Source organism: Rosa chinensis, chromosome 5 (assembly GCF_002994745.2).
Source record: "Rosa chinensis cultivar Old Blush chromosome 5, RchiOBHm-V2, whole genome shotgun sequence".
Classification (NCBI taxonomy): domain Eukaryota; kingdom Viridiplantae; phylum Streptophyta; class Magnoliopsida; order Rosales; family Rosaceae; genus Rosa; species Rosa chinensis.
The window spans coordinates 15,850,082-15,920,938 of NC_037092.1; the positions used below are offsets into that span (position 1 = coordinate 15,850,082).

Sequence of the window (70,857 nt, forward strand, 5' to 3'; positions counted from 1 at the left end):
ACCGGCTACTCAGTTTCATGGACGCATTCAGCGGGTACAACTAAATAAGGATGAATCCTGCATATGAGGGGTTGATGCGACAACCCTCAAGCCTTGATTAATAAAAATGTGGGGACATAGAGCCTGAACCCCATATTACAATAAGTATAAAGAGAACATCCTGAAATGATACTAAGAGTCTCCACTAAAACTATGTATTTTAACAAGCACCAACTACCAAAGAGTGCACGATCTGGACCGTTGGATTTGAGCATCGCAAGATCTGGACCGTTGGATTTGAGCATCGCAAGATCTGAGCCGTTTGTTTAGAGTATATATAGATCGGATTAGCTTGGGATTTAAGTAAAAAGTTTAGAGGGAACAATGTCGTCTGCTCTCCCTCACCCTAACCCTAGCCGTCAATGGCCAGGCCATCAAAGTCACACCCATGTGCTTGCACTAATCCCCGTCCTCGTCGTCAGCTTATTTCAGGTTGGTGTGCTGTGCGCTGGAATCCATGGCATCTGTCTGCGTCGTCCAACATTTGAAAGAATACCCATAGAGAATAGCGGTCGGGTTTTGAGCCGATCCAAAGATGCTCCTCCAACATGGTCAACAGTCTTCTTGGCTAGTATGGTTCCGACCATATCTGGCAAGGGCGACGCCGTCTACTCCATCGACGACTTTGACTCCATCTTTACACGCTCCCATGGAGGTGTTGCGACTCAGGGATCAGGCGGCATGACAAAGGGCAATGGTGACGGCCTGACTGGCGATCCTATGTTCTCTTATGATGACGACTTCCGGTTTGCCGGAGATGGCAGCAGCAACCTGCTTCTGCGGATCTATGGTGGTCTGGACTTAATGGGCTTCTTGCCGGCATCAGGCTCAAATCTGAGCCAAGCTCTGGGTTGGGCTTGGAACTTTGGGGATGAATTCTAGGCTTGGTTCTTGGGTCTGAAAAAATTATTGGGTTCTATCCCCATTTTTAGTTAGTTTTTCTTTTACTAGCCTATTACTATGCATTGCTTAGTCATAGTTGAATAGGCTTGCTTTGAATAAGCGAGCATGAAAGTTGAATGAATGGTCTTATCCTATGTATCAACGTGGTGTTTTCTACATCATAACTTCTTGTCTATCTGTAGATGGTAGTGGAAGAATATGTCATGGTCATTTTGGCCTTACCTTTTATTATTAATGATATGCCCTTGAGACGTTTTAGTTAAAATAAAAAAAGGAGCAAGGGGGAAAGTATTAAAGTTTTATTTTCTATTCAATTATTCAATTATTTATTTTTTGTCCATTCACGCTAACGTTTTTCAATTACTTTTATTTGGGTCATTCGATTTCAAATGCCCAGTTTGCAGACCAAATTAGTTGAGGTCAGACGTACATGGAGTCGAGTTATAGTCTCAAATGCCTAGTTTGCAGACCAAATTAGTTGAGGTCGGACGTACATGGAGTCGAGGTATAGTCAACAACACAATTTCTGCATATTCATTTTATCTATGTTTACCTTGTTTACCTTTTGTATTAGAATTGCTCTAATAACCTATGAGATGAATGCCATTAAGTTGAGACTTGTACTTGTGAAATAGGAGATGTTAAGATTTGGGAAGCAGGGTGGCTCCAAAAGAATAAAGATAGATTGTTTAGAAGTATGGGCACGTTTACTTACTTGGAAAGAAAGGGAATGATTACGGGGTAAAAACATTTCTGCGTTTACTAACACATAAAGAAATCGGAATGATTCCGGGTAAAAGAATTCCTGCGTTTACTAACACATGAATGAATCGGAATGGATGTAGGTCCCACCTCCTTATCAAGAATCGATTCCTGAATACTCAGGAATTCGATTACGAAGGAGGGAGATGAGTTTAAGGGCATGTTTACTTACTTGGAATGGGAGGGAATGATTACAATGTAAATTTATTCCTGCGTTTACTGACACATAAAGGAATTGGAATGATTCCGGGTAAAAGTATTCATGCGTTTACTAACACATGAAGGAATCAGAATGAGTGTAGGTCCCACCTCTTTATAAGGAATCGATTCCTGAATACTCAGGAATTTGATTCCGAAGGGGGGAGATGGGTTTAGGAATCAACTCCTCCGGAATCAATACCGATTCCTTTCTTCTCCCATTCCAGTTGTCTCCGATTCATGATTATTTCCATTCCAAGTAAGTAAACGTGTCATAAGAATCATTCCTCAGGAATCAATACCGATTCATTTCTTCTCCCATTCCACTTGTCTCCGATTCATGATTATTTTCCATTCCAAATAAGTAAACGTGCCACAAATGTATTTCTATAGGTCTTGGATAATCCACTTTTATGGGAAGTTCCACCAATTTTTTAGTAAAATTTCTTCTAAGATGGGTCCCGCAAGGCCTCTTCGAGTTTTAGAGTGAAATCCGGGGCTAGTCCTGTCATATCATGCCTGCAAATTTATAGTCATTCCTCACTGCTGGACTCGCAATTGACAAGGAGGGACTTATGAACAATACTTGATTTCCCAAACTTTCAACTCCGGAGTCCGGACCAATCTTTCTGTGACCGATTTAATCGATAAATAATCCAGCAACAATCAAAATCTTCAGGTTCAAGTATTGCCAATAAGAGCTCTCAATTAGACTCAACTAGGCGAATCATCCATGGATTAAATTGTAGTACGAGGGAAGCGGAAGCTTGAATCATGACCCATTTAGGGGTGGGCACTTGAAACCGAAAACCCGAACCCGAACCGGTCCCGTACCGAAAACTGGCGGGACGGGACGGTTTGAAATCTTGAAAATTAACTATTTGGTCCCGTCCCGACCCGTCCCGTTTTAACGGGACGGGCTTCGGTTTGGAAAGTTGGAATCCCGAAAAGGCCCGTCCTGTCCCGTTTTATTAAAACGGGACGGGCTTCGGTTTGGAAAGTTGGAATCCCGAAAAGGCCCGTCCTGTCCCGTTTTATTTTTATTTATTCTATTTTTCTTACTTTTTTATTTATATGGCATTTGATTGGTTGAACCTGTAATATTCTTCTGCTTTTGGTCTTTTGACAACCTGCTCACCACAAACTAATTAAACAAATCTTTCATGCTTAAAAAGCATGTCTCCCACATGCTAGTCTTTTTCTTATGTCTTCGCAGCAAGCCGTGGGAACCATACTTGCATTTGATTAATTAATCAAACTTCACCATCATAATTAAACAACTTTATCTTATCATGGGCTGCACATGAACGTGAAGAAGACCCATGCATGACTTTGTTCTTTTGATAGCATTTTCTCCTCAATACAATTAAACAATCTGGCATGCTCAAATAGCAAAAGCCACCAATTCTTCAACACGTATGAATTCATGATCAGAGAGCAAAGCAACCACACCATACTTCCGTTAAAACAATTACTCGCTTTTATACTTTACACGGCTAGTAGAGTAGTTTTGGAATGCCAACAATATTTTATACTAACAATTCCTCAAACCAAACCCAAGAACCCAGCAACCAAATTACAGAACATGCAAAACCAAGAGGGAGAATGGGCATGAAGAGCGTCGGAGGAGAGATTGTGCAAGTCCAAGGAGGTCACATTGTTCGATCCACCGGCCGGAAAGACCGCAATCTCTTGATTCTGACACCATAGCTGATACCATGAAGTCTTTCTTCCCTACAAGCTCAGCTGCCTCAACCATCAATTTTCAGAGCTACCCATCTGATATAATCTCAAGAACAACTAATCTGAACCCCAACCAAGACCTTGACCTCTCTCTCCACTCCTTCCAAGACCAAGGCCTGATTCACCACACCCAGCAATCTCATCAGGACACCACTCACCACAACGATCAGATTCAAACCCTCTTCGCAGTGCCGGCCACGGCCGGGTTCGACTCCTCTGCTTATCAGAGGATGGTGGCATGGAGCAGCGACAGCAGCCATGAAAACAGAGGGTTTGTCTTCAACAACATGCCGGCGTTGCAGTGCAGCTTGCTTTAATGGAAATGTAGAAATGCAAAACAGGGAAATTGCAGAAATTGCAGGATGTTGAAGGAAAACCTAATTTGTGTTTAGCCCAAACTCTAGGTTACTTGAGTGGTAATAGGATTTAATTAGAAGGATTTAGAATCCTAATCAATGTAGAATTACTTTCCTTGTATGATTGAGATTCTATGCATTGTAATCCTTTATATAAAGAGGCCCCTATTATCAATGAGAATACACAGCAAATTCCTCTCAAATTCAGTTTCTCTACAACACGTTATCAGCACGAGCCCTAACCCTGAAACCCTATATTCGTAGCCTTCAAATCCCAGAAACCTCCGCAGCCCACCTTCAAGATCTCAACTCCAGGAGTCCAGAACCGGAGGCCCCACCCCCAGAACCGGCCGGTAAACCACCGAACCGGCCACCGGAAGTATCGAAAGTCCTTCTGCCCGGTTCGATACCTTACTCCCTGTCAACTGCAGCCAAAATTCACCAGCAGCTGCAGCAGCACCTCAATTCACCGGAGACAAAGAATCATGATCGGAACTGGCCTAGAACCACGTGAACCGGCCGCCTGAACCACCGAAGCCGCTGAACCGCCGCCTACATCTCTTGTCTGTGCTTCAGTCAACCGAACCCACGTTCGGTCAACCCTAGGCCCAGCTGCGATCAGCCCAAGCCCGCCTACAGCCCAAGCCCGCCAGCAGGCCCAGCAAAGCCCACGTGCAAGCCAAGCCGCCGAGCCGCAAGCCGCCAAGCCAAGAAACCTGCCACGTCAGCAAACCACGCAGGCATCCAGTCAGCAGCCACGTCAGCCACCTGTGCCACGTCATCAGGCCGGTCAACCACAGTCAACGCCGGTCAAGCCTCCGGTCAACCACCGCCGGCAACTTTTCCGGCCAACTTCCGGTGTCTTTTCCGGCCGACTTCCGGACACCTTTCCGGCGACTTTTCCTGCCATTTTCCGGTGACTTTTCGGTCAGCTACAGTACTTCCGGCCCCTACAGTAAATTTCCGGCGACGGTTTTTCCGACCATCTTTTAAGGTAAATTTTTCTAAAAGTTCCCGTTTTTGTGAAGTTTTTCAATTTCTTCTTCTTTTCTCGGGGACTTCCAAAATCCCTTCTTCTACCCCCCTTTCTCTACATAGGGGAGACCAAAAGCCGAACTGTGGGGGTTCGTGCTCACTCCAAGCTTAGAGCTTGTAGAGTCCTCCAAACTTAGAGTTTGTTGAGAAGAAAACGATTGACCATGTACATCGTCGTTTCGATCTAATCCAAAACCCTCTTGGAATTGGATTTTCTTGGAAGCGACTACGCTCAGAAAATTCCTAATTTCTTAGAAGCGACTACACTCAGAAATTTAATAGTTTTTCGCTCCGAAACTAACCCTAATCTTGTGTTGTTTTTCAGGATGAGTTACCTGAACAAGTTGAGCTTTGTCCCACTCGAGACAACTGGCGCAGGATACCATAGGTGGGTCCGAGATGTGCGCCAACATCTTAAGGCTGATGGAATTCTGGAAACCATCCAAGAGCCTGGTCAGAACGTGCTCTCAATCGAGCAAGCTACTGCTTTTGAAGCAAAACAAGCTAAGGCCATAATTCTCATGACAAGGCACATGAATGACGCGCTCCAAAATGAATACCTCAATGAGGAAGACCCAAGAAAGCTATGGGTAGAACTAGAGCAGCGATTTGGCAACGTTCGTGACTCCCTGCTTCCTGATTTAGAAGTGCGATGGCATAGCCTCCGCTTTTGTGATTTCAAGTCTGTGCTTGATTATAACTCGGAAGCTCTTCGTATCAAGTCTCTGATGGAGTATTGTGGCCAAGCCATAACTGATACGATGTTGATCGAGTGATAAGAGCACAAAGTGTGACATTTTTAATATGTATTTTCCCTCATTTGGCTAAGTTATTCTCTTAAAATTAATAATTATAATAAAGTTTATGTTTTTAGTTACTTCAAGGTTGGAAAGGGTGAAAACAAGTGAAAAAGAGCAGAAATGAGCATAAATTAATGACAAGTCATTTATGAAACTTTCCTCTTTCATTTTAGGAAATATTTCCTATTTTGTTTTAGGAAACTTTCTTCATTTGAACTTTTCTATTTCTGATTTTTGTATTCTAATGAGAGTCCATCCCATTAGAAACTCTTGAGTGATGAAATCAAGAAAAATTGAAGGATTAATCAGGAAGAATTCGAGGAGATAAAATGGATTGTTTTTAGTCAATATTTATTCCTAATTATCTGATTTCTTATTGATTATAAACTCTAATTAAATTCTGATTTTTCTTGATTGTAGGAGTTTATTGTGTGCACAATTCTTGGAAGAAATTAGTGCAAATCAAAGGAGAAGAATAAGGGATGTATCTGGTCGCTATTCAAGGCATATACAATGAGCCATTAAGGGGAAAAGAAATCAGAAAATTCATGACTTTGTCAAGAGAAAATCAAGCAAATTTGGAGGAGAAATCACCTCAAGATGATTGGCCATGATTACATCACAAGAGATGAGAATTCCACTATAAATAGCAGCCATTCTCTACTCCAAAATCATCACTTCCTGACCAAGATCACTTCCTGACCAAGATCACTTCCTAGCTTATCAGTTCCTAGCTGAAAATTATTCCATAGCTCTACCCAATTCACTTCTCAAACCTCCATCACATACAAGGCCGTGACCACCATCCTTCCATCAATCTACGAGTTCTTAGGCGCTGAGTCAAGGACGCTCCACCACCACCATAGCAGAGACGAGTTCATCACCTTGTTGCTAAGCCGCTGAGGAAAGCTTCAAAAGTGTAACTATGACTCTACTTATAATTGTTGTTTCGGTTTTGTGTGTTTGGATTTGTGAGTTGTGTAATTGGAGACATGAGATTTTCAGAATATTTTTGTTAATATTTTTGAGATTTCCAGTTTATTATTGAGTTAATTTCGAGAATTCTTTCACGATGCATGTTATAATCTTGTGCCGTTTTATGTGTTTAGATAATTTTCAGAGTTAGGTTAATAAGTTTGCATGCTAGAATCACGCTGAGTATTCATGTGTGTTTGCTTAATTTGCCAAGAGTAATTATTATTTGTTAAGACGCTGAGTTAAACAAGTAGTAATTAGTTCTAAAGAGTGGTAAAAATCATGCTTTAATGATTGAATGATACTGGAAATTACGTGTAAATTGCTATGAGTATTGGATTGGACCGTGACAGCTTTTCATTTGGGCTCTTATCTAGCATTTAAGATGGGCACGTTTTTGTTGCATGTTGAAATGAATTTTCTGTTTTTACACTTAGTAATTTTCGAGTGGTAGTGGTCTAGGTTACGGAAGTCGATCATTGTACATAATTTTATTTGTTTTGTTTTTTTTTTTAAGTAGATTAGAACCAAATCTCAAAACCCCCCATTTTATTCTTTTATTTGTTAATTGACCTTTTAGTGTAGGTGTACCCTACAATCCCCGGACTGAACGATCCCTGCTTATCCTATACTGACAACTACATTTTGCAGGGTTAAATTGTGAGGCTATTTCAGCCGCATCAATTTTTGGCGCCGTTGCCGGGGATTGTTAAAATCTCTAACGCTTAAAGTGTCATTAATTTTTTATCTATATAGAATGCATGCTAAATTTTTGTACTACATTTGTGGAATGGTGACAAATTGCGATTTATGCTAGGCCAAGCTATAATTGTGATTTAGTTTAAGTTTTATGAGTGTTACCAAATTAAGCATGTATTTTATAATTGTTGTGCAATTTGTAGAAGTTTTTTTAGTTTTTTTTTTTTTTTTTTTTTTTTTTAGCATGTTGTAAATTGTATGTGTTTCACTTAGATTAATCATGTTGTAAATTGTATGCGTTTCACTATGATTAATTTACTTAGGTTGTTTTGAATTTCTTTAAATACTTATTGTTGTAAGTGTGTAAATACAAAAATTAAGAAAATTAACTCAAAAAAAAAAAAAAAAAATTGTTGTGTGAGCAAGGAGAAGAGTCCAGGCTGAAGGACTATAAATATTAAGCGCTGCATGGGAGGCAACCCATTTCAACCGAAGCTGTGGAGGAGCCATCAACGAGAGTTTGACATTTCTATCCCTTCACTTGTTTAGGTTGAATTGTACTTGTGTCTTTTATTTTTGTTTTTGCTCCTTTGTTTTCGTATTTATTTTCATAAATTCCATTCCTATATGCTCAATTGTTCCATTGCATGCTTATGATTGATTACATTGAGGACAATGCAATATTTAAGTGTGGGGGAAGGGATTTATACTTTTTTTCTTGAGTCATATATATTGAAAATCCAAAAAAATCGAAAAATGTCAAAAATTAAAAATTTCGTTGCTTTTATTTATTGAGTCAAAATAATTTTTGGGTGAAATATTTTCTTCAAAGTAGGCGCATCTGATGGGATGTGATGTCTAAGGTCTAGTTTGGATCCGGGAAGTGCTGACAAAGGGTCTCGTCCCCTGTCAAACAAGTGAGCTGAGCTCCGCCAAAATCGGTCCCCTCTTTACCTGGTCATGTTCCAAAGGAGTTACCGAAAGGAGAAAGGAAATAACCCTAGTCCAAAACCTTTTTGGTGTTAGTTTTAGAGTCTTTTGTTTTGTTTTGAGTCTTAGGATGCCCTTAACTGTCTACGATGATTCAATATCTCTGAAATTATGGCTAAAAGAGGATCACAATATTGAGATGATTTTAAATGGTATTCCTTGGTTAATTGAGATAAATGAAAAGCATATGCATGAGTAGTGGATATGGATTTCGTGAACTTGGTACAGAATATGAGCATGTTAAGATGAGTTTTGATTCATAAAAGCCCATGTGAGATATTTGAGCCCATGTCCCTTTTTCTTGGAGTGATAAATGAAATATATTCTTAATTTCTTGGCGATGTTTTGATGATCTCATTATTCTTCATTTGATTGATTGCTTGCCATAGATTAAGTTTGATGGACTAGAGAATGCTAGAATTCACTCTTATGCTTGTTGAGACTTTTATCAATACATGTCCCTGATTCTGGAAAGGATAAAGGCACCATAGGAATCACCACCAAAGCCAAATTAGCCTGTGTCCATATTTGTGCCCGTCGTGGGACTCCCTTAGATAAACCCCTTTGAGCCTACATGTATAAGCCTTTCTTTCATCACCCACATAATCTTCACCATGTGAACCTTAGTATAGTTTTTACTCTACTCTTTTCCTTATGGCCTAGTAGAGCTTAATTTTGTGATGTATTGTGTGAAGGGATGATGAGAAATAAGTGTGGAGGTGGATTTGTCCAAGAGAAAGAAAAGAAAAACAATGAGGCCGTAAAAAAAAAAAAAAAAAAAAAATGATGAAAAAGAAACGGCAAGAGAAAAAAAAAAAAAAAGTGTTGGACATGATTCGTTGTTTGTGAATTAGGAGTTTGTGTATGTTGAAGGCTCAAAATCATAATATGAGGCCTTTGTTCTTTTTCACAATGATGTAAGGAGTTGAAAGGGATGGTTGGGCCCAACAAAATGAAATATGGCCTTTAATAAGGTGAATTGTAAATGCTCTGCTAGGTTTTTAGGACACTTTGTTAAATTCTTTACCCGTTCATTTCTTAAAACCTTGAGCCTTGGCCCCATTACAACCTTTATAAGACCTTTTTGATCCTTAAGATGTGACAGCCTTTGATCTGTGGAGATGAGTTATAAGAGTTGAACCTATGGCTTGGGTCCATCCGTGCAAGTAGTTGATATCTTTCATGAGATCTTGAAAAAAAAATTATATTCACAAAGTGCTTTTCATTTCTTATATATGTGAGCTATTTGATTGCCTCAAAATATTTTCTCTCACATATAATTTGAGTGATTATAAGCTTTTAAGCATTGCCCTATTCTGAGAGAAGAAATAGTGGATATACCTTGTGAGGATATGAATCATACTTGTCTGAAACATGTTGAGCTCCACCCATCACCATTGTTACAACCAAGTCCTACTGATTTATATGTGGATTATATGCTTCAATTAACTCTCGAATATCTAAATATTGATTCTTAATTAAGTGCTAATTTTGATGCCATGAGAGTAAGGATTTATGAGACAAATGTGAAGGGCAATTTAGTCTTTGTGTGTCATTTGTGTAGAGTCTGGTAGTAAATTGTTTATTTTGATTGAGTGTTTTGTTTTGATTTTGCTAAGGGACTAGCAAAAGTTAAGTGTGGGGGTATTTGATAAGAGCACAAAGTGTGACATTTTTAATATGTATTTTCCCTCATTTGGCTAAGTTATTCTCTTAAAATTAATAATTATAATAAAGTTTATGTTTTTAGTTACTTCAAGGTTGGAAAGGGTGAAAACGAGTGAAAAAGAGCAGAAATGAGCATAAATTAATGACAAGTCATTTATGAAACTTTCCTCTTTCATTTTAGGAAATATTTCCTATTTTGTTTTAGGAAACTTTCTTCATTTGAACTTTTCTATTTCTGATTTTTGTATTCTAATGAGAGTCCATCCCATTAGAAACTCTTGAGTGATGAAATCAAGAAAAATTGAAGGATTAATCAGGAAGAATTCGAGGAGATAAAATGGATTGTTTTTAATCAATATTTATTCCTAATTATCTGATTTCTTATTGATTATAAACTCTAATTAAATTCTGATTTTTCTTGATTGTAGGAGTTTATTGTGTGCACAATTCTTGGAAGAAATTAGTGCAAATCAAAGGAGAAGAATAAGGGATGTATCTGGTCGCTATTCAAGGCATATACAATGAGCCATTAAGGGGAAAAGAAATCAGAAAATTCATGACTTTGTCAAGAGAAAATCAAGCAAATTTGGAGGAGAAATCACCTCAAGATGATTGGCCATGATTACATCACAAGAGATGAGAATTCCACTATAAATAGCAGCCATTCTCTACTCCAAAATCATCACTTCCTGACCAAGATCACTTCCTGACCAAGATCACTTCCTAGCTTATCAGTTCCTAGCTGAAAATTATTCCATAGCTCTACCCAATTCACTTCTCAAACCTCCATCACATACAAGGCCGTGACCACCATCCTTCCATCAATCTACGAGTTCTTAGGCGCTGAGTCAAGGACGCTCCACCACCACCATAGCAGAGACGAGTTCATCACCTTGTTGCTAAGCCGCTGAGGAAAGCTTCAAAAGTGTAACTATGACTCTACTTATAATTATTGTTTCGGTTTTGTGTGTTTGGATTTGTGAGTTGTGTAATTGGAGACATGAGATTTTCAGAATATTTTTGTTAATATTTTTGAGATTTCCAGTTTATTATTGAGTTAATTTCGAGAATTCTTTCACGATGCATGTTATAATCTTGTGCCGTTTTATGTGTTTAGATAATTTTCAGAGTTAGGTTAATAAGTTTGCATGCTAGAATCACGCTGAGTATTCATGTGTGTTTGCTTAATTTGCCAAGAGTAATTATTATTTGTTAAGACGCTGAGTTAAACAAGTAGTAATTAGTTCTAAAGAGTGGTAAAAATCATGCTTTAATGATTGAATGATACTGGAAATTACGTGTTAATTGCTATGAGTAATGGATTGGACCGTGACAGCTTTTCATTTGGGCTCTTATCTAGCATTTAAGATGGGCACGTTTTTGTTGCATGTTGAAATGAATTTTCTGTTTTTACACTTAGTAATTTTCGAATGGTAGTGGTCTAGGTTACGGAAGTCGATCATTGTACATAATTTTATTTGTTTTGTTTTTTTTTTTTAAGTAGATTAGAACCAAATCTCAAAACCCCCCATTTTATTCTTTTATTTGTTAATTGACCTTTTAGTGTAGGTGTACCCTACAATCCCCGGACTGAACGATCCCTGCTTATCCTATACTGACAACTACATTTTGCAGGGTTAAATTGTGAGGCTATTTCAGCCGCATCATCGAGAAGACTCTCTCTACCTTCCCCGTCTCTGCACTGATGATTTCAAAGAATTATCGGATTGATGTAAATGCAGGACGTATCACAAGGTTTCATGAGCTCATTGGCGCCATGAACGTAGCTGAAAAGCACGATAATATCCTTGTGAAGAACTATAATGCTAGACCCGTGGGAACTAAGCCTATTCCGGAGTCTAACTATAGTCGCGCCCCCAATGGAGGACGCAAGGAGCGAAACCCTAAAGATAGGGACAATTCTGGACGTTCTGGTCCATATGTTCGCCCTAAAGAGGAAGGAAATCGCCAAGAGAGGCGTGCACGGAACCGTGGAGGTCAACGTGTGAAGAGAGAGAGAGGCGGAGCCTCCGACCATGGTGGTAACACCACCAAGAGGATAGGTCATCCAAACCGCGCCCCAATGGCGCCTCGATCAAGGGAGCCTGACCATAATGATGTTTGTTTTCGATGTGGATCAACTGAACATTGGGCCAAAACATGTACCGCACCCCAGAATGTTGCAAACGCATACAAGACGTATCGTGAAGCAAGGGAAGCAAATTACATGGCACAAGATGATCAAGATGGTGATCTAGATCTAAGGGTGGAAGACTACAAGGATCAAGACCCAGAAATTGGCGATTTTGATTAAGTCTTTTTATTTCCAAGAGATGTAGGCGATTGCCATATTCCTTTTTATTGGATTAGATTTTCTTTGATCATAGAAACAATGATGTATTTCGTTGGCTTATGAATAAAATTTCGAGTTCTTTTCATTATGACTCAATTTTGATTCTGAGCATATGACTTTGTGACTACGATGGCTATACCGTCGGTATTAATTCAAGGACATGGAATAGCCCAAGTTCCACTTGCCAAATGGCACCTTGATTACAGTTGTCACAGAAACTCTCTACGCTCTTAGGGAAAATCATACCCTATGAATAGCCAACGAATTCCATGCGAAAATGCATGTAGAGAACGGAAATGAGTTCCTTTGCATTACCTCTAATGATTGCGAACAAAGACGCATCTTAGAGAAGTTTATGTGTCGCTCTAGTGGACTTTATGTCACTATTCGAGCTATTAAACCCAATAAAGTTATGAGAGAAGATCTCTTGGATTTAGACACATATTGGCTTTGTCACGACAGGATAGATCACCCTAGTCATGATATGATGATCCGTCTACAAAAAGACTTCACATGGACATCATTTCTTTCGAGCGAAATGAAGCATGAATCAAAAGTTGATTCCTAGACTAAGTGTGACCGACGCTGTTGCCTAGGGCACCGCCTCCGTCCACCACCAGCCTAGGGCTGGCGTAGTCCCTATCCATGACTCCATGGATGGCATCCATCATGGTGATGGCGCCCTAGGTGATGCTGCAATCACCAACTTGCTTCAAAATAGAGTTTCAGACGCTCAGGCCTAACCAAAATTCTCATCGGTTGCTTCTAAAGCCTCTCGCTCGTTTTACTAAGCCCGTCCCTTAGGGAAATTAGGACTGAGACCGTCCTATGCAAAGGATATGACAATACTCATTATGTTCTTACAAAGAATCCGTAGGGATTTTGTGGATTGATTCAACCAACTTGCGGACGCTTAAATATTTTATGATGTTGGTTGACACGCAAACACGCTGGTCACGTGTTGTGCCATTGTCCACCTATAAATGCTGCTTACGCTACACTCCTAGCACATATCATATGACAATGGGCTCACTCCCCAAATCATCCTATTCAGTCAATTGGATTTGACTATGCTAGTGAGTTTACATCGAAGACTTTCGATGGATATTGCAATGGGCTTGATGTTGGACATCACATTCCCATGTACACACCCAATTGGTCCCGCGGAAACGACTACGATGGTAGTCCGAACATTGGTAATGCGCACCAATCTTCTTACATCCGCTTGGGGTGATGCAATATCGCATGCAGCTATGCTAATTCGTCTACGACCTACCGCCACTCAATGTACCTCTGCGTTACAGCTAGTGACTGGGTACATGTATTTTGTACTTACGCATATTTGAGTGAGCCATTTATGTGCCAATTGCGCCGCCACAGCGCTCTATGATGGGTCCTTACAGACGAATGGGCAACTACGTTGGATTTGAGGTTCCAACAATCGTCCTCCGCTTACATGCCCTTGCTAGGCGATCTCCTTCCCGCTAGATTTGCGGATGTCACTTTGATGAGACAGTCTTCCCGTCGTTAGGGGGAGATAAGAACACGAATGTTCAACAGGAACGACAGGAATTGTCGTAGTCTGTCCCCACTATGTCTCATCTTGATCCCTATTAAAGTGACGAGATCACACAAATATGCTGCAAACATGCCTGCAAGGAAGGACGTTCCTACGAAAGGACGTAGCGCCACCCTACACGAAGGTAGGCATGGCGCTAATGCCAAAGAGAGTGGCACTCTGGCGTTACAGGCCATGGCCCCAGCTAGGATGCGTGGGAGGCCCGTGGGTTCGAAGGATACATTGGCACAAACCAATCCTCGATCATTGACACTCAAAAATCCGTCTCATGAGTATCTTCCGGGTTATGGTTATCGTTGGGGGACGCCTCAACGTCAAACCCTATTCCTGAGAATATAGAGCTCTATGAAACTTACACTAGTGTACATGAGACGTGGGATAGAAACTCCATCATAATTGATGATGTAGTTACGCATTTTGTTGCGCAAGAGTTTGCTGAGTCCGATGATATCGAACCACGCTCCGTTGATGAATGAATACCAACGTAGAGAGTTTTTGGCCTAAATGGAAAGATGCGATCCAGGTTAAGATGGATTCTCTAACAAAGAGGAAGGTTTTCGAGCTAGAGATGCTAACACCTCCTGACATAAAACCTATTGACTAATGGGTCTTCGTTAGAAAGCGTGATGAGAAAAAGAGATGGTAATCTCGCCTTATGGCGCAAGGCTTCTCACAAAACGCCCTGGAATCCACTACGATGAGACATATTCTTTCGTAATGGATGTCATTGCACTCCACTACCCTGTCAGTTTGGTAGTTTCCGAATAACTGAACATGCAGCTTACAAATGTGGTCACTACGTATCTCTATAGGGATCTAGATACGGAATATACATGAAGGTTCATGGCGAACTTCATTTACCCAAGTCAAGAGGCTCTAGACCACGGAGCGCGTTTACAATAAGGTTGAAACGCTCACTAAAGTGACTACTTGATTGGGAAGGGATATGCCCACGCGTTTCTATAACAAGTTTCGGATTCTATCGCGGTTCATGTTGGACATGATCTTCATTAGAAGTCCTTAAAGAGTTAAGGGAAACCGCTGAACACTTGAAATCCGAGTTTGAGATGAAGGATTTTGGGAGAACACGATTATGTCTCGGTTTGGAACTTGAGCATCGTGTCGATAGATGCTTAGGCATTTTGACAAGGTCAAGCCTTCGAGCACCCCATGATCGTCCGTAGTCTTGATCCTAAAAAGGATCCTCTTCGTCGAAAGGATGATGACGAAGATGTGCTAGAGGCAGAAGTGCCTTACCTAGTACAATAGGCGCATTATTGTACTTATCTCAATGCACAAGACCGGACATCTCATATGTTGTGAACTTGTTAGCTACGATATAGCTCTGCGCCAACGCGACGCCATTAGATTGGTGTAAAAGATATCTTTCGATATTTGAGATGTACAATTGATATGGGCTTGTTCTATCCCTATAGAGAGATGATGGATTCGGACCCATCACACACCAGAAACGCCGCCAACGCTGGCCTACGTTCTCTATCCCCATCCCAAAACGACATGTATTTTGGAAGGTTTTGCTGATGTTGGGTATCTGTCTGACCCACACAATGGTCATTTCCAATCCGGTTAAGTGTTCACCATGGGAAAAGACCGTGACATCTTGGAGGTCTACATATTAGACCCTAGTCGCTATATCTTCGAACAATGCAGAGATCATTGCTCTTCACGAAGTGGTTCGTGAATGTATATGGATTGGATCCATAATTACGCATGTTCGAAAAGTTGTGGTTTGAAGTCTACCACAGATGAGCCTACGAGCATTTAGGATAATGCTACTTGTTTTGAACGAATGAGGCAAGACTACATCAACAGCGACAACACCAAGCATAATCAGCAACAGACACTCCTCGAGATCAAAGTGAACTAGGTTCAATCTGAGGACAGTGAGGCAGACTTGTTTACTAAGTCATTGCCCAATACCACGTTCGAGAAACATGTTGCAAGAATTGGCTTGCAGAAATTATCTGAACTCCCATGATCGTAGTCATCAGGGGGGGATGCAGACATCAGGGGGAGATGTCTACATGTTCGTCTCGAATCGTGAAGGGTGTGTTGTGCTCTTTTTCCCCTTCGACCGAGGTTATTTTTGTTCCACTGGGTTTTTGTTACTCGGCAAGGTTTTTAACGAGGCAACGAGAGAAGCACCGCGTTTGGGCAACACAAGGGGGAGTGTTGAAGGAAAACCTAATTTGTGTTTAGCCCAAACTCTAGGTTACTTGACCTAGTGGTAATAGGATTTAATTAGAAGGATTTAGAATCCTAATCAATGTAGAATTACTTTCCTTGTATGATTGAGATTCTATGCATTGTAATCCTCTATATAAGGAGGCCCCTATTATCAATGAGAATACACAGCAAATTCCTCTCAAATTCAGTTTCTCTACAACACAGGAGACTTTTTTTTTTTTTTCCTTTCTTTCTTTCGGGATGTCCCGGTCCCATCCCGATCCTGGCCCGGTCCCGTTCGGGTTCGGGATGGTCGGGATCAATTCTCAAAAAGTGCCATAACCGTCCCGTCCCGTCCCGAGTTTTATTTCCGAGTCCGGGACCGGGATCACCAGAATTTCGTCCCGTCCCGTCCCATGCCCAGCCCTAGACCCATTAATTCTTCACCCGCTACATCGAAACTACCCATGTTTATGGGCCGACTCTCCATAAACATGTTGGGCTGGGGCCTTAAGCCCCCAAAGTAACCAAGAGCCCTAGAGATTTGAAGGCGCGCCAATTGGTTCCACCCTCCTCCGTCAAGTGGCATCCCACCACCGTTTCAACCCTTCCTCCACCGTCAAAAAAACCCAAACACAGCTTCTGTGCCTCTCTCTCTCTCTCTCTCTTTTCTCTCTAAAACTATGCCCCAAGGTACTAATATTATCTCATCCCCTGAACCATTGCAGTTATAAAGTTATCGTCTTTCTGGGTTTTTTTTTTTCTTTGCAGTTATGAAGTTATGATCTTTCTGGGTTTTTTTTTGTTTTGTTCAAACTAGTGATAATGATTAATTCTTGGGTTCAGATCTTCCTGGGTTTTATTATGATGCGGAGAAGAATAGGTACTTCCCCAACAAGGGCCCAGTACCCGGTTCTCGTAGTACTGCTGCTGCTGCTTCTTCCAGTGCTCAGAAACTGAACCAGGTGGATTGGGTGTTCTGCATTTGGGCCCAAGTTCATGTTTTTCTAAGTGATCTTTTTACCTCTTTTGATTTGGTATATTTGTTACTTACATTGGTGGTCTTAGAATTGGGTGTTCGAAGTTCCTCAGTTGGTTATTGTGGGATTTTGGTGTAATGATCAACCGGTTGATCATTACAATTGATTGTTAGGATTAGGGGGTGTTCGTATTGATATGGTTGAGACTAGTACATTATTGATAGTTCAGGCTTTTAAGTACTAGAATTTTGCCGATAGTAGCGTTCCTCTGATTTATATATAGGTGTATTGGTGTTGGCTACTTGGCTGTAGAGTTGGTGCATGAGTGTTTCCTTTATGTGTTTTCTAAGAATTGTGTTGCTTAAGAGGCGAGTGAATAGACTAAAACATGGCACATTGCTTCCTATTTAGTTTCATTTCGTATTGATTATTAATCACATACACTTGTAATTTTTTTTTTCCTTGTTTAATTTGCTTCTTAAAGCTCTAGCGATTTTAATCAGCTGCTTGTTTGCTGGATTTTATACTTTCTGTTTGGCAGTTAAGATACTTTAAGGATTTCCTTGTTCATTTTCTTTTCTTTGCAGGAAGCCAACAAATGTAAGCTAACAAAAGTAAGAACTTCTAAGCTGCTTCAGGCTAGGGAGTTATATGGTAATGTCATTGCTTCCAGTAAAGGGAGGTGCAACTTCAAGGAGGAATTCCAAAAGGCACAAGCATCCCATCCTGTGGTATGTTGGTTTAATATAGGCCTCAAGTTTAGGTTAAGTTTTCCATTTCTGTATAAACTTAGCAAAATATGACTCCCAGCAATTTTTTTCAAGCTTATACGTTCTGCAAAGTATGTTGCTCTATGTTGAAATTGAACATTGTTTTTTGAATAGGCCTTGAGTTTAAATTTAGTTTTCTAGTTCGGTCAAAATTAGCAAATCATGACTCCCATCAATTTTTCTTCTTTTTTCTTTGTAGCTTATGCTTTCTGCACAATAGTTTCCTAATTCACGTTGGTCCTTTTAGTGGTCTTTTTTATGGGAGAGAAAGTTCCCCTCTGCATGGGGACCTTAGGCCTTCACTTGTGAGTATATAACAGTTCCAAACTTTACTGTAACCCTATTTGAGTCTCAAATAGGGGAGATGGGGTTGAATCTTAAACTCAGAAGCAAAGAGCTTTGAGATATCTATGCACAGGTCAAAATATGCAGATTATGTATTTCGCCATGGAATTTTAAGTCTAGTGCCAAAGAGATTCTTTTTATTTTTTTTTGTGTCAACTGGTTAATTCTCGATCAATGGATTTGTATACCATGCTTCTGTCACTTTAGGGATGTGGATGTTGTTCCCCAACACTTGCATATATAGTATAAAGTAGAGAAACATGTCTGAAAAGAAGAATAGTTAGTTGAAGTTCTTCTTAAGTGGGATATCCATCTGATTACATTTTACAGTTCCAATTTCATAAAATGGAAATATACACACTGTGATGCCCTCACAAGGATGGGGATGTCATCATTGGGATGATGATGTTAGAGTGAAAGGAAAAAAAAATTGAGGAAGTAGAGGACAGGTGTTTTGTAGGTGAAGGAAGGAAGAATGTCAGCTTCTTTCCCCTTAGGGCAACTGTATATTATTGTCAACTTTTTGTGCTTATGGCAAAATTCTGTTCTTTATGTCTGGGGTTAGATATCTTTCTAAATGAAGTCATAACTGCTGACACTCGAAATCCTAAAATGACGTCCTTTTGGCCATAACGAAAATATAAACCTTGAAATTCTAAGGAGAATCTCACTTCTTTTACTGAAGTACAAGTACCTTATGCAGCCTGTATAATATTTCAACATTCCCCCTCAAGTTGGTAAATTGATATGGATGACTCTTAAACAAGGTAATGTTGCAGAGTCCATCCAATAGAAGATTAGTATATGCTAAATCTGAAATCATGCACAGTTCTTCGGTGGTTCTCTGATGACGATGAACTCACATGAGATGTGACCAATTTTCAACTCTTAAGGTTTTAATAATTATGTATTAAATGATTTAAATCACTAATGCTCTAGTATATGAAGTGCTGCAATTGACTGCTCTTTGAATTGTAGGTTTGGAAGTATCAGGGAACAAACAAGCTAGGTGATGGTGCTTTGGAGCGGATAAACATTGATGTACAGACAGGAGAGGGTTTAACTGGTACAGATTTTCTCTTAGCAGGTGGCAGAAATGGCTCTTTAAGGTATAATATGGTTGCACTTTGATGTAATTTCACATATATATTTTTTTTAATCTTATAATAGTTTTGAAATAAGCTGTGTTGCGTGGTTTAGGTGCTTTAGGACTTTTGAAAATGGATGCCTGCTGGAATGTTTTTTTTTTTCCTTTCCCTCTTCAATTGTGAGGGTTAAAGGAACAACCTATAAGTTGCTCCACTTTTTGGATAGGAGGAATTTAATTTGTGTTCCTATTCTGGACTCGATTTATAGAAGAAGAGAATGTTTGGGTGCCATTTACTTTCAAATTTTAATGGAGCCTGCAATATATCACCTTAAAAACAAAGTTTTTGGGGCTCTAATTCAGGAAAATTTATCTACTACTTCTTGTTTGAGGTATCAAAGAATGTTCATAGTTAATGTGTATTGTATGAAAGTAATGTGGGTATGCATGTTGGTTGAGAGGAATTCCTAATCAACTAGGTTCTGGATATTCTTTTGTTATGTTTTGAGATTCACATATGCAGATTGGAGGTTTACCCACTCTGAGTTCTTCTATTTGCTACTATAAAACACAGCATCTGAAAGTTGATTTCTAACAAGATTTTATGTACCATTTATCTCTTAATCTGCCTGTTACCATCTGGAATGTTAATTTGTTTAGTCATGTATCTTTGAAAGTTCTTATCCTCAGTATGGTTTTGTGCATCCTGTTTTGTATTTTCTCATAGTAAGTTACTAGCGTTGATTTGAAATTTGATGTTCTTGCAGTTTATTTGAATTCGGAAAAGTCGGGCAGGGTTTTCATTATGGGATGAAATGCTTGCCTGATCTTGTCTGGCCTCTCTTAAACAAAAGTCAAGTAGAATGTAGAAAAGCGCCTGGGCACATATGGAGACCAGCTCAAAATACACCACGGATGTCATCGAGTATATCTTGTATAAAAACATTTGGCAAGCACAGCACAGAAAATGACGGTTCTAGCATCCGGAATGCTCTGTATCCTTGAATATGTTAAGATTAAACTCGGTTTTGTATGGAATACAATTGATGCTTAGACACGTGTATTTATGCCTTCAAACTTATTTAAGACTCTTCCAGTGCCTTATTACTGAAACATTTATGTTTACTTCTGCAAGCCTTAACATAAGATAACAGGGTATCTACACTAGGAGCTGAGGACTGTGGTGGATCACTTTTTGTTATTAACCTTAGTGAACTCTTAGATTTTCGTCCAAATAGATCTATCTTAAGGCGGAACATTGATGAAGTTGCGACTTTCAACTGCACTGTTTGGACAGCAGATTGTAGATCTGATGGGAGTCATGCAGTGATTGGCAAGTACTGTTTCATTTTCTTTTTCCTAAGATATTTCAATTATATGGAAGATGGATTTACTGTTCTCTTGGCACGCGCGCACATGCACATATCTATCTCTCTTTCACTCTCTGTCTCTCAACATTGTCATTTGATTGCTGTGTGTTGTGACATAAGTAATCGGTGTCAAGGGTTGCCCTTGTTGATTGCTTACACATTTTTGATGAGCTCTGTAACTGGAACATACTCGAGGTTCCAGAAGCTAGCATTAATTAGATAGTATCAAGCGATTTGCTCTTCCTGCTTTTGTGTTGCTGTTGTTGATAGTACGAAAAATATTCTTGGCAACAGTTTTCAAAAACTTAAAGATTGTTAAAGATAATTTTTTGCTTGATTTAGGAACCAATCTGGGAGCTGCTTTGGTAGATCTGGAAACTGGGGTGAAATCATGGCTGCTGCGTAGTAAAAGTGATGTTTTGGCACAGCAACTTGTTCACTCGGTAATCTATCCCATATTTAAGGCTCCCGGAGTTCCTTTCTTTTTCTTTGCAAACGCGTGAGCTTTAGTTGAATTGACATTATAGTACTACAGTGTCAAGGTAATTAGACTCTGTTTGTACTCTGATGAAGAATTATTGGTCAAGTATTTTTCTTCTTTGATACTTGGAATAATTGATCGAATCTAAATAATCTATACCACAGTTACCTCTTCCCCCCATATTTATTACGTTTAGAAAAAACTCTGCACATTTGACAAAGGTGTTGGTGAAAATTTTGTCAGTCTGATGTGAAACAGTAGTGAGGTATTCATGATTCCTGTTAGTTTTAGGTTGTGCTTGACAGCCAAGTTTTAAAATTGACCGCAATCAACCAACTTTTCTTAAGCTATCAGATGCTGCATTCTTGTCAAACTTTATGAAATTTTGTTATAACATATGAGATGCCCGGAAGAGTTCAACGTACAAAACCTTAATCCGTGACATTAGGTAAAAAGTGAAGACAAGATATTTGTCTATTGTTTTGATAAGCTACCCACTACATTGCTTTTAAAAACAGTGTCCTACATCCACTTTGTATTTTGTGTGGTTGAGCCTATAAATTTACATGTTAAAGCATCCTCTAAAATTTTCCAGTGAATGCCTGGAATAGCTCACATTTTAGGTTTGGTAAGTTTTTTCTTATATGATCCTCTTCAATGGTCTTTGTTCATCTATTTTAGGGAAATGTTGTTTTATGTGGACTCAGAAATGGAGCAATTGTAACGGTTGATGTTCGTGAGAAACGGGAAGGATTTTCTGCAAGACATGCTAGTCATAGAATACGGCACTCACCTTTGGATACCACTCCTGGAAAATCTAGTGAAAAATGGTTCAAGGTATAAAGTTCATTGCTGACTTAACTGTATTTTTCTGTTTTCCCTTCAGACAGAAATCTTATATTTTGTAGTTAAGGAAATAATATCTTTATTTGCTTAAGATTTCAGGTGTTTTCAAGTGACAAATAGGTATACATTTTAGAAGGCTCATATCTGTGATATATCGAAGTCTTTGTTTCTTTGATATTTGTAACTCTTATTCGAGTCATTGACATAAAACGTTATTCTTTTCCTCCATGTGGAAATGATTTATGAAATTCTCTTAATCTAATGTGGAACTGTGTTGTTAATGTCGTTGCCGCTGCAGTCATTCTATTACATTTTATTGCTTAATTTGCTTTTCTATGTGAAAGTGTTAACCTTGGATAATAATCTGATTGTTGTGATGTGCAGCTTTCTGGAAATATACATCCTTCTCATACCATAAAAATGCCTTCATCTATTGCATGGTTAGTGCGCTTTATTATCTAACAGTAAGTTTTTATTTATAATGTTTTTTTGATAACTTCTGCTCACTCTTGTTTGACTCTTTAGTTTAGTATCGCTTCAGTTTGATGATCAGTACTTCTTGGCAAGCTCCATGGACGGAACGGTTAGTGTTTATTTCAACATTTTTTCAGACGTATGTTTGTTTAGCATGTTTGCTCATATGGAGCACTTGAAATTTATCAATAAGTTAAAAGAATATGAATTCTTTACATTGCTTCAATTAAATTCATTTTCATTCTATACATTCACATTTCCAATGCAACAGATGCATAGCAATTAACTAAAGTAACATGTACCATCCCATTATTAGAAGCCAATTTTCTATTTGAAGAAACCAGGATCATGTCTCTTGTAGGTACTAATTAGTTCATTACATATATCCCACAAAAACACCTCAAATATGGTCATTTATTTCTGTGCTTGATAAGTGGTAATGCTTTTGCCAATGTCACTCATATAAGTTCTTGTTGATTTCATTTCAATCGCTTTGTAGGTAAAGCTTTATGACCATCGTATAATCCAAAGAGGAGCTGTCCAAACTTATGAGGGGAATGTGAATTCCCATACTCGTTTGCAGCTTGGAGTTGATCCATCTGAGCGATTTTTTATATCAGGTGATTATCAGTTAGTTCTTGGTTTTTATTTTGGCAAGTTTGAGGTTTCTCTTACATTATTATCTTGTAGGTGGAGAGGACTGCAATTTAAGACTTTGGAGTATAAAGTCAGGCGAACTGCTTTTTGAGGACAAGTTAACAAATACAGTCACCCCAACTGTGTGCTGGCAAAAAGCTGAAGGTAATTTCTGTCTCCTGCACTCTTCTCATTGCCATTTATTTTGGGATGTAAACTTCCCCCCTTTCTCCATTTTATTGACATTTATATTTCAATTCCTCTCTAGCGTTTAAAGGATTGCAGGATGAAAGGCAAAGCTATGATAATGTTAAACATGATAGCTTGGGGGCTTGGCTTGGATCGGCAGAAGGAATATTTTACGTGGACTGGGAACTTTGAGTGTGAGTACTATGGTCGTGTCCTCTAGAAATTTTTTACAAACATGCCCAGAGCTCAGCTATACTTTTTGTAATTAGGCTTCTGAGTTTTGCAACTCGATGCATGCTGACTAGGCATGAAGATTTCCCAAGAGATGAACCACAAGGCAATGCTGTTGTCAGCAGTATCTAAGCAGGAATGCAAATGATCACTTTCAGGTGAGATGCTCGGGACTCTTCGCCTCGAGAAAAGGATGTTAAGATGGTAAAAAAACAACTGTTAAAAGTATGCCAGCTGCTTCCTAGTCTTTTTCTTAATTGTTTTTATTTTCTTTTGTAAAGATAAAAGCAGGTAAATTGAGTCTGAACATTGCAGCTTTCAATGTGGTATATGTGAAAATTCCCAGCTGATGAGTTGTGCAATATTGGTACCCCTTAATATCTAAAGAATGGTGACAATTTTACTTGTAGAGGCTGTTGTTTTGTTATGCTAGTGCATGCAAACCCTAATTACTTATTGCAAACTCTTTCCATATCTGTTTCAAAAATAATTTTCGATTAACAAGGTAATTTTATTAATCTAATTAAGTGAAAAGATATAAAATAAGACTAAATCAACAAACAAAAATAAAATTAATCAATAAACAAATTCAACCAAACCATGATCCTACATCGAAATTTCTGGCTAAAGGCTAATTTTATATAACCCATTAAACTACTAAAGCATACAATAATAATCAAACTTGTCAAAATTTGTTTTTAAATATATATATATATATATATATATATATATATATATATTCTTAGCTCACCTCACTCTTACATATGTTAGTGAGAATTAAATTCATGACCTCTATAATATTGAAATTATAATTTACCAACAGGTCACATAATGAATATTAAAGAAAGAAACAATTGTAAAAAACTAAAAATAAAAAGAATATCTTACCAGTGTCGTGGTGTAGTAATAAGCCAAAAACAATAAACCAAATAGAAACAAAGTTGATTCATAAAAGGGTTTTTTTGCTTTCTCAAGATTTTTTTGGTCTTCTAGTGCTTTGTCTCAACAAAACCAGTTTTGTCAGCAATATTTTCTTCTAATTGTTGATTTTGTTCTTTATGTTTTGGACTTTTGTGGCAAATCAACAAATAGAAGAAAATCAAAAAAATTCATAGAAGGGGCCTATATATAAAGGCCAAACTAGATTTTGTTAGCTTACTATATACTAGAAATAATAGAGTACACGTCTAAGTCCCCACTTGTCACAAGCTTGGTCCGTCAATGGTAATAAGTAGTTGAATTTTCTTTTGAATGCGATATACTTCTCCGCTAGGCTTAGCTTACTTAGTGGAGCGTGCAAATAGGATTACTCGTTGAGCATTAGTATTTATTGTAATGAGTATTACTGTATAATATTCTTGCTTTTAGTCGTACCGTTAATACAATGATTGATTCACTGTTAAGAGTGTGTTTGGATGAGAGAAAAAAATGATGGAATTTAATTGAAAGTGAGGATTTCATAATTCCTAAAAGCCAATTCCCTAGTTTGGCGTTATCAGATTTGAAATTTTAAATTTCTCTGTGGTAAAAAACGAAGGAATTCGTTATTTAAATTTCTCACTTCAATTTCCACCAAAATAGGTGTCATTTACGAATTCCTTTGCAGTATTCAATTTTTATTTCCAAAACAAGACTTTTTTCTATTTTATCTTTTTATTTGTTTTAAACTTTCTTAATTTATTACACATTTCAAATCCTAAATAGATGCAACCAAACAATAGAATTTGCAATTAATGGAATTTTAGATTGATGGAATTAAATATTTCATTATTTATAAATTCCTACGGATTTTATAATTTTCTCATCTAAAAGGAAAAGAAAATCCTATATATCTAAACAAAAAGGTTCTACCAAGAAACAATTAAATAAATAATCATACAGAAGAGCAACAAGCTGCAACTTTCTCTTACAAAAGGCTTGAGAGTTTTGTTATGGTTTTTCTGTTGGGAGCTTCTATTCATATCTCCAAAATTGGTATTTAGACCTCCAACTTACTTTTACAAATAACTAATTTGCTATCTACACCTCCTTAATTTTCCCACAATACCCATCGTCCAATAAAATAAATAAAAGCTCTTGTTTTTTCTTTTTCAATTCATACCTCCAAAAATCAGTAGTTGGACCCCCTTCAATTTTTGAAGATTTCACAATTCTATTTTACCTTAATACAATTAAGCTGAACAAAAAAAAAAAAAAACTTTAGTTGGTAGTCGTCTCTCGCTCCCCTACTGCCTCTCTCTCTCTCTCTCTCATTATCATTTGTAATTTTATAGAGGTTGTTTACAGCCTTGTACATGTGAACTCTTTTCAGGAAATTTTTAATGTTTTATGATCTTATGGAGGTTAAATAGCTTATGTTTCTTTTTGTTGAATCAATGAAGTACAATGACTCTGTCTCCCCTTGTCAAATCTTCTTTCCACCTTCATTCTTGCTAACAGTTCCACAATTTTTTGTTTCCTTATTTTTTATCAGTTTCATAGCTGAAACTCTTTTTTTATATGAAACCTATTTCCATTGATGGGTGATCAACCACAAAGTTTAGAAAATTTTGACAACAAGATAGATAACATTTTCTGATGTATATTTTAAGGTTCACGTTGGAGGAGAAAGTTTTCTCCAACTAAAGATTACTACTGTACGTAGAGGTAAGAAATTTTATTTTTCTTGCCTCTTTTGTGTCTTTATTAGTAATTTGACAAGAGTTGACAAAGTCAACTATTATTTGAAAAAAGAGGGAGATCCAAATGACAATTTTGGAGGTATGAATAGAACCTCCCTTTTCTGTTTTTCTTTTGTTCACAAAAAAAAGGCTTGAGCCTTCATTCACGGATATTTATTATTGTCCATTTCTGATCTTAAGGAATGAAACCTCTATCTTAGTATAATAAAAATACATGGCTATACATGTATAATACGTTCAGATTCAATTATTCAAAGTACGATCGAGTATGTTTTGATTGAAAAAAAAAAAATGCAGATATGATCCGGAAGTATACAGAAATTAACGAACAGAAATATATAAACGTTTAATTGTATACATTGTTAGGCATACAAGATCATCTTTATGACATCTATAAGAGAATATAGATCAGTGAAAGCGGTTCATTCATCAACCGTGCCCTCCTGTCTTTGGCGTACCATTGTCGTCTACGCCTATTTTGTTTCCATGAATGATCTTCATTTGCTGATGCATTGTACTGGTCCTTTTGAATTCTGCATTGACATCGATCAAGAAAATTGACTAATGAAAATTGAATACACCTGAACTCCTGAATGCTAGTTCAATGACAAAGAAATTAAAGAAATATAATGAGGGAAAGAGACTAACTGCTTTTCGAAAGTTTCGAAACTCTGGCAAATGCTATCTGCGGTGAGCACAGTAATAAGAACAGCAGGAATATGAAGGGAATCAAGTAAGCAGCGGAGCTACCGCCGGTTTTCTTGTGAGCCATATCGTATCATACACGTACTGATAATGGGTATAAGGTAATATGGCTAATTCACTTGCGTATAGTTAGTATATATATATAGATGATGTAAAGAACACCACAGCTACACAAAATTTATATTTTAATTAATTCACCTACATTAATCTATTATAATTATGACAAATGATAATAGTCAAGGTCAAGAGGTTCTCTGAAGAGAAAGTCTTTGGTGCGCCTATTATTACAATTATTCATTTAAAATTTTAAATCTATATTGTTCTTGCAACTGTCCGTTGAAAATTCAAAATTGTCCCTCATACACACTCTTGTTGGCCTACCACACCACACACGTGGCAGTGTGGCACGCCAAATGTACTGAAGAATTACTCTTTTGTGAAATAGTGGCTTCTTTATTTTCGGGTAATAAACATGAATAAATTAATCCTATAACAACAAAATTTTCTTGTGATAAGTGTGAGAGATTATTGGGTTAGGACAGTTTGATTTCCTTCCAACTCAACCAAATTTTGCAATACTTCTCTTATATGCAATCAAGTCATTCCACAATTTCATCAAATGTTGACGTAGTCGCCAAGTGTTGGTGACAAAAAATTTCACATATGATTTTGACTTTCCAATAAACACGGACTGGAGCGGGAGTTAATTAGGAACAATCGAAAAGTTTCTTTGGACCGCTGATCTGATCTTTTGATCTTCGGTTTGAAGGAAAAAAGGGGGAAGGGGGTACCTGCAGAAAGCCCTTCGATGCCTAAGTCAGTACGTTTCTTAGCCAAGTGTAGTAGAATCAATCAGAATCAGATCCATCTCCAATCAGTTTACTACACTCGACTAAGAAAGTTATTGATTTAGGTATCAGATGATTTTCTGCAGGTACCCTTTTCTCTTTGAGCCAACGGTCAAACTTTAAAATCAACGGTCAAACACCAATTCAATGATCCTTATAGGCTTCTCGATTGTTCCTAGTCAACTCTTGCTCCAATCTGTATTTATCGATGAGTCAAAATCCAATCAGAATTTTTCATCACCAACAACAAGCAATGACAAATCGTGTTGTCTAAGTCTGACAAATATTTAGACAAAACTATTTATTATTGTTTTTTTGGTGAATTATAATAATTTCATTAATATAAATAAAATGTACACCAAAGACTAAGCGGTGTCCTTGTTAAACCAAATTTAGATATAGAAAAGTTGGATGAACATATTGAACAATACCATTCTAGATGAACACGGTAGATGAACATTATTGGTTTAGCTGCCTCATCGCAACTTTTTGGCTTCTATATATTATATTATTGCTGACGATGCGAGGGCTTATATAACAATTCTAGACTAGATTTTGTCAGCTAACTTGTTTATCATCAATTTTTTTTTTGAGAAACTTGTTTATCATCAATTAACTATACTAGAAATAATAAGTGAATGGGCGCATAAGTCCTTACTTGTCACAAGTTGGGTTCACCAATGATGCAACCGGTCCATTTTTTAGATAGGACTTTGCAATTTGTTATTGATAAATGTTGGCGGTTTTTAAACGGCCTCAGTTACTGGTCAAATTGGCAGGCTTTGGATCACCAAAGACCAATGTGTATTTGGGCGGCCGGCATCTTGGAATTTAGAGGTCTCAACTGTTTGTGTACAGCAATGCAATAGTTTTTATGGGTCCTTGTCAAGTTTTAATTTTTGCAATTTTCTTCAACAAGTTTTGATGAATTTCCTAGACAGATTCTGAGCTTCTTCTTTTTCCAATGAGAACAGATTCTGAGCTTCATCGTCGAAGTCAATGTAAAATTGATACGGTTTCTTAGTTAATTCAGTTGTTCATCTTTTTCTCCACTCACCCACTGTTTGCCTAAGAATGATTCAAATGGTCAGCCTTGTCTCTCACAGGTCATCATCGAAGTAAATGCAAAACTAAAATGGTCTAGCAAACTGAAGTGGTATCTATACAATTGCACTGTTAGCCCTTTTAGTATCTCCACATGTGAAAATAGATTTTGATCGGTACTCCTTTTGGAGTTTTGGTATGGAAATTTGGATGAAGGCGGATGAAGGCCAAAGGGCCGGCTCGCAGTACAATAGTACAAGTACCATGACCTTTTCAGTAAACTTCAGCTACCATTTGAAGATTTTACCCTTCGTTAAATGTCTTGCTCAAAGATTTTTCTACTCACCGACTTCATGTTTGCCTAAGAATGATCCCATATCCTGCTGAAAGATGAAGGATCTCCTTAATTAGAAAGTCAGATTTTTCACTTGGACTTAAAATATCAAATTCAGTTATTGGAAAATCCAAATTTTGCTAATAGATCATATATATATACCTCCATATATGAAGAAATAAGAAAGAGCAAGCTCGGTTGGACTAAATATATGAAGAAATCTTGCAAACAGAGAGATTGGGACTAAACGGAGAACTCCAAAGTCTCCCCAAAGAACCATCATAATTAAGACAGTAAAAGCGAAACAGTGTTTTCGTTTCATGCATCTAATGCGGCCATGGAGAACACTATAAATAGATATCGGAAGTAGTATAATCATTCGTACTGGTAAGTGGTAACACATACAAAACCAATATTAGTCATGAGATCATTTACTTCTCCTGATAAAGTTTACTCTCTGGCTTGCCTTATTTTGTATGTCCACCTGGTTTTATCACCAGTCATTGGTTTTGCTTCTGCTACTTCAACTGAAGCAGAGGCTCTTATCAAATGGAAGGCTAGTTTTGAGTACCAAACTCAGAATAACAATCTTACCTCATGGACTTACTTTCCCAGTAATGCCACAAATTCTTCCACCAATTCAAACCCATGCAGTGTTTGGACTGGGATTTCATGCAACAACGCAGGAAGTGTCAACAAGATGAACCTCACCGATTATGGTATTCAAGGTACGCTGCATGAATTTCCATTCATCTCGTTACCTAATCTTGAATTTGTTGACCTTAGCATGAATAAATTCTATGATGCCATCCCACCTCAGATTAGTTCCCTCTCCAAACTCATCTATCTTGATCTATCTTACAATCAGTTTACTGGGAAAATCCCACCAGAAATTGGCCTGCTAACAAATCTTGAGGTCCTTCATCTAAATGAAAATCAGTTAAATGGCTCAATCCCCCAAGAACTAGGTCAACTCAATCCTCTTTACGAGCTTGCTCTGTACGCAAACAAACTAGAAGGTCCAATTCCTGCTCCTCTGGGTAGTTTGAGCAACCTCACTACTTTGTATCTCCATGTAAATTACCTTTCCGGTTCTATTCCGGCTTTTCTGGTTAATTTAACCAACCTGGCTTATTTGGCTCTCTTTGACAATCAATTTTCTGGTTCCATTCCTCCAGAATTGGGAAACCTTACAAATTTGGTTAGACTCAGAATGGGTGAAAACCATTTAACAGGTCCTATCCCTCCAAATTTTGGAAGCTTAAAAGAGCTAACTTCTTTGTTCTTGAACAACAATAATCTTTCTGGTTCAATCCCGACGTCTTTAGGTGATCTGAGAAACCTTACCTCGCTCTATCTGTATGACAACAAACTTTCTGGCACCATTCCAAAAGAGATAGGGAACTTGAAATCTATGGTCGATCTAGAGTTGAGCACAAATCAACTCAGTGGTTCCATTCCTACTTCATTTGGTGACTTGACAAACCTAGAAATCTTATTTCTTAATGATAACCAACTCTCTGGTTCCATCCCCCAAGAAATAGGGAATCTAATGAAGTTGACCATAGTGGAATTGGATAATAACCAATTTTCTGGTTATTTGCCCCAAAATATTTGCCGAGGTGGATCACTGGAAAACTTTACAGTATCCACCAACTATTTGACAGGTCCACTTCCCAAAAGCTTGAAAACTTGCAAGAGCTTAGTCCGAATCCGTCTTGATGGCAACCATTTGACAAGCAATATATCTGAAGATTTTGATGCCTATCCAAATCTTCGATATATAGACCTAAGCCACAACAACTTATATGGTGAGATCTCACCTGTCTGGGGACAATGTCCACAATTAGCAACCCTCCGAATTGCGGGGAACAACCTTACTGGCAGCATCCCACCTGAAATTGGCAATGCAACGCAAATTCAGGTGCTCGATCTTTCATCAAATAGTTTAGTCGGGGTGATTCCTAAAGAGATTGGGAGATTGACTTTTTTGCTGCGTCTCACCTTGAATGAGAATCAACTTTGGGGTAGTATACCATCAGAATTTGGATCATTGACTGATCTTTTATATCTTGATCTGTCCAGCAATAAATTCAATGAGTCCATTCCAAGCATTTTAGGTAACTTGTTTAAATTAGTCTACTTGAACTTGGGCCACAACAAGTTCAGCGAAGACCTGCCATTTCAGTTGGAGAATTTAAATCACCTGTCCCAACTAGATTTAAGTGATAATTCACTTGAGGGTGAGATACCATCACAAATGAGCAAAATGCAAAGCTTGGAGAATCTGAATCTTTCCCACAATAATCTTTCTGGTCTCATTCCAACAACATTTGAGCAAATGCTTAGCTTGATTTACATCGACCTATCCTTCAATCAGTTACAGGGTGCCATTCCTAACAACAAAGCATTTAAAGATGCTTCATTGGAAGGGAACAAAGGATTATGTGGAAATGTTTCAGCACTTCAACCATGCAAGGAAAAGAAGCATATCTCAAAGAGGAATCGAACACTCATGTTTTTAACCATTTTCCTTGTTGTGGGAGCACTTTCCCTCGCTTTCGCCGGAGTTGTCTTGATTAGAAAAGGAAGGGGAAAACAAGGGCAGGAAACAGATGCTAGCAGCGTGCAACATGAATACGTTTTTTCAACATCTGATTTTGATGGAAGAAGAATGCATGAAGAAATCATCAAGGCAACCAATGGTTTCGACGCCATTTATTGCATCGGAAAGGGAGGATCCGGAAGTGTCTACAAGGCAAAGCTACCATCAGGCAGCATAGTTGCAGTGAAGAAACTCCATCCAATACTTGAGGGTGATCATGAAGAGGCGTCTCGGAAGGAGTTCTTCAACGAAATAAGGACACTATTAGAGATTCGGCACCGAAACATTGTGAAACTTATTGGTTTCTGTTCACATGCTCATCACTCATTTTTGGTCTATGAGTATATGGAAAAAGGTAGTTTGGCTTCAATGCTGAACAAAGAACATGAAGCCATACAACTGGATTGGAGTACAAGGGTGAGAATTGTAAGAGGTGTGGCTCATGCCTTGTCTTATATGCATCATGATTGCTTTCCACCTATTGTGCATCGAGACATATCAAGCAACAACATTTTGCTGAACTACGAATATGAGCCTTGTGTTTCAGACTTCGGCACTGCTAAGCTTTTAAATCCAGACTCATCTAATTGGATTGCTCGTGCAGGCACATATGGATATGTTGCACCAGGTAAATTAGTGAAAGTCGTTATCTAAGTTTTCTATATAGTCCGATATAATGACCTTTTGTTTCTTAATTCCTTGGCAGAGCTCGCTTACACAATGAAGGTAACTGAAAAATGTGATGTGTATAGCTTCGGAGTGCTGGCGCTGGAAGTGATAGTGGGAAAGCAGCCTGGTGATTCAATCTTCTCCTTTTCGTCTCCATCTGCCAACGGAGAAGTATTGCTGAACGATGTGCTGGACCAACGACTCCCCGTTCCCACACCTCATGTTCTGGACGAATTGGTAACTATTGCAAGAATAGCAATTGCATGCAAGCATGCCCATCCACAATCAAGGCCAACAATGCACATGGTTTCTCAAGTGTTAGCATCCCGAACTGCCCATGGACAACAAGAAACTATACTTCCAGTTCATTAATTAAGATCTATTTGTATATTTTGGGAGTAAGGCACAAAATTAAGATGCTCTTCTTTAATCATATATTTTCGTATTGATCGGCCAAAGAAAAAAATCATATTCATGTAATGATGGTACCTGAGTTTTTTTTTTTTTTTTGGTTTTTGTCCATTTACCCCATTTTTAGAGATTTTTTTTCCTCATTTACCCCATTAAGTTTTTGAGTGTCTCTATTGGGACCTCCAAATTTGCTCACTTGACCTCACTCTATTTTTAATTATTAAATGACATATATAACCTACTATAAAATGACTACTAAGGACAATAATTATACCAAATAAATATTATATTAATTTTCTGTAGACTTTCCAATTCAATAACATTAGATTGTTTTCTTTATTATTTTCCTTATCTATTTTCATTTTCCAATTTCACTACATACTCATTAAAGTATTCATATACATTTAATAAGAATTAAAACTATGATTAAGATCATGTGACATAAAAATGTATGATATACATATTGAACTCATATTGGTGAAAGAAAACAAAATAAATCATATTATGACCTAAATCCAAGTCTATCCAGTATATTTGTTAAAAACAAAAAATGAGCTAGTAATTAAAAAAAAAGTTAATAATTAATCATGAGATATAGAAAATAGAGAAAATAAAATAAACATTAAGAAAAATGATTAATCTTTTTTTTTTTTTTGCACAGCTAAAAAAGAAAAAAAAAAGCCACATAATAGTTCATGTTATTTTCTTGTTGATTAGAAATTAATTTTTGAAACTCAATACCTTGTGTTTGATTTTCTTTTATTGAAAAAGAGATTTATGTTAGGGAGCTTCTATTCATACCTCCAAAATTGGTATTTAGACTTCTCTCTTTTTCCAAGTTATAGTTGACTTTGTCAACTCATGTCAAATTACCAATAAGGACACAAAAGAGGAAATTTTTTTTTTTTTTTTTTTAAATTTATGTTATCTGATTAAGGAATTGATATGTAATTAAGATTTATGGAGTAATTAAATCATTGAAATGACTAAGTTTTTTATTTTAAACATAATAGTTTGTTTGCAAATTATATGAATGAGGTTATTTGAGGAACTTTAGTGAGGTTTAAGGAGTAAATTTAGTACTTGCAAAGTTGATGGGAGGTGTAAAAAGCATAGGAGGTCAAGTGAGTAAATTTGGAGGTTCCAATAAAAAAAATCTAAGTTTTTTTAATTCTCTCTTACCCAAAACACTCTAAGGAGGTCTTCCCTAATACCCCATTAAGATTTTTTTTTTGTTTTCTATTTTTTTTAAATACCATTTTACCCTCATCCCTTTATTACTTAGAGAGAGAAAAAAAAATGGAAGAGAGAGAAACCATAGGAGACTTCACCAGAGCCCGGTCACCTGCCGCCGGAATCAGGTAACCGGTCGCCGGATTCCGGCCAACTTTCGCCTGAATCCGATCACCGACCGCCGCCCACCGAAATTTTCTGAAAACCTCTATTGCCCCCAATAGACATCTATTGGGGAACAATAGAGCTTTATTGCCCTCTATTGGGGGGCAATAGACGTCTATTGCCCCCAATAGAACTTTTGGTCGCTGAAATGGGAACTAATCTTCCTAAAATTAGACAAATAAAATTTTGATTAAAGAAAAAAATGAAGAGATTATATAAATTCAAAACGTTTATTGCCCTCCAATAGACGTCTATTGCCCCCCAGTAGACATTCAAAACTTTTTTTTTTCTTTCCTTCTGCCCCATTACTTGGGCACCCACACATCTTCTCCGACTGTGAGACGTGAAGACTTAGACCTTTCTCGCCGGCGAGTCAAGTTAGGGTGGCTCCTCGACCCGGTTAGACGTTTTAAGGGCCCACTTGTAAATGTTCGGCAAGAGCCCCGTTGTCGATTGCGCATGCGACAATGGCAGCGCGAACCAGGCGCTATGTTGTCGAAGCGAAAACTGGACGACTTGAATTGATCAAAGGTCGACGACTCAAAAGCCTTGAGTCAGCGCCGGAGCCACGACGCCGGAACTTCCTCCGCCACTGAAACCTTCTTTGCCACCTCTGCCGTGCAAATTATGCCCGCCGCGGTCCCAGTCCTTCACCAGAGAGAGAGAGAGAGAGAGAGAGAGAGAGAGAGAGAGAGAGAGAGAGAGAGAGAGAGAGAGAGAGAGAGAGAGCGTGCTGCAGATCAAGGAGAGAGGAGAGAGGCTCTCTTGTAATTAATTAATTAAGGAGAGGGTAAAACTGTCATTTTGTTTTAAACAGGGTAAATGGGAATAAAAATTTGTTGCTGGGGTAAGTGGGATAGTTTTTGTTCATTTTGGTGCTTTGGGTCAATGACCATTTTTTTTTCATGTATAAACTTTCACATGTATATTGTTTTTAGCAAGCAATGCCAAGCATAAAATCGTGGACTACTGTGTCAACAACATATCTTTGATTAGGCTATCAACTTATCATTGAGGAAGGAGAAACAAGGTACATTGTTTTTGTCTTGCTAACTATGATGCTTCATCAAATGGCTTTACTTGGTGGGATTCAACTCCAGATTTTATGGTGAGTCATTGTAATAGGGATCGTTTAGGTCTTCTTAATTTTCGGTTTTGTTAATTTGTGTTCTTATGATAGGAGATTAGCTGCGTTTCTTACGCCTGTTCTGCCTCCTTCCTCTTAATTTGTAACTTTCTTTTAATTAAATAAATTTCGCTCGCTTGGTCAAGTTTTCAACAAAAAAAAAAACAAAAAAGGTACATTGTTTTTGCATCATACCAAAAAAGAAGATAGTGCCCCAATTCCTAGCTTATTACGTTATTCTTGATTCCAGTTTTAATTCAACAGTGTGCAAAATTTTGCAAGCTACTGCCATCAATGCTACTTTTTTTTTTTTTTGGGTCCTGACAGAATTCCTTTTCGGTTTAGGATCCATCATACTCAGATCCATATGGTACAATGTATGTATATGCTACACAAGACGTATGCAAGGGCGGAGCAACACTGGGTACTGGAATGGGGTGGAAAAAAAAAATTCCGTAAAAATATGTATGACCACCGGTACCCTAAGTTTAGCTTAATTACTTTATGAAAAATCTTATATATATCAAGCAAAAGTTTCTTGATGTACGTGATAAATTAAATCAGTCAAAATCGATAGGGATGAAGACAAAAAGATGCTTTGATTGCTTAAAGCCAACTATAAGTAATCAATTACCTCTACCCATAAACAATATGGTAATTGTTTCTTTCTCTGTGAGAGGTAGCTAGCGAGAGTATGTGAGAAAGAGGCTGGATGGTGATAATTAGGAAATCTTGGAGTCGTTGTTGTAGACTTCAACGTGCTTTTCAGAGTGTGTTTTTTTAGAACAACGGAATTAAAGTACGTACATTACAAATATGTTCCCATGTTCTGTTTATAGATTATATTTTGTGAGAATATATCTGCTCAATTCTAAATCAGAGTTTCTATTGGGACCTCCAAATCTGCTCACTTGACCTCACTCTATTATGAATTATTAAATGACATATATAACCTACTATAAAATGACTATTAAGGACAATAATTATACCTACAAAATTGTTATTTATTTTCTCTAGACTTTCCAATTCAATAATATTATATTGCATTCTTTATTATTTTCCCTATCTATTTTCATTTTCCAATTTCACTACATACTCATTAAAGCATTCATATATATTTAATAAGAAATAAAACTATGATTAAGATAAAAATGTATGATATGCATATTGAACGCATATTGGTCAGGGAGAACAAAATAAATTGTATTATGACCTAAATCTAAATCTATCCATTATATTTGCAAAAAGAAGAAAAAAAATAGAGCTAGAAAATAAAAATAAATAAAAAAATATTTAGATAATTAATCATGAGGTACAAAAAATAGAGAAACATTAAGTAAAAAGACTAATCTTTTTTTTTTTTTTGCACAGCTAAAAAAGAAAAAGTAAATAAAAAAATCACATAATAGTTCATGTTATTTTATTTTTATTAATTTTTAAAACTCAATACCTTAGGTTTGATTTTTTTTTTTTTTTTGTTGCATAAGAGATTTATGTTGTCTGATTAAGGAATGGAGATGTAATTAAGATTAATAAAGTAATTAAATCATTGAAATGACTAAGTTTTTTATTTTAAAGATCTTAGTTTGTTTGTAAATTATATGTGTGAGGTTATTTGAGGAACTTTAGTGAGGTTTAATGAGTAAATTTAATATTTAAAAATTTGATAGGAGGTGTAAAAAGCATAGAGGTCAAGTGAGTAAATTCGGAGGTTCTAATAGAAAAGCTCATTCTAAATTTATACAGTACTACTAAAAGAGATTACTTTGGAGGTGAATTTAAACCAAAAAGAAAGGGAATGAGTTTACATTAATAGGAGCTAGAGTTCGTCTTCTCTTAACCGCCATTTCAAGTTTTGTAATCGATCATTCAAAAAAACACAACGTGATTTCGAGAAAAAAATGTTCCCTTAATTGAACTACTTAAAAGCGGAGCAATATTTCAATAGAACCCCTCAATAAATGTTAATACCTAACGTACCCATCTGAAACTATACATCTCTACACATTTTGTCTCTCTCAAGTCTCAAGCCTCAACAGAACCCTTTTTTTTTTTTTTTAATCTCCAAAGCCTTGACAGTACAAACTATATATATCATTACATGGACCACATGCACAAACAATCCCTTTTTACAAAAATTGAACAACCACAAGATTCTCATCACATGCTTCTAAGGGAGATCGAGAGCCCTTACACAACTACTGCATGACAAAGTGGAAGTAGCTCCACTGATAAACAAACAAGCTATATACAGATCGAAGGTTAGCTTAAGAAGCAGAGGATGATAAAAACCCTGCAGATATGTATTGAGGCAGGTGAGGACGATGCTAGCTAGCTAGACCACCCTTATATGGGTTTTAGTTGGCCCTGCAGCTTCAGCTTTTAAAAGGATGAGAGAGACTGATTAAAGGGTATGAAAGTAGTTCCAATAAAGAAGCAAGGGTTATTCAGTGAAATTGAATTCTAAAGAGAGAAAGCCATTCACCATTGGCAGCTTTGGATGCTGCTGGCTATAGCAAGCTAGGTCTGGTTTTTACCTTTACACGCAAAACAATGGTGTTTTATGGCCCTTTTTCCTCTTTTAATTTCCCCTTTAATTATGGCATATGCAGTGAAGTGATCTCTCGTCTCAAACAAAAGCCTCAATCCACAACAATTTCTGAATCATTATGTTCCTCCTCTTTGTTATCCAAAGAATGACCAGGTGCACAACTAAACAGTACGTAAATATTATCTGTATAGCATATCCATCCTCAAAACATACATATATATACAAACTTCAAGAAATAATAGTATCATCTATATATGTGTAGAAAGAAATATCAACACAGTATCTTTTGTACTAATTATTTCTTAACACAACAAAAGTATCAACGTAAAGTCGGAATATAAAATATTTGTAAAACCAATTATTTTTTCTCTTTTGACAGAGTTGTCAAAAGGCAAAAACAAAATCTATTAAGAAGAAATATCTCAAAGTTCTACATGTTTCAAGCAATTTAACTAACTTCCTCGATCAATATACTCTTATATAATATAAATCAGTATGACATATGCATGAGCTATTGTCCACCTATTCCAGAGATATCAAGAAATTTTTAGATCAAGAAAAATATTCAAACTACTGGTGCAAAGAGCTAATCATCTAGACCATTTAAGTTTAGGAATGGTATATACTTCAATTCATTTCAGCTTATTCGATCAAAAAAGAAGTTGTGGTGGTGTTGGGTGACTAGAGAAGAAAAGAACATACAATAGAATAATGATGCCATATATTCTACAAACACTTGGAAGCTGATAATAATTACTTGAAAATCATAGACATCCTTATAATGACAAAATGATTATCAGAAGGTTCTGTAGGAAATAAGAAATTAAAATAAGAAAACGAAGATCATTTATAATTAAGCTGTAGTGATCTCTTACAATACTGATCTATAAATGGCAGAAAATACAAACCACGATGAGGAGAAAATAAATCAAAAGCTGTATATATGGTTTACCCGTCCCTTAATTAATTTCTTCATATATACTTTGATAACTTTGTTTTGCTGCCTCAATACTCCTCACCTATTAGAAATGGGATTTGGACCGCTTGGAACTTCATGTTCACCGGCGTTGAACACCTTTTCTTGCCACTTGAAATTTCTCCGATGACCTCTTGATCCTCTACTTCGACCTGACTCGTGAGCAAATGAATTAACCTGCTTCTTTGATCTTCCAGTACCATGTGAGCCTCTTGTAGAATATTCCATGGCAGTTTTCTTGATAGATCCTCCAACTCCATGTCTAGATGAATGAGTAACAGATGGGATTTGGAAGCTATGCTGCTTTTTAGCCATGGTGGTGTGAAATATGAAAAAGAGAAAGAGGAAGAAGAAGACAGTAGGTAGTTTTGCATTAGCACTAGCCATGCAAAATATATCTTTATTATCACTCAACAAGCTCTAGATGATCATCATGGAACAACATCTAGCTAGGTTCTAATAGATTAAACGTATATAGACATATAGTTTTGTGGGCTAAGTCTCAGAGCTAGCTGAAGATGGAAAGAAAAGAAACGCTCTGCTATTTGAATTACCTTGTAGGGTTCTATCTCATGAAAGTTCAAATGTCTGTGTTGCAGACACAGAGGGAGCTAGAGGGAGAGAGAAGTAGGTGTCGGCCTGTAAAAATGAAAAGAGAAAAGCAAGGTGTTTGTGGAGACTGCTTTTCAAGGTCGACTTTGAGTGAATCATTAAAAATTAAACAAGTATCAAACAATACAAAAGAAGCTCCTGTACTGTACTGTTCTTTCTATATATATCAAATTCGGTTTATCATTTTCTTAGGACTTATAATTTCCATAACTAAACCAATGATTGGACTCAATGATAGTCTTGTGTATTGGATTATGTCACAAAACTCATTAAAGACGATTACTACAATGCATGATACTTTTACCTCGTATTTTTATCTTCCTTGAAACAATTACAATTTTCTCATAGTGTATTACTGTGTGTGTTTAACAGATACTGATTAACTGTTTCCTTTTTTGGGGTCAATAATCGGGCTTGGTTTGACCTTTTTGCCAGTCAGTCAGGCTTGGAATTGCAAGCCATCCTAGGCTTCCTAGCTATAAAGAGGACAAATTAAAACCCAGAGCACAAAGTATTGGGAGAATCCTTGATTTTTTTTTTTGGCGGGCCATGGGCCAATATCTCCATCCCATTGAGTTTTAAAAAGAAAAGAAAAAATTATCCAAAATTGTAGATAGCACAAGGTTTTCTTGGCCAAAATCTCATGTTCTTATTTTATCCCCAAATTTTTTTCATTGGTATATCATAAATTTTAAGCAAGTCTTTACTAATGAATCTCAAATATTTCAATATGATTTTTTTTCTATGATATTCCAAAGTCAGAAAACCGGGAAAATCATAAATAAATAAAAATTAGATGGAGATTTTTGAGATCCGAAATTTGGTAGAAATCATGTTTTCTCAACGATGCGATTATGAGATGAGAGAATTTCAATAAAAAATATGGTGTTTACAAGGTTTGGCATGTTTCTGCATGCCACGAGTGCTTCCATATATGCCACCTCCAAAGTGCTAAACCATGCCAATGCCCTATTTCTGAAAATTTTCTCATGCCATAATATTATCATTGATGAAACATGATTTTTAGAATGTGCTCCACTTGGTGGACCTCAAAAATATTGAACGGATTTTTTATAATCTTCCTAGTTTTTCAACCTTGAAAATTTGTATTAAAAAAAAAAAGTCGGGTTGAGATTTTTTCAGTCCGTCACTTGGAACAACTACTAAAAATCATGTGTTACCAATAACGAGAATATGGAAAGGATAATTTCAATAAAAAAAAAAAGTATGAATAAGGTTTGACATGTTTCAGCATGCCACAACACATCCAAATGTGTCAAATTATGTTCATAATTTAAAAAAAAAAAAAAAAATCTTAACTCACCCTACCCTTACATATGTCAGTGAGAATTGAACTCATGACCTTTACAATGTTGTCATAATCTCATAATTGAGAAAATATGATTTTCTGAACCTATTCCAAGTAAAGACACCCAAAAATCTTGAACAGAATTTTTTTTACAACTTTTAGGCATTTGGAAAGTAAAAAAAAAACTACTGCCAGAGTTTGAAAAAAATTCTACCTTTTTTTTTCATGAGATATTATAACTGTTCGATATCAACTTTTTACTCAATATTGATTAAGTTATGCCTCATTATGAATCTTCGTAAAAGTTGATATTTTTCCGGTGACAAGGGAGAATTTGACAGATATGAGATTTCTTTTTGTACTAACTCATTATTGTGATTTGTGAAAGTCCCTAACTTGCAAATATTTACTTTTCTACCATTCTAGTTTAGTTGCTTAAAAATATGCACTCAATTGGATAGAAGACTTGAAAGTTATCTTAAATCTCGAATTGGATTTATATATGGTTTAAGCACTTGGAAATGTTAATCTATTGTGATAGTAATGAATATTCAATCTTTAGGATAGCCTAAAATAGTCTTCACTGTTTGGATTTAGGAGCTTCTAAAAATTATCTCACTAATTAATTAGGAATAGATATGGAACCTACATGATTAGAGTAGGTTTTTGAAATTTTTTTTTCACGAATTTGCACTTAGTAGCTCATGCAGAGATCAATTGGAGATATTCTTTTTAAACTTAAGAACTTACGAATAGATGGAGCAAAATGGAATCAATTGGAGATGTTCTTTTTGAACTTTTGAAGTACTTAAGAATTAATATATGAAGCAAATTAAAGCGATTGATGCAGAGAAATGGAATATTGACATTATATAGCAAAGGAATTATAGTGTCAACGTGAAAGAACAATTACAAAATTCTTGTCAAGCCAGCTGTTAGCTGTCAGGTACAGTGCATGGTATAGATAAACATTCATAATACAAATATATGGTTAAGCAAAACAAGGTAAAAAGATTCAAAGAAAGGTACGGTTTACGTTTGATTCTCGATAATGATAAGTAATTAAGGTCGTAATCAATAAGAGTTGACAAAATTGCAGTTGGTTCGAATTTCGCCTTCATCTTGGCCGGTGAGGACTTGAACATTCCCCAGTTTGGCCATGGAGACTCCAAACTGGTGGTAGAAGACTGCGGGCTGGTGAGCCAAAGCAGTGACAAGTGGTGAAGTCCTTGTATCAGAATACAACAATTGATCTGTTTTGAGAAGTCCCATCTTCCTCTGCAGATTCGAGTAGTATGCAGTGTCAAAGGTTTTTGGAGTTGTAGCATCAAGGTCAACATAGTCTGATCCCCATCTGCATTTTCTTTTCAAGAAGTTCAAGTATTTTTCATCAATGGATGGATCAGAGTTCCCATATCCATCGAAGTTAAAGAGCCTGTTTTGTATGGAAGCACATGAAGACCTTCCTATGGTGTGTGCCCCTGCCAAAGAAGAAGAAATTGATTATTTATTTTGAAAACAGTCAATCAGATTGTTGATCCAGTTTAGGAAATTATTCTCTCCTCAACTACTGATGTTTTTAGTGAGATAATATTCACATACCCTTTTCATATAAAAATACTAATCACACACCTTTTTAGTTAACACATAAAAGGGTGATGAATAGTAATTTATAGCACAGAAAGGTGTATGCATGAATATCACTTACCTGTTTTTTATGTTGTCAAACCATCAACCAATTTGAATGTTTTCAAAGAAACCTTTAAATCATAGTCCACTTGATCAATCATTATTTTAGATTGAGAGTCTCGGGTGTTAAATTGTCTGATAACAGAACATGTTAGATGTCATAAATATATGTAATGTTGCTATCAATTGTAAAATGTAAAATAGTAGGAACTAGTAGGTTTACCTGAGAGAACAACCAAGTCAAGCACATTCAAGCCCTGAGATTGGAAAAACTCTACCAAAGCAGTAATGTTTTCATGACCCATTGGCACCCATTCAGCTTCCTTGGCAATTGAAACTCGCCCATCCTTCCGACCATAGGGGACCATCCAGTATGGACCGCCGACCATAACAGTGGCATCTCTTGTAGCTGCAGTCAAGATATCTGCACAAGATACTGTTTTGGGGCACTTCTTCTCGACCTCTGCTTTGATATCATCTATCACTTCAAACCCTCTCAGTGTCTTGCTGGCCAAGGCAGTCCTCTCACTTCCCTCATGGTTTAATAAGATGGAGGCATCACATCCCTGCATATATATTTCAAAACACAAAATAAGGAATGAACTAGCATTTTATAAATACCTTTGGTGACTACAAAGCATATGAAATTAGGCTGCCAACTTAAGAACAAATAGACTCGATCTCTTATATATATATATATATATATATATATATATATATATATATATATATATATATATATATATATATATATATATATATGTGAATTTCTAACTATGTGGGATTCTATTATTTAACATACACTCACTCCCGTACAACCACACACTGAGCCACATGTGAGGTTGTTTTTACATTATTGGAATTTCGAAATGTAATACAATGAATAGTTCATAGTCAACTTCTGATACCATGTATACATCTAGGCATTCAACTTAAAATCAATTGGCAACATATGAAGAGGCCCTTATATTTGATATATTTATTTGTGAAGCTTAGAATTTCTTAGATGAGGTTCTATTCTCCAAATTCGGATAGGTTAATCAATAAGTCTCTAATTGCTAAAGTAGTATAATATACCAGCAAATAGTGTGAAGCATGAAATTAATCTTACCCTGATGGCACAGTCATGGAAGTGCAACCTCATGAGACTAGCAGCTATGGTGTAGTCCTGCTTAAGCCATTGCTTCAATTTCCTATTGATAATGCCTTCAAGGTCTGGACAACTCCTGTGGTAGTGAGCAAAGGAGAGAAAATCCCCAAAAGGCAAGTTCTCTAAAATGGTCGGAACGGTTAGAGGTGTGGCACCCTTCCAGTGTTCAGGTGATTCGTTATTATCGTCGTCGTGATGATGGTGATCATCTGCTGGATATGATAAGGTTGGACTCAACTGAACAACAACGAGCAGGACAAAGAGCAAAGAAACTATGGGATTCATGATGCTTGGTATGTGATGAATGTCTATGCACAGAAGGGAAGACTACTGGTTTCTGCTTCCAATGAAGAGGTGTTGACAAGGTTTGATTTATATATTGCATGTATTGGTTAGAAGATATTGGAATATTGGAGTTGATTATTGATTAGCTGAGGACTACGTGGGAAGCACACCCAGCTAAAACGAGATGACATGCCGGCATGTTGAGCTTGAGAATTATTCCTGAAATTATTTTGTGGGCGAGGGATTTTGACTTTCACAAAATCTAATAGATTCTTCACTAGTATATTTAATTGTACGTGTTTGATCCCATGTAGGATTTATTGGTTCTATTGGGTTTTCTAACGAAAATTGTTATTTTTAAACTACAATTAAGATTGTGATCGAAACTTCAATTCACCCGGTTTGGTTTCTTAATTGAGTAAGAAAATGATCAAGGCTTGTATATGTGGACAAATTGTTTGCATGTTTCTTCTTTAATAATTGAAAGGAACTTTCAAAATTTGATAGATATTCCAAAACTCATCAACTTCTTCTAAGAGTAGTGACATATATCGAATATAGGCAAAACATTGTCATCAATTTTGAAATTTGAACTGGTTATATATTTTAAAAAATGAATATGTGATTGCACACTTGCACCTTATGTAAATTAACTCGATCATAATTAGAGATATTTTATGCATTTGATTAGGAAATTATCTGTTTTTAGTTCTGTTGATTAAGATTGTATTTGTTTGTTATTCCCAACTCTTAGATTCTTGAATCTCTATTTTCACTTCAAGGTTTGTGCTGGAAGCTGACATGCGGTGGCAGGCAGGGAATGGTGAGCCTATTAATATCTGGTGTGACAATTGGATTCAACAGCTCCCTCCTTTCGGCCAATAACCCCTTTGAAGTGCATGCTATTATTTGCATGGTTTCACATGTCTAAGGCGTATGATGCTAATAATAGCATGCATAAGTCTCGTTTAAACTAACATAATCTCCACCAAGAGTGATAGTGAGATGAGTTAATCTATGAGTCATCATTTACTTACGAAAATGTGAAATATATGTTGTCCACAATATATCCGATGTCAAAGAGTGTTAGGACTCAACAATCACACTCAACATCAACATGAACCAATGGTGTTGGAAAGCAATATCATTCTTCATTCAAGGAATGAGAAATGATAAGTGGAATTTGTCTAAAAAAACTGCATTAATCATGGAAATTTAGTTGGGCCGGCATATCGAGTAACTTGGGTCAAGAGAATATCAAAGAAATGTAAAAGAATTGGGTTAGGCAGATTGAAAGTCCCAAACCTGATCAGCCCAGAGTGCATGTTCAGGCGTAATCTGAAAACTCCAACCACCAATAGAACCTAACCTCTTTTGCTTTTGGAAGTGCTGACCTAGTAATTTAGAACAGAAAAGTTCTCAAGGATGACGAAGGTTTGCCTATATAAGAAAGAAAAAGAAGACTAAAAATTGAAGTTGGTGAAGGTGCTCTAGTTAGCTCTTTCCCAAATTGCCACAGATTATATATGCTTTTGGTCCATCAGCTCCATAATCGATCAGAGCTAGACTCAGACTCAAAGCTTCCAGAACTGTCAAACTGGGTTGTGCTAATTACCTAATGTTTGTGTTTCAATTGACCTACTCGATCATCATGTAAATCTCCACCGTTTTAACAGTTTTACTACTAATACTTACCACGTAGCCATGTCATATGAAGATATCGAAGATAATATATATATATCTCAAGATGTTGACTACTCACTGAAATGAGACAACATTAGTCAAGAACCAAAAAGGCTATTTAATTATTTCAATTCCTTCACATAATTGTGTGAATGAATAATTGTAATAATATTTTTGCAGTGAGAAATGTTGGTCGATCTCTTAGCTGTCCCTGCATCATGCAAGTTCGAACGTACCTCTCGTATATTTGTTCTATAGCTAACTATATATCCTCATCTTCAATTGACACAGAAGATTTCATATATATGTTTGACAATTTGGTCTGCCATGATGTGAACTTGATATCAAAAAAATCTGCATGTCAAACATGAAATTTCAAGTATATATTTGCAAAACAAAGAAGAATCATAATTAACTAGTTGAATTTAAAAATTCAGGTACCTTATTCACACTTAAAAAAAGATTGAATAACAGCTTAGATGATGCAGAAAATTAAATTTAGACATTATTCGTGACTCCGTGAATTTTATCCTATAGATTATATGTGAATTAGAAGTCAACAAACTGTCTGCTAAATAATTGGAAGGATATATTGTGAATGGGTGTGATGGCTTTAAGAGTTTAAGTACTCTTTTAAGTATGATCATCTCTGTCCTATTCTCTTGGACAAAGCACATACATGCATCTAAATTCTACAAAATATGTCATCATTTTTGTAATTGTCTAACTACTCATTCCTTCCTCCTATCTTTCACCACCTGGTCCTGATTCTAACTTATATATCATAGAGCATGACTTCGCTTAGTAATTAAACTAATTAAAATGACTATATATTCATACTGGAATCTCTTGGTTGCATCCAATGAAAGCTTGCTAGTTTAATTTATTAGTTAATATAGTAATTAATTGATGAAAAGTTAATATTCCTTTCTGATCTACATCTTCAAGTAATAATCTATATAGTTTTTGTAAGTATTACCTCAGCACACTATCACGGATGGTCATGAACTTGAACATTTGGTTGACAAATCAAGGAGCTAGCTAGATAGATAGCTAGTATTGCATTAATCAATATTCAATAAGCAAACAAACGATTGTGACTTCTTTGTTTATTGAAACCATGACATGCATGCAAGTAATATAAATTTTCTGAAACGAGCTCGATCATAGTTCATAGACTTTTATCAAGATCTTGAACTAACATCGATGACTAATTTGAGACAAAGAACTCTAGCCTCCTTATATATCTGTTAAACAGCGACAAGCGTGGCCCGTGGCTCACCATTATACCGATACTGTCCCAACTTAACCACCTGTTAGGTGTTGAGTTTTAATTACAAAAGGCCTCGGTACAATTGGGTGTGATTCACCCACTTATAAATTATATTTTAATTGTCACTTTTCCAATGTGGGATCTTTCCTCTCCAACACCCCCCCTCACGTGCAACCTAGCTCTAGGTCTGCACGTGAAATTAATTAACAATCCAATTCCCACATTGGAAATTGGGACACAAGTCTCATATCGGAGACTTGGCCAATATAACAATTCAAGGCCCACATCGGACACTTGGTAACAATCCAATCAGAATATTCCAACTTAACCACTCGATAGGTGTTGGGTTTTAATCACAAAAGGCCTCGGTACAATTGGGTAAGAGCCACCCACTTATAAGTGATATTTTATTTATCACTTTTCCAATGTGAGATATTTCCTCTCCAACAATATCTCCAATTGTTCATCATGATTAGAACTATGTTTGCCAGATGTACATTAGCTCCATTAACATCAAAATCTACTGAACTACAAGACAATAAGTCGATGTTGTCAAACACAGTATATATTTGATCGATGTAGACCTAAACTCGAACTTCCACATCGAATCAATGTGATACTAGGAGAGATACATGATACATTGTCGAATAAAGTATACACTATGATACTACTGAGCTAGCTAGCTAGCAGATCTTTCTAAGGGCTGGGTGGGGGTAAACTGAGGGAAAAGGTTCACATGGTTTTTCCGATCGGTAAGTCAGAGGTTCACATGGTGTTATCGACATGCAGAGGGCCGGAGGCTGAACTCTCTGCGGTGTAGGGATATGGGGGGTTATCAGTTAATTGTATAGATATATTATTACTTGGAGGTTAGGGTGGAAACAGGTACGAGTTAATTCACTACTGCTTGCTTCATTATTATTGCTAGGGTTTTCACTTCTCACCAACTTTCTATGGTGGGAAAGAAGAACTAGAATTGTGTGGTTGTTTACCAAATAAAAACAACAAAAGCCATTGTAATTTACTTGCTCATATTAACTTCTAAATACTTATATTAACTGCATGAAAGTTTTGTTATATCCATCAACTTGATTGGAGTTATATACAATGTTGAAGGACATGGCCTACTATGGAGAAGACTGGTCTATTGATGATGAAATACCTCGATGTTGAATAGAGGAGATCGACATTGTTACATAGAAAGATAATGATAAGATATTTGATTAAGCAATTAGGTGCAAGAAAAAGGAGCAAATTAAGTTAAAAGGACCCCATATAAATTATAACTACAAGACTTATGAAAATCATTAACAGCTTGTCCGTATAATTTGATGAAGTAGGTTGAAGTTAATTTGTTTGCATGCACAAATGGAGGAAGAGTATAAGAAATATAATGTGTTGATTAAGTTATAACAAAGCCTTGCATAATTGAGTGGGGGCAAAGAGAAAAGAAACATACTCTTAATTTGGAGTACCACATAGGGTTATCATGCAAACCAAGCTTATCAAAACAACTACGAATCTCCACAAAAGGACATGAGGATTTGGTAGCTCAAACCCAATAGACCATGACATAAACTATATAGTACAATTCACTTTTTCAAAGGGTATGAATATGATGCATTAAGCCTCAAGCAAAGATATTTTACTAAGAGATATTCGATTAATTTAATGGAAGGAATCACATTAGTTTTCCTACCTGGCGCATTTGTTTGAATAATGCTGCTCCTATTCCCCCTGAGGTCTATGTTTGGGGTGGAACTGGATTTCTGGGTTTTTGGCCCTTGATTTCTCTCTTTGTTCTGGTTTAATAGATTGCTCTTTCGCCAAATAAAAATGTCCTCTACTTAATTTTTTTCGTTATAGCGCCTTGTGTTGCCTCACACGCCGCCGTTAAAGGTTAAGAGTCAGAAGTTTAATAGTTTAGTACATGTTTAGTATTTAGCTCCAATTATGCACGAGTTTTTAGTCAAGAACTCAAGAGCGATTAGTTGTAATGAAATTAAAAAAAAAAAATTAGTATTTATAATTTATATGATCTATAACTGCAAAATCAATATATTAGAAAACAAGTTTATGAAGGCATCGATCTAATGAAAATAAATATCATATGAGAATAAGAATAATGAAATTTACACTCCTTATTTTACAATTCACACTCCATGTTTCTTTCTTTTTAGTATCTTACATAACATATTCTACAATCGATCTTACATAACATATTCTATTTTAATGGCGATCTAAATTATAAAGCTCAATCGAGATAGTACGGTTAACTATGTATTATGAAGCTAACAGATTCTCACTCTAAAACGTTACTCTCATATGTTTAATATGTGATTGAAAAGCATTATGCAATTAATTCAGAAGTAATTAGTTGAGTTGGGTTACGTGGGGAATGACAAGGGTTTGGGGGACTCTAGCTGTTTGACTTTGTAAAGCTTATTCATTCCAATTGTTGAACTGTTCATACATTTAAAATGGAAATCCAACCGCTCACTTTCACTGTAGGGTCTTCTTCATTTTTGAACCAACACACCCAAATTCGTAAACCCACGACAATCGTTCCTTGTCGGTCACCCAACTACTGTATCTTCTCCGTGTAAGCAGTAGCAGCAGCCCCATATCTTCTTTAACTTCACATTCAATCAACCACAAAACCCAGCTCACTCCCTCTGTATCTTTCCCCATCTCACTACTAAAATTTGTGCCTTTCTTATTCTCTGACCTTTCTTGTACCGATTCTCATTCCCATTCCCATTATTCAATGATTTAAAAATACAATTTCCTCTCTGACCCAGATTGACCTTCATCTCTATCCCTTTATTTAAGACTGCACTGTTCAGTAATGGCCTGCTCTCATTAATGTGAAATGTTTGCAGTCTACAGCTGACAAAAGTTTTGTGGCCTCATTGATATGGTTGTTCTAATCTTATCTCTTGAAATCACCAATTCTTAGGCCTCATCAAAACGCCCCAAGTTTCCAATGCATGCAATTACCAACTTTTATTTTTGTACACTCCAAGAACCATATATAGCTTCTCACAGTTCCATGCATCCTCATCTCAAAACCCAAGACCAACATTCAACCACCATTTCCACCCACCCAAGTATTTACTACCGTCTTCAATTCCCTCACCACCAAAAACCCTCAACCCTTTGATCCATTCTTTTATATGAATGAAACAGTTGCTCTGTTTTTTACTCTGTTCTGAATGAAACAGAGCAATGGCTGCAACAACAACAAAGATGTCAACTTTACCACTTTTTCTTATTCTTCTTGTCATTTCTTCTATGTTTGTGGAGGCAGAGCTCGATAGCAATACGACTCTAAAAGTGCTTTTGGAGGTGAAGAAGTCGTTTTTGGAGGACCCAATATCCGAAACAGCCTTGCATGGATGGTCTGAAAGCAACCCAAATTTCTGTACTTGGAGAGGAGTGACATGCGGGTCTGACTCGGTCGATGACTCGGTCCAAGTGGTCGGACTCAACCTTTCCGACTCGTCACTCGGCGGGTCAATATCTCCCCAACTCGGCAGTTTGAAGTACCTGCTCCACCTCGATCTCTCTTCTAACGGCCTCACTGGTCCCATCCCACCAGCCCTCTCAAACCTCTCTTCCTTGGAATCTTTGCTCCTCTTTACGAACCGACTCGGTGGACCCATCCCGAGTGAACTCGGCTCTCTCACGAGTCTCCGAGTCATGAGAATCGGTGACAATGAGCTAACCGGGTCCATTCCAGCCTCATTTGGTAACCTTGTCAACTTGGTCACCCTCGCGGTGGCGTCATGTGGTCTCAACGGTCCAATACCACCCCAACTCGGCCGGCTCGGTCAGCTGGAGAATTTAATCCTCCAGCAGAACCAACTCGAGGGTCCAATCCCGGCCGAGTTGGGGAACTGTTCTAGTCTCACTGTGTTCACGGCTGCTGAAAATAAACTCAACGGCTCGATTCCCGGGGAATTGGGTCAGCTCACCAATCTCCAGCTACTCAATTTGGTCAACAACAGCCTCTCCGGGGAGATACCGAGTCAACTCGGTGGGATGAGTCAACTCGGGTACCTGAACTTTATGGGGAACCAACTTGAGGGTGCAATACCCAAGTCCTTGGTTCAATTGGGCAATCTTCAGAATCTTGATTTGTCCATTAACAAGCTCACAGGAGGAATCCCAGAGGAACTAGGTAACATGGTTCAACTGGTTTTCTTGGTTTTGTCCAACAACAATCTCTCCGGTGTTATACCAAAGACTATATGCTCCAATGCAACTAGTTTGGAGCACTTGGTGATATCTGATTCTCAAATTTTCGGCGAAATCCCAGCTGAGCTGAGCCAGTGTCAATCCCTGAAGCAACTTGACTTGTCCAACAATTCAATCAGTGGATCAATTCCACTCGAACTGTATGGCTTGGTGGAGTTAACTGACCTCTTGCTCCACAACAACAGCTTGGTTGGTTCAATTTCTCCATATATAGGCAACCTCAGCAATCTCCAGACTCTTGTTTTGTATCACAACAATTTGCAGGGTCCTCTGCCTAAAGAGATTGGTATGCTTGGGCAGCTAGAGATTTTGTATCTCTATGATAACCAGCTTAGTGGTGAAATCCCAATTGAGATTGGGAATTGTTCGAGTTTGCAGATGATTGACTTCTTTGGGAACAAGTTCAGTGGGGAGATCCCAATCACTATTGGGAGGCTCAAAGATTTGAACTTTCTTCATATCAGGCAGAATGAGCTAGTGGGTGAGCTTCCTGCCACATTGGGCAACTGTCACCAACTAACTATCCTGGACTTGGCGGATAACCGTTTCTCTGGTGGCATTCCTATTACATTTGGGTCTCTTCAAGCAATGCAGCAGTTCATGCTATACAACAATTCACTTGAAGGTAATCTTCCTGAAACATTGGTTCATATGGCGAATTTGACTAGAGTGAATTTGTCGAAAAACAAACTGAATGGAAGCATTGCTGCATTATGTAGCTCGAATTCATTCCTTTCTTTTGATGTCACTGACAATGCCTTTGATGGTGAGATTCCTCCCCATCTGGGAAATTCAACCTCCCTTGAGAGGTTGAGATTGGGGAACAACCAATTTACGGGTCCAATCCCAGTTACATTGGGAAAAATCAGTGAACTATCACTGTTAGATGTGTCAGGGAATTCACTCACTGGACCAATCCCAGCTGAGCTTTCATCGTGCAAGAAATTGTCTCATTTTGATTTGAATGACAACCTTCTTTCTGGCATCATTCCCATGTGGCTTGGAAGTTTGCCTCAGCTAGGAGAGTTGAAGCTCTCCTCAAATCGATTCACAGGGCCACTTCCCCAAGAGTTGTTCAATTGTTCTAAACTGCTAGTGCTTTCTTTGAATGACAATTTGCTCAATGGTACCCTCCCTGCTGAGATTGGCAACCTGGGTTCTCTCAATGTCCTAAACCTCGACCACAACCAATTCTCGGGCCCAATGCCTCCAGCCATTGGTAAGCTAGGCAACCTCTATGAGCTTAGGCTCTCACAAAACAGCTTTGATGGTGACATACCCTATGAGCTTGGACAACTCCAAAATCTTCAGAGCATGTTAGACCTCAGTTCCAATAAACTGAATGGTCAGATCCCGGCATCTATTGGGACACTATCAAAACTTGAGGCGCTTAATCTATCTCACAATCAACTTAGTGGAGAAGTCCCCTCTACAATTGGTGCAATGAGTAGCTTGGGAAAGCTTAATCTCACTTACAACAATCTGGAAGGAAAATTGAGCAAGCAACTCTCACACTGGCCAGCCGAGGCCTTTGCAGGAAATTTACATCTTTGTGGGAACCCTCTTGGTAGCTGCAATGGCAGCAAGAACCAGTCAGGCCCAAATGAATTGACTGTGGTAGTCATTTCTGCATTATGTACTTTAGCTGCAATTGCCCTGCTAATATTTGGAGCTGCTTCTTTCTTAAAACACAGGCGAGAAGCGCTTAGAAAAGCCAGTGAAGTGAACTGCGTGTACTCATCGAGTTCTTCTCATGCTAAGCGGAGACTGCTATTTTCAAATGGTTCTGTCAAGCCAGATTTCAAGTGGAAAGACATCATGGATTCCACCAACAATCTAAGCAAAGAGTTTATGATCGGATCAGGAGGATCCGGAGTAGTCTACAGAGCTGAATTGTCTACCGGAGAAACTGTGGCAGTGAAGAAGATTTTGTACAAGGATGACCTTATGTCAAATAAAAGCTTCACAAGGGAGATTAAGACGCTTGGGAGGATAAGGCACAGGCATTTAGTGAAGCTAATGGGGTATTGTAGCAACAAAGGAGCAGGCTCCAATCTGTTGATCTATGAGTACATGGAAAATGGAAGCGTATGGGATTGGATACACAAAGAACAAGTTAACAGCAAGAAGAAAAGCCTTGATTGGGAAGCAAGGTTAAAGATTGCAGTTGGGTTAGCTCAAGGAGTGGAGTATCTCCACCATGACTGTGTGCCAAAGATCATTCACAGGGACATTAAATCAAGCAATGTCTTGCTAGACTCGAATATGGAGGCACATCTTGGGGATTTTGGCCTTGCCAAGACACTCAATGAGAATTTTGAGTCCAACACAGAATCAACTACATGGTTTGCTGGATCCTACGGTTACATAGCCCCAGGTACTAAACTTTTTTTTGCTTTGGATTACTGTTCCTAATTATTTTGGATTCGGAATTTGGGTGGATTCCTAACAAAACTTCATATGATTTCAGAGTATGCATATTCGCTCAAGGCAACAGAAAAGAGTGATGTCTACAGCATGGGAATTGTGCTAATGGAGCTCGTCAGCGGAAAAATGCCGACGGATGCATCTTTTGGAGCGGAGATGGACATGGTGAGATGGGTGGAGACGCATATTGAAATGCAAGATCAAATTCGTGAGGAATTGATAGACCCTGCACTGAGACCACTCTTATCCGGGGAAGAATATGCAGCATTCCAAGTACTAGAGATAGCACTGCAGTGCACAAAAACCAGCCCGGCAGAGAGGCCTTCATCACGGCAAGCCTGTGATCAGTTATTACATGTTTTCAATCATAGGATGGTGGAGTTTAATAAGATGAATGTAGATAGAGTCTGATATGAGAATAAATACACGGGTTTAGTTTTTGGCTAGCAACTATAATGCATTGTTGAAGCCATATGTAAGCAGCTGGAATAGGCTCTCTTTGAGGCAAATGTCAATGGCATCGTTTTGTAAAGAGTTTATATCTATCTATGAATCAATGGTATTGTTTTCACCATTATATTTCTGCAATTCTTTCAAATATGAATATCTTTCCATTTTGGTGCAGTATGTTCCTTCTCTACAACGCTATTATTGGCCCTCAAAGGAAATTAAATTTAAAGAAACCTGCACTCAGCAATCAAAGCCAAAGATTCAATACTATGATTCAAACTCAGTTAAAAAACAAAAACAAAAAAGTTGTAGCTGCTGCAGATCCACTGACCTAATAGCACAAAACTCCCAAAAGTGAAGGCTTGGGGAGTTGGTTACTTTTTTACCAATTCAGCTTAAAACACGCGGTCAAACTGCTTCTAAAAGCTCCAACTAAAAGGTCATCCATATTTAAGATGTATACTTTGCTGATGGATAATAAGAAATAGCACTTCACAGAGAGTGCCCTGAGCAAACCACTTCACAAACAGATGCCTGACACACCCACTTCACAAAAGAAAAGAAAAGAAAAAAAAAAACCTGTAGCAAGTGATTTGCAGATGATTTCTTCATTTTTACCTTGTATGTTCACTATATTCTGTAACACATCAATTCTCCAACAATGAATTCACAATACTGTTCGGTTCAGAAACAGATGCTTTTATGTATGTAACTGTCATATTACAACTTTAGAGGGGCAAAATCCCCTGTTAAATTATTTTTCTACATATTAATACCAAAGCTTCTCTCTTCCATGACACCATCTTAACCCTGATTTATTTACTTCTAGAACTAGTTTATATAACTTTAGCACCATCACCAAAGGTTCATATTAATACATCATGATACATAACTAAACCTCTAATAGCTACTTGAGCTTTCCACATCATACAAAGAATGATATATACTGTTGCCAAAAAACGCAGCTCTGTTTTTAAAATATAATGCAGCTAGGAGAACTAATGAATCATTCCATTTATTAATAATGCACAAGGCACTACGTTCATCTTTGCAAAATCAAAGTATAACAACACTTACGCATCTTAAAAAGGTCAGGAAAGTTTTCAACTTGCAAAAATATCAACCTTACATCGAAAGCAAAAAAGTGCCTACAGCTTGAAGGTCCAAAGGTATCTCCGGACTGGAACATGCCACAACAAACTCAGATGCAAGCTATTCATCATCTTCATCTGCAAATCAGAATAAGAATTTAGAGGAACCATATGAAAGTTATATTTACAGATACTAAATCAGAAGAAAAGAAATGTAGCTTCATTTTCATTTGCTCAATTTATTAGAAAAGAAAAGGAAAAAGTAGCAGGAGCACTGCTATTGCTTAAGAGTACAATTTTACACACACAACCAAAAAAATAAACCATAAAACTTCCAAAGCAATTAGAATGCTAGTATAATATAATTAACAAATTTGTTTGCTCCTGCTAAGATTTCCTAGAGCAACTGACCTGACGAAGTTTCTACAAGTTTGGAAACATAAGGATTTGAAAGTAAAGAGGACTTTGGGCTAAAACTGTAAATAAAAGAATGAATGAAGGAACGATGGACCGGAATCTGATAAATGGACAGAATGGAAGAGCATGGAGAGCAAAATTCACATCATTTCATGGGTACAGGTTTTAGGATTAGCTTGTACAAGCAATACCGAATGATCAGTACACTCTCACAAACTTTTATCTTGCCCCTAATGATTCACCGGGAAAATTGCACGAACAAATATGCTTGTGATTCTTCATGGTTTTGTCATTAAAGGGGGGCAGTCTGATAAGCAGGTGAAAGTGGGAAAATGATGCATGGACAAGATTGCAGACCTATTATCACAATACAGGCAATGAAAAGAAAAAAAAAACTTACCAATTAAAGAGAAAAAATATACCAGAAAGCGACCAAAGAAATTAAGTTTGCAACCTAATTAGAGTTTACGAAACAAAAAACAATCTCCAAATACAAAGCATCTCATAGCCCTAAGATCCTAGCATCATATACATTTTTTTTAACCTTCACCTTTCAAGAATATTATGAGTTGCATAATGAACTACATAGCCAGAAGAAAACAAAATACGGGGATTCCTGGTTAGAAATATCAAGATAGTCTGCTGAATTCACATTTCTTTGAAAGACCTACATTTATAGGGTGCAACCCACCTTGAGCTAGAGAGAAACAACACATTATGACTTACAAATTCACACCTTATATCCTTTTGCAAATATAAAATGTCATACTTTGTCCCTGACAAGGTTCAAACCTCAAACCTCACATATAGCAGTAACCACCTAAAAACCACAAACTTTCATTCATCTCCCTCCATATCCCTAAGATCCTAGCACACACAATCTTTTAATCATCTTATTGTCAGATAATAACTTAGATGGTTATATTAAAAGGAAGAACCAAAATACTGAGGTTTCCTGGTTAGAAACATCGACATGGCCCGCTCAATTCACATTTTCTAGAAAGGATGAGGTGCAACCCACCTTGAGCTAGAGAGACACACTGCATATGTCTCGCAAATCCTCACCCTACTATCCATTCGCACATACAACAAGTTCTAGCTTCGCCTCTCAAAATGTTCAAACCACACATAATAACCACAACACTCTTAAAAACCAAAACTTTCATCCATTTCTCTCCATAACCCTCCACCATTAACACCAAGAGCATATCAACTACCATAGAAATTGGTTCTTAAGGTGTTTTCCAAATTCCCCAAATCCTCACAAAACAAAACGAGCTTAACAATCAAGACCGAAACTTTATCAATTGGGTTTCACAATTACAACCACGAACAATCAAAATTGAACTAAATTGTCAAAATTTGAAATCAGGGTTGAAGAAAAATACCAAAATAGCGGCGCTCGTTGGCGGCCTTGGCCTTGTCGAGCATCTTATCAAGGTCCTCCTTGAGCTTGTCGTCCCATTTGACGAGCTGGTTTACGAACAGTGCACCCAAACCCATGCCCAGCACGTGCTCCCATGGATCTGAATCGGATCATGCAGACATTGGGGGATTAGGGTTTTGATGAGAGTCAATAAGAAATGAGTTGAAAGAAGAAAAAGAAGAAGAAGAGAGGTTACGGCGCATGTAAGGGAGCTTGCGGAGGGCGTTGGAGTACATCTGGGTGCCCAGTCCAAATAGGGCTCCGATCGCCGTCGTGCTTATCGGCATCTTCTTCGCAGTTTTAGTCCCACTGTGCCCTCACTCTGTACGAAGCTCAAATATATGAACACGGAAAGAGTAGAAGTGAAAACTGAAATATATGAAGGCCAATTTCCGTAGAAATGAAGTTACAAGGCAAAAGGTAATTTGGTTACTAGTATTTTCTTTTTGTTTCGAACTTGTCGAACTCACTCACGACCTCCTATTTACTCAGTGTTTTTTTGTATGGTGGCATAAGTTTTTTATTCATAAGTGGAAGATCATGAGCTCGATTCGTGAAAAAAAATAATTGTTGTCATTATGAGTTGTTAATGTGATTAAAAAAAATAAAAGTTTACAATTTGGTTAAAGTACGATGCGTTTTGGAAGTTTGGCAAACATATTTAATTATTTATAGTAAATGAATATTTAACTATACTTTTCTATTACTAACAAAGTGATGTGTTTATGGATCGGGAAACGACTAGCTCCATTTTTGGCGAAGCCTGATACCAAAACTCTAGTTTCGTGAAGTAGGGCGTCAGCGACCCGACGGGTTCTCTGACTACTACAAGGCGCCTTCAGCTTCTGTTCTTGCAGGCGAGCGAAGTAGGAGTGCGGCTCAACTGTGTCCCCTTAGGCCATGTTTGTTTCCCGGAAAGTGGGCATTGGGAAAGGAAATAACTTTCCTGTGTTTGGGACAGCCAAGGAAGGGAAATACTTTCCCAAAGGAAAGGAAAAAGTAGAGGAAATTGGTTCCCCCCCCCCCCCTCCGGAAACACTTTCCCAAAGGAAATGAAAGTGATTCCTTTCCTTTCCACCAACCAAACATGGCCTTAATGTGGCAGAGGTGTTTTATCGAGCAGTGGTTTGGGTTTGGTGTCAACATCAGGTTCTTGGATTGGATTGACGTGTTAGTATCGGACGGTGATCTCCATTGCGTGAGAGGTGCTTCGCTCCTTTGAGGTTGACTTTGGGCGACGCTGTTCTGATGAGCGTGGAAGACACTTGTACTGTTGGTGCATGGGATGGCTGTCACAGTTTCTAGCTAGGGAGGCCACCGGATTGAGTTGGTGGTAACGGGGGGCTCCGGCGAACTTACTGGAGGTCTCGCTCTTGCTGGTTTAGGTTGCAGAGGTGAGGGTTATGGGTTGGGCCTTTGGGCTTCATCCCACCTCTCCTTTCCTCTTTGGCTTGAGTTAGGCCTCTTGGGGTTCTATAGTGGACTGGCCAATGGTAGCCTTACACTGCCCTAATTCTTGACTGTTTCTGCATTGACTTGTGGAAAGGTACACCAAGAGGGCCATTAGGCCTCAAGTTAGTGAAGACAGGTGCTTAGGGTTAGGGGTGTGTAGGAGTGTAGTTTCTTAGATTTTCCTTTTAGACTTCAGTTTTTTGCATTTTCTCTTTAGATTTTGGTTTGAATAATTAAGCTCTTGCTTGACCTAGTACGATAGCATGATTTTTATCAATGGAATTATCTTCTGTTCCCCTAAAAAAAAAAAAAAAACTAAATTTTTTTCTTATAAAAGAATCAAAATTAAGCAACCTTTATACTTTCTATGAAATCAGAAGTTAAATTATATTCCGTAGCTTGGATTGTAGTTTTTGTATATACCTTTACTGACATGTAGCACATAATTTGACATTAAGCTAGGTACTCACTCTGCATTTTCAAGCGCGAATTTTTCTTCTTCTTCTTTTAAGTCAGAAAATATAAAAGCTCAAAAACTGCTCTATACAAAACTACCAAATCTTCAATTTCACTATTTGCAAGCTTAACTTGACCACTGGTGCCAAATCATGTCTCAACTTTGACACCATAGCTATTGCCTTGTCATACAATCGATGTTATACTATACTTTCAAATCTTTAATGTTTCACCACGAACCCTGTCATATACAAAGTATATAAATCATTGATAATCTAGATTGCCTACTACCGCAATTTTCTGTTGCTACTATAATCTTTAATGTTACACATTAGTTTCTCCCAATATCTTAATTCTCTGTTTGTCTTCCTAGTATATTGGACTGTATGATGTATTCAATAAATCAGAGTTCTTACTTCACCCCAGTTCTCATGCAAAATATTTGCCAATATAGTCATCTTATTGTTACCTACATAGGTCCTCATAAATATCTCACACCATCACATCATGATGCGTTTAGTATGACAACCAAAAATTTATGCTCGTAGTTTAGATCATCTGTAAAGACTTTACAAAGATCATGCCCGTACAATGCATATGCATATTAGCGATGTTAAAATGAAAATTATAACTGGATGGATCATCCCATATATATGTTCCCAATAGCTAGATTCCTTGATCTGAAACTACCGGAATGGTTTAGTATCAACCAACTTATGCACGTAACCATAAACCAATTCACACTAATGACAAATTAATTTTCTGTTTCAATTAGTAAATTACATTTACAAATTTTTATTTGTATTTGAAAATGATTTAAATTCATGCAATCATTAAATTTTAATGTGCTTTATTGATACACCTCATACGTTTTTCCAATATTAATGTTGCCGAATGCCGACTATTCTTTTTATGTGAGTATTATCTCATCGACTCAATATTAACACTCCAAATTCTGAATGGCCTCCCATTTAATCATGAACTTTGAGAGAAAGCCTTAAAATTCCGGTTTTACTCATGAGTGGTCAATATATGTGAATGGTCAAATCAACACTTTAAACAATTACATGGTAAAAATAATTTTTGTCAATTTATATTCTATGTACTGGATTGCATTGGTCATGCAATTAAAAATGTTCTAGCAAAAGCCAAACATAAAGGGTAATAAATAAATAAAATGTGAAAGACAATAGGTAAGAATTGGAGGGAGCTTTGAACCCCAAATTGGCATGTAATTTGGGTCTAAACAAAATTCAAAGGTGTCTTTGAAACTCAATTAAGTAAAACCATTGACTAAAGTCTAAAACCAAACCGCACGAGGAAGTCAAAATGGTATGCAGTGAATCATTACAACTAATTAAGATACCCAAAAGACAAAAATAGATTAAAAAACCGAATCTAGAGCATTCTGAAATAGATTCTATACTCATGGTAAAGTATTATTGTTAGTTTTTCAATTTTTAGTCTTGTATTGCAAATCTTACACAGCCGCGTTTATGGTATGAGATTGAAAAATTTAGTAAGAGTTTCAGAACAGAAAGTTTGGTAGACGCTCTATATTAACAAATTTATCAGTGAAGTTAGCTTTTGGGTTACCATAGATTGCTAATATGACCCTACACTTCCAACGGCTAATACCAACGTCTTTCTCTCCTTCAATTCCTCCTTTTCCCCACCAAACTCTTAATTCACTGTTTTATTAGCACCCCTTTCCTTTGCTCATCGTCTTCAATACCAAACACTCTCTGTCTCCATCTCCATCTCCATCTTTCTCTGTGTGTCTGTGTTTTCTTCTTTGCGGTCACAAGAGTTTACTAAATATAGGTAAACTCTATATGGGTTTGAGGTGAATCCTTTGGTTGGCAAATTGTTTTAGGCCTAAAAACGCTCCTTTGTTTTCGTCTAAAACCAGTGGCTTGTTTCTCTTCCCTGTCAGAGTTGGGATTTTTCATTTCTTAGAAAATTACAGGTTGCTTTGTTAACGTAGGTTTTGTGAGGTGGATTGTGGGTTTTATCAATTCTCCCCACCCGGTTTCTTCATATTGGTTCTTCGATTTGTTCCTTTTGGTTCGGATTTCATTCACCCCAAAATGATTAGGCTATTATAATAGGGTAGGTGCTTCACACAAGCATCAGTTTATACAGCAATACTATTCGGAAAGCCGAGAGATTAGATGGCATCTTCCCAAGTGGAAATGGCCTCTGCGCCGTTCGGTTGCGTTTTGAGGGATCACAACCGCCGGGACCGGTGCAGAGAGAGCAATGCCAGAGCCACCATAGGTGTTTTGCAGAAGAATCTCAAGAGTTTGGTGAGGGATCATCTCTGCATTGCAGTGTCTTCAAACTCTGGCTCCAATGACAACAACTCCGAGAACCAGGGTCGAAACAAGGAGCCAAACAAGGATGAGAACAGCAACAGAAATGGTGAAAGAGAAGATGGTTCGGGTTCGGTTATGAGCCCGAGGCATGCTAGGGTTCTTGATCGATGGGCTTTCGCAAGACAAATAGTGACGAAACCAATTGAGAGGCAGAGGACAGAAGAGGCAGAGGTGGTTTCTGTGCCGAACTCGGCGCCTTCTTCCACAAGGACGTCGACTTCTGCAAAGGAAGAGACTTTGGCAAGAACAGATAGCTTGGCTGATCTCACCAAAAAAGGCGTGGGGGCTTCGTCTCTGGTTCAAATTTGGGAGAAGAGGCTCCACAAATCAGAATCCCTCAAAACCAATTCCAATGGAAATGTAATATCCGAGACAAGTAGGTCAGATTCTGGAGTTAGCTGCCCTGAGAATGAGAATGAGAATGAGAATGAGAATGTAATAGCTCCCAATGCTTCACCGTCCAGAGTTTCTGAAGCAGAAAAGGCGGAGTCCCCTGGTGAGAAAGCAGGGGATACTATTTTCTCTATTGAAAAAACAGGGGACTCTGTTTTGGATATGGAAAAAGCAAGGGAGTCTATTGATGAAAGCTATGATGCTGGCGCTGTTACCGACATTGAAGATTCTGATAGGATTGCTGTGAATAGCCGGAATTTAGATTCTAAAGAAAAAGAGAAAGTTCGAGTTGTGGATATTATTAGAAGACTGACTGCACAGGGTCCATCGTCCTCTTTGAGTGAGGAAAATGCTAATGATAATGATCAGCAGTTTAGTAGCGCTCACGGATCGCCATGTAGGGATATCCCCCGTGAGCTGTTACGTGATCGGTGTTCCGGGGTTGATCAAGCAGAGCACAGAGGCCTCTCTCATGTTATAAGCTCACCGCGCATCAGAGGGAGGCAGGCATTTGCCGATTTGCTTATGCAGATGGAGCGTGACAGGCATAGGGAACTTGACGCACTGGTAAACCGCAAAACAGTTTCCAAGTTCCCACAGCGAGGCCGAACTCGAATTCAGGTGCATTTCTCTTTCAATATAGCACAAATTTTCCATAGAAATGTAAATTATTGATTTGCCTTGCAATTTGAATCCTAAGCATGGACTTATATACTGTCTTATGTTTATATGCAGTCATTACTTAGGCTTCGATTGCTTCAACGTGGTGTGGCATTTGCAGGTACAGATGTGCCACCACTTCCGCCAAAAGCATCTCGTATGAACAAACCGGCGCAAGGATCTAGCATCATGCATCTCAGGTATAATTTTATTCTACTTGCATCAGATATTAGTTTAAATATTAAGATGGGATATATTAGTTAATATTTCATTATATCAATCTGGTTCTAATACTAGGCTTCTCCTTCCACTTTAGCTTTGCTCATGTTAGTAAAGAATACTGAATACCTTTCAAGTTTAGGTTAAGTAGAGGTCTTAAATGCTACTTTCGATCAAGACAGAATTGAAATGAACATAAAATTATTTGGTGGCTTTTTAAAACTAAATAAGTAGTGTTTAATATGACGTTGAATTTTGGTTTCAATGATCCTAGTTGGATTGAGTTATAGTTCAAAGAAAAAGAGGGAATAAAGGACCACTTGTGCTGTAGTTTCAATGGGGTTAATACACATTACTCGGAAATGAATCGAGTCTGATTTTAGAAATGTTTGATTTGGAAAAAGAGCTTGAAGAAACTTACAAAAGTGGTCAGAATTCATGAGGTATAGTGGTGGAATGAAGCTTCATGTTTAAGCTTCAGAAAGTTAAAGTTTTTCAGTTGTCATCACTTTACTGTTGCATCAGATAATTAAAACTCATAAAAGACTAATCAGATCTGGGTGTAAGATTCTTCTTCAATATTGACTGTAATGTGTAATATTGGTAAAAGTAAATCTTGGCAAGTCTTTGTTGAACTGGGCTGTAAAGTTCGTTACTTGATACTTTCGTTAACATTGACTATTTACTCGAATTCAGGGAGAAATTTCGTACTAGTGCTGAGCAGGGTTCAGCAGTGCAGGGTGATGCACCTAATCCAAATAGCCCTCATAAGGAGATCATAAAGAACCAAAGTGTCAATGTAGACAAGTCCTCCACGTCCAATAAGCCCAGTGAAAACACTCCTAATCGAGAAGTTAATGTTATGGAGCAGCAGAAAACATTCCCAGTACTGCGTGCTAGTGAAGATGTTTGTGAAGAAGCGACCCCCAGTTTACACAAATCCTCCACCTCTAATAAGCCTAGTGAAAGCACTCCTAATCGAGAAGTTAATGTTATGGAGCAGCAGAAAGCATCCCCAGTACTGCGTGCTAGTGAAGATGTTTGTGAAGAAGCGACCCAGAGTTTACAGAAATCCTCCACCTCCAAAAAGCCTAGTGAAAGCACTCCTAATCGAGAAGTTAATGTTATGGAGCACCAGAAAACATCCCCAGTACTGCGTGCTAGTGAAGAAGCTATCCCCAGTTTACACAAATCCTCCACCTCCAATAAGCCTAGTGAAAGCCTTCCTAATCGAGAAGTTAATGTTATGGAGCAGCAGAAAACATCCCCAGTACTGCGTGCTAGTGAGGATGTTTGTGAAGAAGTGACCCCCAGTTTAGAAGTTTGCTTCCAAGAAACTAGTTCAGTTTCTCAAAGCACCTTGCCAAATGTTAGTGAAGATCTTGGTGAAGTAGCCAGCCCAAGTCCGAAGGTCACCTGGCAAGACACAAGTTCAGTAGCTAGAAACCTTGGTTCGCAAGAAACTGCTGATCCAACCACACCCATAAATGGTTCAAATGAGAATGAGATATGGAAAGGAAAAGGTTCAGTGGATAGAAACCTTGATTCACAAGAAACTGTAGATTCAACAACATCCTTGAATGGTCGCTATGGGGATGATGAAATATGGAAACCCACAAGTTCAGAGGCTAGATACCTTGATTCACAACAAAGTGCAGATACAAGGAAACCCTTGAGTGGTGGGGATGGGACTGGGAATGAAATATGGAAAGGAACAAATTCAGAGGCTAGAAACCTTGACATACATGAAGCTGCAGATACAACCTCATCCTTGAACGGTTGGAATGAAAATGCGATATGGCATGGAACAAGTTTAGAGGCTAGAAACTTTGACTCACAAGTAGATACAACAACTTCCTTGGTCGACTGGGATGAGAATGATGATGATTACCAGTATTACGGAGAAACAAATTATGACTGGATCAGTGAGATTTCTCGCCCACGGAGCTATTGGGAAGACATTAGGAAATCATGGTACCAAGAGGTGCTTAACTCCAATTCAGAAAAAGGCGAGATACACCAACTCCTTGAAAGGTACCACCAGTATTTCTTTTGTTTTCTCTACCTCATATATATGCCTCATAATTAAAGACATTGCTCTAATTTTGATTTTTAGCTTCTGAAAATTGCAATCATATCATTTAACTGAATTGAATTTCCCATTTATCTATGCAGAAGAACAGTATCAAACTTTCTTTCTAGTGATTTCCGAGATAGGATAGATAGATTGATGGTATCTCGCATAGAAAGACAAACATGTCACAATGTCAGTCAAGAAGAAGATGACGACGAGAGCAGCTACGATAGAATGAATCAAATGGTGTCTTTCTTACAACAACGTAGCAGCCCACCAGTCACTGAAGAAGCAGAACAAGTGCAAGAACATGTACAGGTACAAGAACAAAACCAAGTCCAAGAACAAGTGCTAGAACATGTGCAAGTCCAAGAACAGGTGCGAGAACATCAAGACCATGAAGACGAGGAGATGACAGAAGAAGAGGAGGAGCAAGAAGAAGTGAAAGAACATGCACAGGTACTAGAACAAAACCAAGTCCAAGAACAAGTGCTAGAACAGGTGCAAGTCCAAGAACAGGTACAAGAACATCAAGACCACAAGGACGAGGGGATGACAGAAGAAGAAGAGGAAGAAGAAAATGATGACAACTACGATGATGATGAAGAATCAAGGAGCCTAATTAGTGGTCAGTTTCAAGAAGCTAGTGATTATTTTGACCGTGCATCATTGCAGCCTTCACCATCTCACTTTACAACATGGAGTTACCAAGATAATGAAGTTGGGGATGATTCGGACCAAGCCACTTCTCCATCTCCTCGCCAACGGTCATCCTTTCCATCTTACTATCCAAATAGTCCACAACTTTCACCATCTCCATCTTACAACACTAATCACCGGCAACATTCTCCCTCCCTCAGTCATCCTTCAATGGTGAGTTTTATCATTTTTATTTTGCTTTAAAGTTACCTCAGAATATGGTTCAAGTAAGTTTCTCAATCCATCTAGAAAACGCTATTGATCTTGCAGGAAATGGAGCTCTTATACGACTTGAGAGGGCATATGATACAACTCTATCAAGAGATGTCTGAGCTAAGAAAAGAAATAAAGAGCTGTGTAGACATGCAAATGACAGTGCAACAATCCATGAACCAGGATGTTCACTCAGGTTTCTGCTGAACTTCTTCTGTTTTTCCCTAAATTACAGCCACGTACTTGAGAATAAACTCATGTACTTCTTTTCACCCTTAGAATCACTTTCAGTCTCTAATAACAGTTTTTAGTTTCTCTTTCGAAATTATAATACCGGATCTAAAAATGGTGAGTGACTGCATAGTTTTTGCACCATTCCTTGTTCTTTTTCAGTTTCAATTAACTATGGAACTATGTTACAGGTCAAGTGGGGATGAAAAGAAACTCTAGTGGGTTAACAAAGAAAGGCAATTGCCGCATTTGCAATGAAGCAAAAATCGACTCACTTTTGTACAGGTACTTGCTTTTGAAGCTAAGCAAATTCTTCATCATTTCAAAACTCTGTTGGTTTTACTGATCTTGTTTCATATGATCATTTCATATATTACAGGTGTGGACACATGTGCACCTGTCTCAAGTGTGCTCATGATTTGCAATGGAACAGAGGAAAATGTCCAATCTGTCGAGCTCCGATTGCAGATGTCGTGAAGGCATACATGGATTCTTAAATCTCTACTGGTGTCTGGTGAACGAGTTCTTGCTTCAGAGGACCGTCTTTATTTGTAAAACTAAACGACATTGTGAAGCACAAATTGGCAGAGGAAGGAAGCTAATTAATTTATTCTTATCTTACCTAATTTACTATCTACTTTAATTTTGTAATGTCAAAGTGACTGGGAATTTGGAACATCAGAGGTTGTTTCTCTTTTTCCACATACTCTTTGGAGTGCATGTTTTTTTTAAGAGAAACCACAACTAACAAGCTCTATAATACATCTTAGTATCTTACCATATACAATCCAAAAAAAGGTTGCTCTTTTTCAGAACGTGCTCGATTTTATCTCTCCCCAGATTAAGAAAGAAATGCATACTTGATTTGTACCAGTAGCCATGATAAGAAACCAGTAAAGTTCAGATCCCATGTTGTTTACGAATCACAATTACTCTCTACATCAATGTAGGTTCCTTAAACAAATCGAAGTGAATTCATTTCCTGAATTCCAGACAGCTTCAGCTTCATTAGGTCTGAAAATGGTACTCAACGTTTACTCTCGACCAGCAACTCTTTTCTCTTTCTAATCAAGCCAAGGACAAGACTCAAAGGAGCTGATGTAACCAAATTGTACTAGTGTACTATTAGGATGTGACCGGATGTTTAACAATTTGCACAAACAGTATATAACAAAATTATAGGACTCTGTAAGGAACTTTCAGGTACCAAAAGCGAGTAAAGAATCTGCTTTATGTTTGTTATGTCCTTGAATTGGTACACTTTGAGCCTATTTGAGTTGTCATTTTTAACAACTAGGAGATATGATTGCTTCCAGCTTGCTACTTAATGTACACAGCTATAATTGCTAATGACAACTTAATAATGTTTTAATTGCAGCACCATGCATGGTGGAACTAGGATTATACAAGCAGGTTGATGAGACTCCAAACTGTTTATCATCTCAAAGAGTCAGACTTGATTGCTTTAAAATGGGGAATTTGCCTAAATAAACCGGTTTGGAGTACTGAAAGTTCAGAAATATGGTGTGTCGATTAATACAATGTGTAGAGCACACCGCATGCAGACTAATCTAACCGTTCACACATTTGAGATTTCTATACTCCGCACTGTCGAATCTGCGGGAAATTGATTTGAAACTGCAAAATCAGAATCACTCATTCATCCTTTTCTTTCTTTTTTTTCCTCATCTTTTCCTACACTTTATGTCCATTCACATTTGAACGTTCTTTTTTTTTGGGCGGGGGGACAAAATTCACATTTGAATATTGTTTTATAGTATGTATTCTTTTGAAGATTTCATATATGCATGAATGGGTCTTATCTGAACAGAATGGCTCCCAACACCATGGACCAAGGTCCACATCTAAAGGAGCAAATACATGGATAGACAGAAGGACAAGGGCACCAAAGCCCTCTTCCTATCAATTAATTAAACAATGCCTCCTAACAACTTATCAGACAGGCCATGGTTTACATTATTATAAGTGTTGAAGGAAAATCAAGTTTAGTGTGCCTTATCAAACTAGGAATAGGAATAGGAGAGAAGGTTCTAGATTTCCCAATCCTACACGGATTGGTATTCCTTGTAACATTAGATTATGCACTTTGTAATCCCTATATATAGGGCTCCTATTCTCTATAATGAAATACACTTCTCTCATCAATCTCTCTCAATACCAATATACTTAAACACGTTATCAGCACGACTCTAGCCACAAAAACAGAAAACCAAAAACCCTAAAAAGTTCTTCCCACCGAAATCTGCCGCAAGCCCCTGCAGCACCTAGCCCCTTGCTAGCCCGCCTACTACTGCAGCCCTTTCGGCCTGCAAACCTGCCAGCGCGCCCCCGCGCTCAATTCGCTGCCTTGCAGCCCCGCTCCCGTGCGTCCACCCTACGCTGCCCCTGCAGCGTCCCTGCTTCCCCGCGCACACCTGCGCACGCTGCTGCCCCGCCTACGCACCCGTGCACCTGCAGCCCTACACCACTACTGCTGCCCCTGCAGTTTGCCTCCGCTACTCCTGCACCACTACTACCACCGCAGCCCCTGCTGCCCCGCATTCGCTGCACGCTTCTACTCGGATTGCTTCGCTCCATCACGCCTGCATCGACACGCGCGTGATCCAAAACCAAAAAGTAAGTATCCAAAAGCGTAAGTTTTAAAGTTCCTAAATTGAAATTTCTTCTTTTCTCGGGGACTTAAAAACCTCCCTTCTTCTTCATCCCACCTTTCTTATAACGTGGGTTCGATCATTGAAAAGCGGAATCGTGGGGATTCACGCAATTAACGAACTAAGAGCGTTCGTAAGACTTCGGACTAAGAGCGTCCGCAAGCATCGATTTATGACCTAATAAACATCATTGTTTCGGTCTAATCCAATTTTCTTGGAAATCGATTTCTTGGTAGCATAGCTCGGAAATCTTAAATATTTAGTTGTCGTGGAAGTTTTAACTCCGAAACTAATATATTTCTTCTTCTTATTTCAGGATGTCGAAACTTGACTTTCCTGCACTTACCTCAACTGGCTCGGACTATCATAGTTGGGCCACGGATGTTGAGCACCATCTCACTTCAAAAGGGATCCTACCCTTAATTCAAGCTCCTAATCCTACTCTCATATTTGAGCGTACGGCTACGAACAATGCCACCGCCCTCATCTTGATGAGGCGCCACATGGATAAATCACTCCGACTGGAGTACATGGCAATCAAGGATGCTAGAGAATTATGGGTCGCGCTAGAAGAGCGATTTGGAAATATCAAGGATACCCTCCTCCCTGACTTGAAAGTTCAATGGGGCAATCTACGATTCGCCGACTTCAAGTCTGTAGCTGAATATAATTCAGAAGTTCTACGCCTCAAAACCATGTTGGGGTTCTGTGGACAACCCGTCACAGAGCAAGAACTAATTGAGAAAACTCTCTCCACCTTCCCCGTCTCAGCAATTTTGCTCTCAAAGCAATATCGAACAGAATTCGATACTAGACGGATCACGAGATTTCATCAGCTCATTACTATTATGTCTGTAGCTGAAAAACATGATAATATCCTCGTGAAGAATTATAATTCAAGGCCTATCGGAACTAAGAGCGTTCATGAGGCGAATTATAATAATGCACCCAAAGGAGGGCGCAAGGAGCGGAACCCTAAGAATAAGGGACACAACGGACGTTCTGGTCCATATAACCGCCCTACAAAGGAAGGTACTCGTCAGAATGAAGGACGATCACGTGGCAATACATGGCAACGTGGGAGAGGAGGCCGTGGGGCTCCAGGACATGGAGGAACCACCCAGGGCCGTGGGAATGGCGCCAACTCCTATGGGGGACGCCACCCAAGTGCAAACAATGCACCTCAATTAAAGGGAGGAAATCACAATGACATGTGTCATCGATGTGGATCTAGTGAGCACTGGTTCAAACAATGCAACGCAAGCAAACAATTGGCTGCGCATTACAAGGCATTTAGAGACTTCAGAGAGCATGAAGCCAACTTTGCCGAAAATATAGAAGAAGATGGTGATGATGTCAACGTCAATCTCACCATAGCGGACTTCAAATCTGACAAAGAATTGCACAAGGATGCTGCAGATTTTGATTAGTATAGTCCTTTACTTTTCCAAGAATTATGTAATGGCTATTATGCCTTAAATCAATAAAATGACTTATTGTATTAACTCTTTCCCTCTAGGCGTACTCAAGAGTACTTGTGATGTCTAGGCAAGGTTTGATCTGAGAGAACGGTTTTAAAAGTGAGCAACGCTCCACCAAAATCTCGCCTTACCTTACCTGGTCACAACTAAATTGAAATTACCGAAAGGATTGAGTGACTACGATTTGTCTACGGTTTGATTTTTATATTGGATTAGATTTTGGTCAAGAAACTTTGATGTAATCATTGGCTATTATTAATAAAGTATCGATTTATCTTATTCAAATGTCTTGGACATATTCTAAATTCGAACTTTATTATTTTTCAGTATGTTTCCCGGAGAGCTCGAATGCCTCGTGGATAGTGCTACTACACATACCATCCTTCGAAACAGGCAGCTATTCCTATGGATGGCGCCTACTCGATCTTCTGTGACTACGATGGCTGGACCATCTCAATTGATTCATGGTCGAGGACCAGCTCAATTTATGTTGCCTAATGGCACTACCTTGAATGTCACCGAAGCTCTTTATGCTCCTAGGGCAGGAAGAACCCTATTGAGCTTCAAAGATATAAGAGCCAATGGTTTTCATGTGGAAACACATTGTGAGAATGGACAAGAGTTCCTTTGCATCACCTCTAATGACTACGGACATAAACGAGTATTAGAGAAACTTATGTGTCGCTCTAGTGGGTTGTATGCAACCACTATTCGAGTCATTGAATCCAACCATGTCATGAGAGATGATTTATGGGATTCCGACACGTATAGGCTTTGGCACGACCGTTTGGGACACCCAGGTCGTGACATGAT

The 70,857-nt window shown here is 37.9% G+C and overlaps 6 protein-coding genes and 1 long non-coding RNA gene across 11 annotated transcripts; 4 read left to right on the plus strand and 3 right to left on the minus strand.

Moving 5' to 3' along the window:
- Window positions 1-16,806: 16,806 nt before the first annotated feature.
- Window positions 16,807-24,105, plus strand: LOC112168221 (DDB1- and CUL4-associated factor 4). Of its 5 annotated transcripts, XR_002924154.2 has the most exons (15): window positions 16,807-16,980; window positions 17,134-17,252; window positions 17,855-17,998; window positions 19,361-19,491; window positions 20,237-20,464; window positions 20,624-20,802; window positions 21,182-21,282; window positions 22,002-22,157; window positions 22,551-22,606; window positions 22,692-22,749; window positions 23,140-23,260; window positions 23,331-23,441; window positions 23,545-23,659; window positions 23,735-23,854; window positions 23,978-24,105. XR_002924154.2 is itself a non-coding variant. In XM_024305346.2 (14 exons), exons 1-13 carry the CDS (start codon window positions 16,971-16,973, stop codon window positions 23,655-23,657), a joined length of 1,527 nt encoding a protein of 508 aa, XP_024161114.1. In that variant the 5' UTR covers window positions 16,807-16,970; the 3' UTR covers window positions 23,658-23,659; window positions 23,735-24,060. The 5 variants fall into 5 exon arrangements, 3 of the variants coding, with proteins under 3 accessions (XP_024161114.1, XP_040375486.1, XP_024161112.1); XR_002924153.2 differs by having other exon boundaries at window positions 23,545-23,854; XM_024305346.2 differs by having other exon boundaries at window positions 23,735-24,060.
- Window positions 24,106-26,624: 2,519 nt separating this feature from the next.
- LOC112168114 lies at window positions 26,625-27,185 on the minus strand. Its single transcript, XR_002924069.2, has 2 exons — window positions 27,026-27,185; window positions 26,625-26,910 (listed from the first exon to the last, which is right to left on the minus strand). It is a non-coding gene; the product is annotated as an uncharacterized LOC112168114 (long non-coding RNA).
- A 2,525-nt stretch (window positions 27,186-29,710) lies between these two features.
- Window positions 29,711-33,031, plus strand: LOC112202398 (MDIS1-interacting receptor like kinase 2). Its single transcript, XM_024343404.2, has 2 exons — window positions 29,711-32,541; window positions 32,620-33,031. Exons 1-2 carry the CDS (start codon window positions 29,730-29,732, stop codon window positions 32,952-32,954), a joined length of 3,147 nt encoding a protein of 1,048 aa, XP_024199172.1. The 5' UTR covers window positions 29,711-29,729; the 3' UTR covers window positions 32,955-33,031.
- An 8,826-nt stretch (window positions 33,032-41,857) lies between these two features.
- LOC112203268 (peroxidase 7) lies at window positions 41,858-44,102 on the minus strand. Its single transcript, XM_024344258.2, has 3 exons — window positions 43,766-44,102; window positions 42,878-43,220; window positions 41,858-42,446 (listed from the first exon to the last, which is right to left on the minus strand). The coding sequence occupies exons 1-3, from the start codon at window positions 44,087-44,089 to the stop codon at window positions 42,040-42,042; spliced, it is 1,074 nt and encodes a 357-aa protein (XP_024200026.1). The 5' UTR covers window positions 44,090-44,102; the 3' UTR covers window positions 41,858-42,039.
- Window positions 44,103-49,924: 5,822 nt separating this feature from the next.
- Window positions 49,925-54,631, plus strand: LOC112166569 (LRR receptor-like serine/threonine-protein kinase GSO1). The gene is made up of 2 exons (XM_024303443.2): window positions 49,925-53,682; window positions 53,776-54,631. Exons 1-2 carry the CDS (start codon window positions 50,274-50,276, stop codon window positions 54,141-54,143), a joined length of 3,777 nt encoding a protein of 1,258 aa, XP_024159211.1. The 5' UTR covers window positions 49,925-50,273; the 3' UTR covers window positions 54,144-54,631.
- A 541-nt stretch (window positions 54,632-55,172) lies between these two features.
- LOC112166570 lies at window positions 55,173-57,487 on the minus strand. Its single transcript, XM_024303445.2, has 3 exons — window positions 57,313-57,487; window positions 57,079-57,216; window positions 55,173-55,411 (listed from the first exon to the last, which is right to left on the minus strand). Exons 1-3 carry the CDS (start codon window positions 57,401-57,403, stop codon window positions 55,395-55,397), a joined length of 246 nt encoding a protein of 81 aa, XP_024159213.1. The 5' UTR covers window positions 57,404-57,487; the 3' UTR covers window positions 55,173-55,394.
- A 3,273-nt stretch (window positions 57,488-60,760) lies between these two features.
- Window positions 60,761-66,699, plus strand: LOC112202699. Its single transcript, XM_024343707.2, has 7 exons — window positions 60,761-62,416; window positions 62,531-62,655; window positions 63,371-64,708; window positions 64,850-65,621; window positions 65,718-65,856; window positions 66,083-66,176; window positions 66,271-66,699. Exons 1-7 carry the CDS (start codon window positions 61,199-61,201, stop codon window positions 66,386-66,388), a joined length of 3,804 nt encoding a protein of 1,267 aa, XP_024199475.1. The 5' UTR covers window positions 60,761-61,198; the 3' UTR covers window positions 66,389-66,699.
- Window positions 66,700-70,857: the final 4,158 nt, after the last annotated feature.

Excerpts from the sequence above, each read along its gene's own strand:
- LOC112168221 (XM_024305344.2), top strand. Across the intron at positions 19,492-20,236 it reads GGCAGAAATGGCTCTTTAAG|TTTATTTGAATTCGGAAAAG; the intron begins GTATAATATGGT and ends ATGTTCTTGCAG. Across the intron at positions 22,158-22,550 it reads CTAGTGAAAAATGGTTCAAG|CTTTCTGGAAATATACATCC; the intron begins GTATAAAGTTCA and ends TGTGATGTGCAG.
- LOC112202699 (XM_024343707.2), top strand. The coding sequence starts at position 61,199 with ATGGCATCTTCCCAAGTGGAAATGGCCTCTGCGCCGTTCGGTTGCGTT. Across the intron at positions 65,622-65,717 it reads CCCTCAGTCATCCTTCAATG|GAAATGGAGCTCTTATACGA; the intron begins GTGAGTTTTATC and ends TTGATCTTGCAG. Across the intron at positions 65,857-66,082 it reads GAACCAGGATGTTCACTCAG|GTCAAGTGGGGATGAAAAGA; the intron begins GTTTCTGCTGAA and ends ACTATGTTACAG.
- LOC112203268 (XM_024344258.2), bottom strand. The coding sequence starts at position 44,089 with ATGAATCCCATAGTTTCTTTGCTCTTTGTCCTGCTCGTTGTTGTTCAG. Across the intron at positions 43,221-43,765 it reads TCCATGACTGTGCCATCAGG|GGATGTGATGCCTCCATCTT; the intron begins GTAAGATTAATT and ends ATATATATGCAG. Across the intron at positions 42,447-42,877 it reads TGACTTGGTTGTTCTCTCAG|GGGCACACACCATAGGAAGG; the intron begins GTAAACCTACTA and ends CTTCTTTGGCAG.
- LOC112166569 (XM_024303443.2), top strand. The coding sequence starts at position 50,274 with ATGGCTGCAACAACAACAAAGATGTCAACTTTACCACTTTTTCTTATT. Across the intron at positions 53,683-53,775 it reads CTACGGTTACATAGCCCCAG|AGTATGCATATTCGCTCAAG; the intron begins GTACTAAACTTT and ends ATATGATTTCAG.
- LOC112202398 (XM_024343404.2), top strand. The coding sequence starts at position 29,730 with ATGAGATCATTTACTTCTCCTGATAAAGTTTACTCTCTGGCTTGCCTT. Across the intron at positions 32,542-32,619 it reads ATATGGATATGTTGCACCAG|AGCTCGCTTACACAATGAAG; the intron begins GTAAATTAGTGA and ends ATTCCTTGGCAG.
- LOC112166570 (XM_024303445.2), bottom strand. The coding sequence starts at position 57,403 with ATGCCGATAAGCACGACGGCGATCGGAGCCCTATTTGGACTGGGCACC. Across the intron at positions 57,217-57,312 it reads CAAGCTCCCTTACATGCGCC|ATCCATGGGAGCACGTGCTG; the intron begins GTAACCTCTCTT and ends GATCCGATTCAG.